The sequence below is a fragment of the Moschus berezovskii genome, chromosome 4, assembly GCF_049115385.1.
Source record: "Moschus berezovskii isolate FMDL1 chromosome 4, NW_MosBer_1.0, whole genome shotgun sequence".
Classification (NCBI taxonomy): Eukaryota; Metazoa; Chordata; class Mammalia; order Artiodactyla; family Moschidae; genus Moschus; species Moschus berezovskii.
The window spans coordinates 49,453,940-49,526,028 of record NC_142463.1 but is presented as its reverse complement, the minus strand read 5'-3'; the positions used below and the strand labels follow the sequence as shown (position 1 = coordinate 49,526,028).

General features: G+C 37.5%; 1 pseudogene; it reads right to left on the bottom strand.

The window, feature by feature from the left end:
- Positions 1 to 26,499: 26,499 nt before the first annotated feature.
- LOC129540354 (actin-related protein 2/3 complex subunit 2 pseudogene) lies at positions 26,500 to 53,890 on the bottom strand (annotated as a pseudogene).
- Between the last annotated feature and the right edge of the window lie 18,199 nt (positions 53,891 to 72,089).

The window sequence follows — 72,089 nt, the reverse complement described above, 5'->3', positions numbered from 1 at the left end:
ATGCCACAACAAATTCTTTATGTCTCATATTCGCACTTAGAAAGTAAAAAGCTGTTCTTCAATCATTAACTATAAATTAGTCAATGTATAATTAGAGAGTATATTTGAAGTTTTTAGAATATTGAAGGCAATATGTATAGATTTATTTTTCTTACTCAGCCTCTATGCCACATGTCTCATTCTTTTGAGGCTGCCAGGTTACTTATCATTAAAAATGTCTGCAATAGATGAGATGACTCTGGAATTTTGCATCATTCACCTAATTCCTAAATGGGGTGCATCCAACATCAGCTGAATAGAACAAAAACAATGCAAAATTGAAAAGTAATCCTTCAAATTATTTGATCAATAAGGTTGTTTCAATTATTTAAGGATGGAAAGACTTACTAAATAAATATTTCCAAGATGACTTAGTATAGAATTAAGTAATGAAGTAATTAACTAACAAATAGAATCAGAAATACCTATCCATACATGCATACATACACAAGTGGTCATTTAGGTGGCATAAGGATGGTCAAGTGGGGCTGAACTAAATTATTTATAAAGTCTGCTCCAATACTGATAGTCTAAAGATCCATGAAACTGTAAAACTAAAAAAAATGGGTAAAGTTAATTAGGAACAATTTCCTGGTGAGTTTTGGGTTGGAGGTGGATGAAAGGAAAGAGGCAGTAAGGCCAACGAGCTGGAAAGGAAAAGGGCTACATATGGTGCCACATCGAAATAAGCATTTACATATTAAGTCCAGCCTCTGCCTGAAGTCATATGCAAAGACATAATTGTCCTCTTAATAAAACATCAATATTAAATAAGGTATTTTTGCTGCTGTAGTATTTTCATCATGCTCAGAAAAGGTTGTTTACTACTCATCACATCTTTGCTTTGCTGACATTTCAGGTTGAATACAATCATTACATGGTTCATTCCTGGTTGGATTGCCCTGGCAGTGAGTGTCTGCACATTAACTGATGACAACACATGCTGTCTCTATCCAACTTTGTACATTTCACACTGTGAAATGCTGTTGCATTATCACTTTCTTTCATGCTACACTAATAAGCATGTGAAGCGTCAACCGTTGAGGATACTTTCTTCTGTTTATTACAGGACTCTATTTCAGACTATTAAAGTATTGTTTGTAATGAACTGTTAAGCTTTTTTTGTGATAAGGGAAGTTGAATGAGGCCTGCCCTTTCAAAACTCTTTCACAGATATGCTTAATATATGGTATTTCCTAATTGGTCAGGATTGGTTCAGAATAATTCAGTATAAATACTCAAATAACACGTCTCCAGTAGCAGTAGTAATTCATGGGAAAAGAGATATTAAAAAAGTGAATATTTGTTTAAAGTGAATTCAGTTAGACTAATACAAATAAGTGTTTTCTTATCACTTTGGATGAATCATCTCAAATTTATTCAGGCAATATAATTTGTATTTTGTTTTTTTGTAATTTGATGAAAGTAAAGAGTACTAAAATTCTTTAACTCAGAACCCACAACTGAGAAAGAGAAGAAAACTATTTAGAATATTAGTAAATTAGTAAAATTCAGTAAATATAATGGCAATCTTGTTAAGTCTATACTTTCTCCAAGTCAACTATAAATTCTAGTCTTTCTGTATATTATACAAGTGGTTTACTTACTCTGAAAATATTTAGACACATATGAGTCAAAATATTCATGAATAGTTGACACAACATTGATTGAGGCTCACTGATTATCACCCTGTTGCTTCCTGTTTCTTGTTTGGCACTGCTTCATCCACTTCAGGGAATCATGAAAATTTAGAGCTACAAGAAGTCTCAGCACCTATATGAAAGTGTTGGTTTCTCAGTCAACTTTTTGTGATCCCGTGGACTATAGCCCACCAGGCTCCTCCATCCGTGGGATTGTCCATGCAAGAACACTGAAGTGTGTTGCCATTCCTTTCCCCAGGGGTTCTCCCTGACCAAAGGATCAAATCTGGGTCTCCCACATTTATAGATTATAAAGCTGAAAATTTAAGTGACTTATTCAAAGCTCCAACTGGAAGTTATAAACAGAATTAAGGGCAAGATCTTATAATCTTTCATATACCTTTTCTATGAAATAATTTTGGTTCCCAAGATTAACATTTTCAAACTGGACTCTGGTCCTAGAAAAATTTTTTATAGTCTCAGAAGTTTTCAAACAAATATGTACTCCTTTAAAGAACATTTTGTGCCATTTATATGTAAAAGATACTATGGTTCTTTGTTACTAAAGTGTTTCATTTTGTTTTGTATAAATATAGGCTAAGTAAATCAGTACAGAGTCGGACATGACTCAGCGACTGAACTGAACTGAACTGAACTGAAATCAGTACAGAATTTCATCATAGAAGATTTTGTTTAATGAAGGTTTTAAGGATAACTGGAGAATTTTACTACTCTAGCCAAGTTATTTCTTCGAACAAAGAAGACTTAATCTTGTTTAAAGAAAAATATAGGTTGACAGTCTAGAAACAAAAGTCAAGTGAAATAATTTATTATAATATTCTACTGATAACTATAATAATTAGCTATTGCAGTGTAAAATATTACCACAAGCTTGGAGACCTAAAATAACATGTATTTATAAACTTACAGGGTGTATGGATGAGGAATTCAGGCATCCTCTGCTTCAGGATATCACAAAGCTATAATCAAGGTATCAGCTTGGGCTGAGGTCTTTTCTGAGGCTCAACTGAGGACGGACCCACTTCCATGCTTCAGTTTAGTTCAGTTCAATTCAGTCACTCAATCGTGTCCGACTCTTTGTGACCCCATGAATCACAGCACGCCAGGCCTCCCTGTCCATCACCAACTCCCGGAGTTCACTCAAACTCATGTCCACAGAGTCGGTGATGCCATCCAGCCATCTCACTCTCGGTCCTTAAAGGTAGGGCCTTTACCTGGAGTAGGACATTCAGTTCAGTTCAGTTCAGTCGTTCAGTCATGTCCGACTCTTTGCGACCCCATGAACCACAGCACGCCAGGCCTCCCTGTCCATCACCAACTCCCGGAGTTCACTCAAACTCATGTCCATCTAGTCGGTGATGCCATCCAGCCAGCTCATTCTTTGTCGTCCCCTTCTTCTCCTGCCCCCAATCCCTCCCAGAATCAGAGTCTTTTCCAGTGAGTCAACTCTTCACATGAGGTGGCCAAAGTATTGCAATTTCAGCTTTAGCATCAGTCCTTCCAATGAACACCCAGGACTAATCTCCTTTAGAATGGACTGGTTGGATCACCTTGCAGTACAAGGGACTCTCAAGAGAATTCTCCAACACGACAGTTCAAAAACATCGATTCTCTGGCGATCAACTTGCTTCACAGTCCAACTCTCACATCCATACATGACCACAGGAAAAACCATAGCCTTGACTAGACGGACCTTCTTTGGCAAAGTAATGTCTCTGCTTTTTAATATGCATGTTATCTAGGTTGGTCATAACTTTCCTTCAAGGAGTAAGCGTCTTTTAATTTCATGGCTACAATCAGCATCCGCACTGATTTTGGAGCCCCCAAAAATAAAGTCTAACACTGTTTCCACTGTTTCCCCATCTATTTCCCGTTTAGTGATGGGACCAGATGCCATGATCTTTGTTTTCTGAATGTTGAGCTTCAAGCCAACCTTTTCACTCTCCTCTTTCAATTTCATCAAGAGGCTTTTGAGTTCCTCTTCACTTTCTGCCATAAGGGTGGTGTCATCTGCATATCTGAGGTGATTGATATTTCTCCCGGCAATCTTGATTCCAGCTTGTGCTTCTTCCAGACCAGCATTCCTCATGATGGACTCTGCATGTAAACTAAATAAGCAGGGTGACAATATACAAACTTGACATACTCCTTTTCTTATTTGGAACCAGTCTGTTGTTCCATGTACAGTTCTAACTGTTGCTTCCTGACCTGCATACAGGTTTCTCAAGAGGCAGGTCAGGTGGTCTGGGATTCCCATCTCTTTCAGAATTTTCCACAGTTTACTGTGATCCACACAGTCAAAGGCTTTGGCATAGTCAATGAAGCAGAAATAGATGTTTTTCTGGAACTCTCTTTCTTTTTCCATGATCCAGCGGATATTGACAATATGATCTCTGGTTCCTCTGGTTTTTTTAAAACCAGCCTGAACATCTGGTAGTTAACGGTTCATGTATTCCTGAAGCCTGGCTTGGAGAATTTTGAGCATGACTTTTTGTGCGGTAATTTGAGCATTCTTTGGCATCGCCTTTCTTTGGGATTGGGATGAAGACTGACCTTTTCCAGTCCTGTCGCCACTGCTGAGTTTTCCAAATATGATATGATTGTTGATAACTTTTAGTTTTTATGGGCCATTGGACTGAGGGGCTTAGTTTCTTGCTGTCTGTAAGCAAAGGCTGGAGGAACATTTTTTCCTGACACAATTTCTCAGAAAGAAAAAAGTGTATATACGGCAACTTTTTGCCAGTAGTCTTTTCTTTACAGAAATGTTAAAAGATGTTCCTCAGACAGAAATTATGTAGTCAGAAACTCAGGTATACATAAAGGAAGCACTTAGGAGAATAAGAGAAGGTAAAATAAAAAGAAATAAAAATAAAAATGGCCAACATCCGCTGGATCATGGAGAAAGCAAGAGAGTTCCAGAAAAACATCTATTTCTGCTTCATTGACTATGCCAAAGCCTTTGACTGTGTGGATCACAGTAAACTGTGGAAAATTCTGAAAGAGATGGGAATCCCAGACCACCTGACCTGCCTCTTCAGAAACCTGTATGCAGGTCAGGAAGCAACAGTTAGAACTGTACCTGGAACAATAGACTGGTTCCAAATAGGAAAAGGAGTATATCAAGGCTGTATATTGTCACCCTGCTTATTTAACTTATATGCAGAGTCCATCATGAGGAATGCTGGTCTGGAAGAAGCACAAGCTGAAATCAAGATTGCCGGGAGAAATATCAATCACCTCAGATATGCAGATGACACCACCCTTATGGCAGAAAGTGAAGAGGAACTCAGAAGCCTCCTGATGATAGTCAAAGAGGAGAGTGAAAAGGTTGGCTTGAAGCTCAACATTCGGAAAACAAAGATCATGGCATCTGGTCCCATCACTTCATGGGAAATAGATGGAAAAACAGTGGAGACAGTGTCAGAGTTTATTTTTTGGGGCTCCAAAATCACTGCAGATGCTGATTGCAGCCAGGAAATTAAAAGACGCTTACTCCTTGAAGGAATATGACCAAACTAGATAGCATATTAAAAAGCAGAGACATTACTTTGCCAACAAAGGTCCGTCTAGTCAAGGCTATGGTTTTTCCAGTGGTCAAGTATGGATGTGAGAGTTGGACTGTGAAGAAAGCTGATCGCCAAAGAATTGATGCTTTTGAACTGTGGTGTTGGAGAAGACTCTTGAGATTCCCTTGTACTGCAAGGAAATCCAACCAGTCCATTTTAAAGGAGATCAATCCTGGGTGTTCATTGGAGGGACTGATGCTGAAGCTGAAACTGCAATACTTTGGCCACCTCATGCGACGAGTTGACTCACTGGAAAAGACTCTGATGCTGGGAAAGGTTGGAGGCAGGAGGAGAAGGGGACGACAGAGAATGAGATGGCTGGATGGCATCACTAACTCTATGGATATGAGTTTGAGTGAGCTGTGGGAGTTGGTGATGGACAGGGAGGCCTGTCGTGCTGTGATTCACGGGGTCGCAGAGAGTCGGACACGACTGAGCGACTCAACTGAAAATAAAAAGAAAATTATTGGTCCTATTGATCTAACAGATGTCAGTGTGTTCATGATAACAGTAACAATGTATTTGATCATGAATATATATATATATATATATATATATATATTTGTGTGTAATGCTTAAGCATTTTGAATATTTTATTATTATAAGGTACTTGGCCTGTCTGTGAAATGTATAATGTTAATTGAAAGTAGACTTGGATTATCTGTAAGTATACTGTAAATTATAAGGCAACCACTAAAAAGGTTTTTAAAACCTGCAATAGATATGCTAAAAAGGAGAGAAATTGAATAATATAAAGTGACCAGTTGAAAATGTGAATAAAGTATGAATGACAAAAATTAGGAACTAAGAACAAGGACAACAAATAGAAAACACTAACAAACATGGTAGTTATTAATCCAAATCATTTTAAATAGCGATGGTCTAAATGCATCCATTAAAATACAATGGTGTTCATAGTGGCTCAAAATCAAGACACAACTATGTGTTCTCTACAAGAAACCCACTTAAAGTACAAAGACATATATTTATAGATTAAAAACAAAGGAATGGATTTAAATGCTAACATTTATCAAAAGAAAGTATACCTCACTAAAGAACATATACAGATGACAGATAAAGAAATCAAAGATGCTCCACATCATATGTCATCAGGGAAGTGCAGAATAAAACAGCAATGAGCTGCCACTACAGTTATTGAAATGGTCAAAATTTGGGGCACTAACAATAGCAAATGCTGACAAGGATATAGACCAACAGGAAATCTCATACATTGCTGATAGGAATACAAAAACAGCTCAGTGACTTTAGAAAGCAATTTTGTGATTTCCTGCACAGGTAAACATGCTCTCAGCATAAAAGATCTAGCAATAGCGCTCCTTGATATTTGCCCAACATGAATTGAAAACATAGGTCTATACAAAACCCTGCACACAGATGTTCATAGTAACTTTATTAATAATTTACAGACTTGGAAGTAACCAAGATGTTCTTTAATAAGTTAATGGATACACTATAGTACATCCAAGCCATGGAATATTCAGTTCAGTTCAGTTTAGTTCAGTTCAGTCGCTCAGTCATGTCCGACTCTCTGCGACCCCATGAATCACAGCACGCCAGGCCTCCGTGTCCATCACCAACTCCCGGAGTTCACTCAAACTCATGTCCACAGAGTTGGTGATGCCATCCAGCCATCTCATTCTCTGTCATCCCCTTCTCCTCCTGCCCCCAACCTTTCCCAGCATCAGAGTCTTTTCCAATGAGTCAATTCGTCGCATGAGGTGGCCAAAGTATTGCAGTTTCAGCTTCAGCATCAGTCCCTCCAGTGAACACCCAGGATTGATCTCCTTTAGAATGGACTGATTGGATCTCCTTGCAGTCCAAGGGACTCTCAAGAGTCTTCTCCAGCACCACAGTTCAAAAGCATCAACTCTTTGGTTATCATTACTCAGTGCTAAAAAGAAATGAGCTATCTAAGCCTGAAAAGAAAATGAGGAGACTTAAAGGCATACTTCTGTGTGAGGAATGTCAGTCTTAAAGACTACATATTGTTTGATTTCAACTATATAATGTTCTAGAAAAGTCAAAATTATGAAGACAGTGAAAAGTTCAGTGGTTGCTAGGCCAGGAGTGAAGGGGGAAGGAAAGATTAATAGATGGAGACAGAGGATTTTTAAGTCAGTGATACTGTTCTGTATGATATTATAGTGAATACATATCATTATACATTTTTCCATAGGATGTACAACACCAAGAGTGAAACCTAATGTGAACTGTGGACTTGGGGTGATAATGATGTGCTAATATAGGTTCATCTATTGTAAGCAGCAGAGAAGGAAATGGCAACCCACTCCAGTACTCTAGCCTGGAAAATTCCATGGATGGAAGAGCCTGGTGGGCTGCAGTCGATGGCATCGCAAAGAGTCGGACACGACTGATGACTTCACTTTCTTTCTTTCTATAGTTTCTTTTGGAGAAGGAAATGGCAACCCACTCCAGTGTTCTTGCCTGGAGAATCCCATGGACAGAGAAGCCTGTTGGGCTGCTGTCTGTGGGGTTGCAAAGAGTCGTACACGACTAAGCAAGTAACACACACACATACATTGTAAGCAGTGTACCACTGTGGTGCAGGAGGTCAACTTTGGGGTTTTTGTTCATGTGTGGGAACAGAAATATATGGGAACTCTCTGTATTCCCCCATCAATTTTACTATGAATCTGAATCTGCTTGGATAAAAAAAGAAAAGATTATTAATTTAAAAAATGGTTTGACAGTACTTTTCTAATGAGATATATTCAAAGTACAAAAACAACTACAAATAATAGCTTATACTGGATTCAGTAATCATATTTCTAGTGTTAGTGTTGGTATTGTGATCTTAAGGCTGTGTGTATTTTAGAATAAAGGAAATAAATGCTTATGATAATTTGGTTAATAATTGGGAATTATCACTATGACAAAAAAGATAAAAAGTACAATCAACTTTGTAAGTTTAAATAGAAACATCAGAGCCCTAAGTTTGAAGTATCAGTTATAAATTCAAAATATTTTATCTTTAAAAAATATATGTATTTTCTAACTCTGTCTGCTGAGAGGAGCAATAAACAATGGTCAATCTAGTAGCAATGAGCACTCCTAGAAACCAAATTTTAATTTATAATTATCAGTTCAGTTCAGTTCAGTCGCTCAGTCGTGTCCGACTCTCCACGACCCCATGAATCACAGCATGCCAGGCCTCCCTGTCCATCACCAACTCCCAGAGTTCACTCAAACTCATGTCCACAGAGTCGGTGATGCAATCCAGCCATCTCATTCTCGGTCGTCCCCTTCTCCTCCCTCACCCAACCTTTCCCAGCATCAGAGTCTTTTCCAGTGAGTCAACTCGTCGCATGAGGTGGCCAAAGTATTGCAGTTTCAGCTTGAGCATCAGTCCTTCCAATGAACACCCAGGATTGATCTCCTTTAGAATGGACTGGTTGGATCTCCTTGCAGTATAATTATGACTTCCCCATAAATATTTCCCTGGTATGATGACTAAGTGTATATATCATCTTGGATTGGGTGTTAAGTTCAGTTCATTCGCTCAGTAGTGTCTGACTCTTTGCGACCCCATGAATCACAGCACGCCAGGCCTCCCTGTCCATCACCAACTCCCGGAGTTCACTCAAACTCATGTCCATCGAGTCGGTGATGCCATCCAGCCAGCTCATTCTCTGTCGTCCCCTTCTCCTCCTGACCCCAATCCCTCCCAGCATCAGAGTCTTTTCCAGTGAGTCAACTCTTCACATGAGGTGGCCAAAGTATTGGAGTTTCAGCTTTAGCATCAGTCCTTCCAATGAACACCCAGGATTGATCTCCAATGGACTGATTGGATCTCCTTGCAGTCCAAGGGGCTCTCAAGAGTCTTCTCCAGCACCACATTGCAAAAGCATCGATTCTTCGGCGATCAGCTTTCTTCACAGTCCAACTCTCTCACATCCATACATGACCACGGGAAAACCATAGCCTTGACTAGATGGACCTTAGTTGGCAAAGTAATGTCTCTGCTTTTTAATATGCTATCTAGGTTGGTCATAACTTTCCTTCCAAGGAGTAAGCATCTTTTAATTTCATGGCTACAATTAGCATCCACAGTGATTTTGGAGCCCCAAAAAATAAAGTGTAAAGTTTCCACTGTTTTTCTATTTCCCATGAAGTGATGGGACCAGATGCCATGATCTTCGTTTTCTGAATGTTGAGCTTCAAGCCAAAATTTTCACTCTCCTCTTTCACTTTCATCAAGAGTCTTTTTAGTTCCTCTTCACTTTCTGCCATAAGGGTGGTGTCATCTGCTCATCTGCATATAGTATTCAGTTATTGGGTGAAGCACTGATCTGATAGTTGCTGTCAGGTATTTCACAAGTGATTAACATGTAAGCAGTTGACTTTAAGGAAAGGAGATTGTTCTTTCCTCGATAATTTATGTAGGTTTCATCAAAACAGTTACAAGACCTTACATGTAAAACTGAAGTTTGTCTGAGAAAGAATAAATTCCATGTAAAGCCTGCAATGTCATCTTCTCCCCAGGTCTTTCCAGTCTGTCATTCTGCCCTATTATTTTAGGCTTTCCAAGGAAATGGCGATCCATTCCAGTATTCTTGCCTGAAGAATCCCATGGACAGAGGAACCCGGCAGGCTACTGTCCATGCAGTCACAAAGAGTCAGACATGACTGAAATGACTTAGCAATCTTAGTAAGACATTTTCTTACAATGTCTCTTCAGTATATATATATGTGTGTGTGTGTGTGTGTATAAGTAAATTCATAAATAAATATAACATAAATACATTAAATTAATTTCATCTTTAAAAAGCTTGTTTGAATGTGGCTAATAGAAAATATTAAATAACATGTGGCTTATACTTGTTGCTTACTTTTTATTTCTAATGGGAAATACAGATCTTTAGGCTTCTCATCTATCTTCCTTTTTACTTGCAAAGTATTTGGTGAAGAATTTAAATAGTTTATCTTATATTTTACGTACTAGCAAAAATTCATACAGCCAGGACTTTACTTACTGAATCTGTAAGTTTCAATATATATTTTGTCATATATGTTATTTCCATTGGTGGTTAGAACACAAGAGCTGGCCAGATCTGAGGCTTCATTCTGCTTGGGTGTAGATACTTCATCAACGACTTCCATCAGTTGTCACATAATGTATTGTGTATATGTTTACAGTGTTAGCAACTCTGCCAATGATAAATTACATTATTTTATTAGTACTTTCAAAATGATGAGAATATAATTTATAATCCCTAATGTATTTATTAGTTTCAGTAATTTAAAAATGAGTAACATCTACTCATCAATTATATGGATGAAAAAAACATAGTTTTTCCAGCTTGTGAAATTCATATCTGGTAGGATTTTTTGACTAAATAGAACTGATGTTTATAATAGCTAAAGAAAAGAACTCTATCCGTGAAACTACTTCCCTAAAGGTCACAAAAATACAAAGGACAGGCTTCAAATGTCACTGAGAGAGGAGAGAGAATTTCTGCAAACAGATCACAGTTCATAAAAAAACACAATCACTGAATCTCTACATTTGATTTAGACCTACCAAGACCACTTGCAGATTCAATTATGTAGCATGCAGATACAGCACAAAGAGCAGTCCTGAGAGATAATCCTGTTCACATCCCATAAAGCAATGAAGAAGGCTCTTGAGGAGCAACTAGCATTTTAAGAGCTCAGGTCTGGGGTTGAATGTATGCATATAATTAGACCAACCCAGATAGAAATAATATTCTACCGATTACTTCAGGCGTCCTCTTAGGAGGAATTGCTTATGGGAGGACACAGTATCATTCAATCTGAATTCAGTAATTATAAATCATTAGAAAAATATAAACATACCCTTTGCTTGATGGATAAAGAAAAGGCAGAACTCAAAAATTCACCACTGCCTCCAGAACTATTCCAAGTCTTATCATTCCAACATCATCCTTTTTCTTTGTAGAGGCTTTACAAACTTCAAAATTACTCTAATTCAGGAAATATGAATATTATTTGGAAACATGACACATTACATGATGTACAAACAAATGATATGAACTGAACACATATTAAGTGTTTGGTACAAAACAAGGACAGGCTTCCCAGGTGGCACTAGAGGTAAACAACCTGCTTACCAATGAAGGAGGCATTAAGAGGTAGATTTGATCCCTGGTTGGGAAAGATTCTCTAGAGGAAGGCATAGCAACCCACTCCAGTTTCTTGCCTGGGAAATTTCATGGAAAGAGGAGCCTGGCGAGCTACAGTCCATAGGGTCGCAAAGAAATTGGACATTCCTGGAGCAACTTAGCACGTGCACAAAGAACAAGGACACTATTTGGAGGAGACAGGGAGCCATTTATTTATTAGGTATGCACTTTTCGATCCCCTTAAGTGGGATCAGATATTGTGCTGTGAAATAAAAATAGAAAGATAACAGGAAAAGCTTCAAGGGTTTGTAGGTTGCATTTAGGCAAATAATAATGTTATGGTGTGATAAATGTAATTCTAGAGTGCAGTCTGAGGGCATGTCTTGGAAAATTGTCCCAGAAGTGGTCATAGTTGGGTTGAAAGAAGATTAAAGGATGAATAAGAATTAATCCAGAAACATAGGATTATTGAGGGGAGGGAGACATGTGAAGCATTCTTGACTGTGAAATAAAAGGTGAGATATCATAGAAACAGGTTGATTTTATCTTGTTATTATCTTTGACAGGGATTTTCTTGTTATATCTATGTGTCTGGCATATATAAAGTTGTGAGAAATTAAGTTGGTGAAGGCCAGATTACTAAAGAATTTAGGCATCAGGTTTGGAAGGACCAGTGGAAGGATGTCAAAATGAAATGAAATCTTGTTTACCACTACATTTAGTAATATGCGTTCATTCTCAATACACAGCTGTTCTTTACATACTCTGTAGTCATCTCTACATGGTCGCACAGACCCAATCTTATATAACTAAGTAACAGAAATGCTTGTTTCAATTTTGCTGACCTGAATATATTCTAGGAATATATTCTACTGTATGTGATCTTGCCTTGCCACTTGATGTTAATTATAGCCTGTAGACCATGCAAATGAACCTAAGATGAAACATGTGGTTTCAATTACAGGGCCACCTCTCACAATTTGAAGCTGTCATTGCTGCCGTCATGCATGTATGTGCATGCTCAGTGGCTTAGTAGTGTCCAACTCTTTGCAACCCCAGGGACTGTAGCCCACGAGGCTTCTCTGTCCATGGGATTTTCCCAGCGAGATTACTGGAATGGGTTGCCGTTTCCTTCTCCAAGGGATCTTCCTGACCCAGGATCAAAGTCATGTCTCCTGCATCTCCTGCATTAGCATGTGGATTCTTTAACAAAACTGAGCCACTTGGGAAGCCTGTCACTGCTACCACTTCTCTATAAAGTATGAACTTTGACTCTATCTGAACTTTTAAAGCTACCTGTAAAAAATGATGATCACAACAAAGAACAGTGTAGTTTGGCATATTTAACAGTCACCCTAGTTACTGAACTCAAGTATTCATCTTCAGTGAGTAAACCACAACAAACAGGAAGGAAGGCAGGCAGGAAGGAAAGCAGAGGAGAAAGAAAGAAAGGAGGGAGGGAGGGAAGGATGGAGAGAGGGAAGGAAGCAACCAAACTAACAGAATACATGCCTTCACATCAAGTAGCATTTATTTATTCCCAAAGCAATTGATGTATTTTCTTAAGAAGATCTAAGAATTTCTTAGATTCTTCACATCAAAGCACTAAATAAAATGCAAGCGGTTATACAAATAATAGTTATTTAAAATAACAATATTCTATAAATATTTTACTTACTCTTTGCTGTTGCACACTACATATAGATTAACCTGGAACTTAAATACTGGGAAATATATATATACGCTATACTCAAGTGAGAATATTCTGTGTGGACCACCCCTGAAGGAAAAGAAGAATGCTCAAAACAAATAGAATATAAGCTTTGATTAATAATGAAACAAGTTGCCGTAACAGAGGGTTACTCTGAGAGAAAGCACGTTGGTTTACTTCTAATGTGTGCATGTCAGCATGTCCCTGTGCATTTTGTGTATATGTATATGTGTGTGTATGTGTTTCTTCTTTGATGAGCAACTAACGTACCAGTAAACTACCTTGGAAATGTCTGAAGATGGTAGACTTCTTGGATTCACTTGCATTGTTTCATTAACAATTTGTAAATTCCCCTGGAATCAGAACATATAGCCTCCTTGATCAGGCTGGGTACAGGGTCTCCTAAAGTCACTGAGCATGCTGTCACTCAGAAGAGAAGATGGAGAGTAAGAAGCAGTTTGGCACGTTTAAAAATCACATTGGATTTTAGTGCTCCTCTTCACTGAACAAACCAAAATGAACAGAGTGAAAGTAAGGATAATAGAATATAGTTTTCAGAACAGCATCTACTGTGGATCTCCCAAAGAGAAGCAGGTTCACTGACTCTAGCCTGAAAGTGAAAGTGAAGTCACTCAGTCTTGTCTGACTCTTTGCGACCCCATGGACTGTAGCCTACAAGCTCCTCTGTCCATTGGCTTTTCCAGTCAAGAGTACTGGAGTGGGGTGCCATTTCCTTCTCCAGAGGATCTTCCCAACCCAGGGATTGAACCTGGTTGCAAATAAAGATGTGTCTCCAAATCCAGGTTTAGTTGGCTGCCCACAAACCTGGGAAGTAGTTTTGATGGGAACTTAAAGAGCTGAGATTTAAGAAAAATAATAACAAAAACATGAGAATACTGACCTTAGCACAGCTCATCACTAAATTAGGGGGCTTCCCTGGTGACTTAGATGGTAAAGGATCTGCCTGCAATGCAGGAGACCCGGATTTGATACCTGTGTCAGGAATATCCCCTGGAGAAGAAAATGGCTAGGGGTTTGTTTGTTTATTGATCAGTAATATACTTCTGTGAAAAGCCTACAGCCTTCATTTCTTTATAATTACCAGTTTAATCTCTAAATAACATGGATATAACATGGAGTCTAAGTAGAAATTTATCTCCACTTAATAAGACTTTCACAATTTTCTAAAATTATCCCAAGTCTTGCAGTCAGAGTGAAGGGAAAGATTATGCTCCATATGCACGGCCACTTTTTTTGTGTGTATTTAAATAAAGCAGGCTAGAAAACTTGAGAGAATCCGGAATATTTGATTCTGCTTATTACTTAGGAAATCAATTGTGTCAGTTTGTATATTCCTGATTTTGTAATGATAATGTTATAATACATAATCTTTGAAGATCTTTTTTTTGTTTGAAAATGATATTGCTCTATGACTTTGATGTAATAGGAATGACTAGAGCATCTAAATTTATTCTCAACTTATCTTTATTAACTAGACATAACTCCCTAGGAAAGATTTTCTGACACAATTAGATGTTAATGAATCCAAATTCCAACATTTACCAACTGGAAAACACTGGACATATATTATGCTAGATATATAAAAATCTCTGAGCCTCAGATTTTGCATCTTCAAAATAAGAGAGCTGGAAGGATAACTCTTTGTAGCTTTCTAAAGTAAAGAATCTATTCCTTAATGGAGAATTTGTTTCCTAGAAAAACAAGAACATTGTCTTTTTCTCTATCCTCAGTGAATAACACGTCTCTTCTTTTGTGCTCCTCTGTCAAGATAAAAGCCTTTTGCCCTAAGTATGATAGGTTAAGGCATTTAAGAAAGTATAGACAAGAGATGTCAATTATGGATTTAAGCTTTGATAATATACTCTAAGTTTTTACAGACCACTGGGTGATTTCTCTCCTTTTCCACGCCACTTGTTCTCTTTGGATGCAGCCTGCAAGAGAAAATTCGCTTTTCAGCTAGTTGCACTATGAAAAGAGTCTGGGAAAAATCCCACAAGCTCTGAGCCAGCTGCAAAGAGGCCTGAGTGGTTCCTTAATGACTGCAGCCTAGGGACTAGGGAGTGTGGCCACTCATCCTGATTTCAGATGAGAGTGGACTTTGTGAGACCATGGAAAGAGTAGGTCAGACGACTCCTAGACCATTCAGCACTTGCCCTTAAAGCTAAAATGTCCTTCTTCTCGTATCATCAAAGAAGCTGCAGAGGCCTGTCATGCCTAGAAATTACCTCAGATTGTCCTACCCTGGGGATTGGTCCAGCTTGCATTATGGAGGCCATCCAATCCTACAAATCTGCTCTGACATAAAAATAATATTTTTCTAACCTGTTGCAAGTTAAACTGTCAATCTATACATTTGCTAGCTTTTTATAAAATCATCATCTAGCCATAAAACAGCCTATAAATGATTATTGCTCTTTCTTTGTAGCAAGGTGATTAGAAATCATTATTTAACACAAACGTTTTATAGCCTATAAAATAAAACGAACATGTCATATTCAACTTCATTTTCTCTCATTTTAATCTGTATTTTTCCTAAATATATAAGCATAGTTTTACTGTTTGAAGGTAAAACAATCCTCTAGAATATGTCTTGGTGTTTTAAACCTGTGTGTATGGTGTTTCTTTCCTTCATATCAACTAACTGGATAGGTGCCACTTTGTTAGCCAGCTCTCAATCAAGCAAGGCGAACACATGAATTGAGAGATTGCTGCATATGGCAGACAGGACTGAGTAACTCTGCAGGGAATACTTTCTGCCAATTTTGGGTTCTAAATCTGCTTTATGTTCACATTAATGTCCTCAACTGAGACGAGAATTCCAGCTTCATTCAAGCCACAGTAAGCCTTGTTTTCCTATTGGAATCAGGATATACTCCTGAAGCTGTGTGCACAGAAGAGTAAACCAATCATTGTGGAATGAACTATCAGTCTGAAATGCATAACACAACAACTGTTCAGTTGGTAATAAGAAACTGTTTTGCTTTACATTTGAAAGTCTGGCATTTAACTTATGATTTTGTCAATATACACTAAAGGCCACAGAAAAAGGGCTGTGATGAAACTGCTTTCAGCCTAACTCTGGGCTGTTGTGTGTTTTGTTCTGGTGTGTTGCTACATATGCATAACAATAATATTGCCTAGATTCAAAAGAAAATATAAAGACCTTTTCCTGAATAAAGTATGTATATCTGGCAGGAAAATCATGTGCGGAATGTTTGAATGCAAAGGTTATCAGTTTATTACAGCAACAAAAAGCAATGCTTGTATTAAAGAAGCTGTTTAGCTTTTTATTGGCTTGTCCTTTCAACAAATATTTCTTGAGCACAATATGCCACTTGTGGAGGAAGCCACAGGTGAGTATTACATAGGTTTTGCCCCAGGAAGATTAAAATCTATTCCGATGAGTAAACATTCAAATGTAATAAAGGGAGCTACAATTTACTGTCACTCCTCAAGCAGTTTATATGGACACAAGGTTAGTATCATGTTATGTCATCCCTCATGTTTTCTCAGCTTAGGTTTATTCTGAGATAAGTACTTGAATTCAAATAGTTGATTTGAGGAGCAACCTTAGAAAGCACTGGTAGGAAGACGAGGAAAGTGAGACAAGAAAGCGAAGGAAGCCAATACTGGCTGCATTAAGTGAGCAGATGACTGGCATGGCACCCTGGGAATAATCCCACTTGGAAATGCCCAGAGACTGCCTAGGACACACTTTTGAGTCAACCTACTGGAGGGGCAAAGAAGACTGTTCTTTACCCACCAATTCCTCTCATAACATTTGGGCTACTGCTGGTTGCAGTAAATTCTGGACACATCCAAGCTACCCTGAGCACTGAACAAACACTTTCTGTGACCATATCTCTTGGAGAGACTCGCATCCAGACTACAGTTTCTAGCATGTGTGTGTGTTCAGTAGTTCAATTGTCCCAATGCTTTGTGACCCCATGGACTGTATGTAGCCCACTACATACAGGTAGTATGCCACTTGTGGTCCCTCTATCCATGGGATTTTTCAGGCAAGAATACTGGAGTGGGTTGACATTTCCTTTTCCAGGGGATCTTTCTAGTCCCAGGATCGAACCTGTGTCTCCTGATTGCAAGTGAATTCTTTACTCCTGAGCCATCAGGGAAGTTGTAAACACATCTAGGAATGGAGAGTGCCAAGGGGACATTTGGGAAACAGTGACTGTTTACTTACTCCCTTAGCTATAGCTCATACATAGATTTAAACACATTGTGAGCATTTTGACAATACCAATTTATGTAACAAATGTTATACATTCTGTTCTCTATTGTATTTTCAGTACACGCAATAAATAAATAGAATATTATCTTTCTAATTCCTACTTCCATTTATTTCTCATTTATTATTATCCAAGTGACTGTTACAATGGCTTACTAACTGTTTTCTTGGCCTCCATTATGCACCTGCTTTAATCTGCCTTATATAATGTTGCACCTTAGCATGCATGCATGCATTTAGTGTTATCAGATTAATATTTTTGTATCTTCCTTTATTAAGTAGTTCCAGTGGTTTTTTCATGCCTATTAATGCATTCCTAAATTTCTTAGGCTAATGTCTATAAACTAGATTAAGAAATTTTGGATTGCCCTAATAGGCATGGAATAAAAATCACTGGAGCTCTTTAATAAAGGAAGATAAGAAATGTTAATCTAATAATATTATGTAAGGCAGAATGTCCATAAGTGGAGGAAGAAATGGCAACACATTCAAGTTTTCTTGTCTGGGAAGTTCCATGAATAGAAGGAGCCTGCTGGGTTACAGTCCATGGGGCTGTACAGAGTTGGAGGCGACTCAGCAACTATATAATAACAGTGACCATAAAGGAGGCATTTTCCATCCTACAGTATACTTGCATCATTAATTTAGTCTATACAACAATTTGTGAGTAGATATTTTTACTCAATTTTGGAGATAATATCTTAGTTTGTGATTCCCGCCCCCCCAAATAATTCAAGTGAAGTTGTTATATCTTACACTAAGGTGAGGACTTGGAATTTGAAGTCAAGTGTGCTGTTAACATTAATTTGCAATCCATTGATCCATTCCCTAGGCTTCTCTGTCCTTCTATGTGCCAACAAGCCATGGCCTGGCGGGCTGGCGTGCTGTGATTCATGGGGTCGTGAAGAGTCAGACACGACTGAGCGACTGAACTGAGATGAACTGAACTGAACTGAACTGATACATTCCCTAGGCTTCTCTGTCCTTCTATGTGCCAACAAGCCCAGCTCAGACCCCTTTGCTTGTGCTTACTGGAAGGCCCCATGGCTTTGTAAGCACAGAATGCCACTGGAAGCAGGGCATCAGTTCAGTGGTTGGATGTTCTCATATGTGATTTAATATTTACTATGTATCAGTTTGATAACTCAGGTGCAGGGTACATACAAACAGAATATTTCACGTCATATACACACATATATGTGAGCATGCATACACAAACATACCAAAAATATGTAAAATGAGACTTTCTGTCTCAATATTTACCTCTATCTCACCATAAAATCCATACTTTAACAGAAGGTTCAAGACCACATTAACTTGCTAAGGAGATGGGCAAGAACTTATCTATTTTACTGCTATAATCTGACCATCTGTCTCCAGCTTGTCAGAGAATTTGGAAAATCCAGGGGTAAGTTGGGAATTAAAGCAAGTGTTTCTTTGACAAGAGCTATGCTGAGTCCCAACTCCTAGAGGGGACTAGGGTAGGATGGTAGTCTTCTGACCTTAATCTTAGTGACAGAATCTTCAAAAAGGTAACTCAGCAAGTTTGATTGTCTTCTCAGCAGTGTGGTGACACACAGGATGACGGTCAGACTCACAAGTGAGAATTTTAAAGGGCAAAAGTCTGTAGCTGAATCTGCCTGCTGGGCAGCTAAATGAAAAGCAGGGTATAATTGAAAATAACTGCACACCCACTGATGGTAGATCAAAGGGGCATACTTTCTGCACTATTACATAAAAGAAATTTGGCCAGATTTGGTTTACATACTACAAAGAGAGACAAATGGAGGGGCAAGTGGACATTAGCAGAAAGCAGTTGCGGGGGGGCACTGCCAAATGCTTAGGAGATGAGGGAGGAATCTTGAATGTCTAGCGAGAGGAGATATATTGCATGTGTCAAGGGAAGTAGAGAAGAGGAAGCCTCATGATGACAGAATTTCCTGAATAAACCATAGAAGCATCTCTATGAGAGAGAGGGAGGGAGGGAAAGAGAGGATCAATTTAAAGTTTTCAGCCAGAGGAAACATGGCAAACTGGTTCAGGTAGGTAAAACATAGAGAATCTACACATTTTTGCCCCTACAGTAGGCAGTCACTCCCAAAGGGAGGATAGAAGTTTGAGTTTTAAACAAAAGCTTAGAAGATTTATCGTTATTGTTACAATGCACTAGGTAGAATGACTACTAACCTTACACACTTTTTTGATGAAATGGTTTGTAGAACCTTTTATTTTCTAAAGTGAACAAAATCAGAGATCAAGTTCTAGTGGACAGATTGAAGACATATTCTCTTGCAACCATGAAGCACATGCACATTTGACATCAGTAGGTTCTTAAGAAAAACAGTCCATTGTACATTAAGATAAATTTCCTAAATTTATTTGATCCTTACACAATGAAGCCAAACTAGCCTGAAAGATTATACTTCTTTATATTTAATGGTATGTAAAATAAATTGAGGGCTTCCCTTGTGGCTCAGACGCTAAAGCGTCTATCTGCAATGCAGGAGACCTGGGTTCGATCTCTGGGTTGGGAAGATCCCCTGGAGAAGGAAGTGGCAGCCCACTCCAGTATTCTCTCCTGGAAAATCCCATGGATCGCGGAGCCTGGTAGGCTACCGTCCATGGGGTCGCAAAGAGTGGGATATGACTGAGCGACTTCACTTTCACTTTCAAAACAAATTGAAAAAACTTTTAAAGCTTCTCCTTTTTAAAAAAAAAAATGTTTCTAGAAGAGAAGACTCCGTTGTATTAATGACACTAATTTAATCTACTTACCAGATAAATACATATTATTTTACCATTAACAGTTAAACTACATGGGAAAAAAGTACATCTGAATATGGAGTATAAATTTGATTTCAAAATATTGAGGCAAATTTCTTTCTATTCATTTCATGTTTAACAAAATAATTCATAGCAAATACAACCCAATGGATCAGAGATATGATCATATGTTACATTTAAACAAAGGCTGAAAATCTCTGACCTGAAAGTAAAAACTTTAAAGATCAACTCAAAAGCAAAACTGGTCGATGAATGAGTGAAGGCCCTAAGCAGGTTTGAGGAAAGGGGGGCCTAGAGATCACATTGCCTGAAGGAAAATAAAATGACTTATCATTTATACATTTTTAAAAATGCTTCTCCGAATAGAACTACACAAAATAAAAGCAAAAATGACAAAAGAACAATCATCTTCTAAGATAGTAGATAAAGGCACCAAAATAAAATATTAAGAAATACTGAGATTGACAATTATGGTTTAAAGTGTCACTTAGAGACTTGACTTTTTTTTGCTGAGTTAATTTTTAGATTTATGTATTTTTTCTTGAAAGATAATTGTTTTACAAATTTTTTCTGTTTTCTGTCAAACCTCAACATTTTGATGCATTTTAATAAAAGTTTTTAAGCCACAATTTTGTACTTCATAGAAAAATTTAAATACATTACACGCCACACACATAATCAAGAAGTATTCTTACCACCAGCAACAATACTTGAATACAACCACCACTCTCATTTTCTTGCCCTCAGAATCATATCAATGGATTATGGTTCCCTGGATAGGTTTTCCAATCAGGCTTAAATATCTTACTGTCCTTGAGTTTATCAATGCCTGCTTACTCTTTTATTTTTTCCCTTTTTTTGGCTATGCAATATGTAGATATTCCTTCCAAATGTATCCATTTTAAATACAGCCTTGATGGAAGCAGCAGTACACAAGAGAACCGTATAAGAGCTCATTATGAAACAAATTGAGGTATATTCAAATATGCAGTAAAAGCAGATAAGATCTGAGAATTCATGTGATCAATGTGATCATAACTTTTTTTGTCACTAACAAGATATTTGTCACATGACTTCAGTACCTGTTATGAACTGAAACATTAAGAGAAATATGCCATATGATGAGAAAAAGTTGTCCTTATGGCAAACTATTCCCATCACTTTTTAATGACAAGGGAAATGTTAAGGGTGAATTGTCTGGGTCACTTTCTAAAAGACTTCAGTATAGAGGAGGGTAACTTAAGCAAGAATGTTCCACCTACCCCTTGCTACAATTACTGTAATTTTTCTGCTAAGAAGAAAATGGGCACTTTTGAATGAATGGATGCTCCTGTGCCTAGGGCTGGATGTATCTGAAATATCTTGTCAAACTTGAAAACAAAGAAACTATCAAAGATTACTAGAGATATGTCAGAAGGGTTCAAGAGTATGGAGAGTCATAAACTGACAAAATATATAACAAATTAAGCATCAGTAAAAGTAATTATCAAGTGAATTGAAAACATCTGAAATTTTCGCGTGTGTAAAGGTTGGGGGCGGGAGGAGAAGGGGACGACAGAGAATGAGATGGCTGGATGGCGTCACCGACTCTGTGGACATGAGTTTGAGTGAACTCCGGGAGTTGGTGATGGACACGGAGGCCTGGCGTGCTGTGATTCATGGGGTCGCGGAGAGTCAGACACAACTGAGCGACTGAACTGAACTGAACTGAAGTTTGTGATGATTATGGGAGAAATTGACACTTTTGGAGGATTCTAGAAAAGCAAGTCATTTTTTTTTTTTTAACTGGTGAATCAAGAGAAAAAAGTCAGCATTAACAGTATAAACAATGTGTATGTAACTGCAGTGTAGTAAAAATTGGAGACATTGAGATAATAGGTAAGCAGGAGCTAGATCTTGAAAGATACTGTAAGGCATAATAAGCACTTTGTATTTTATTCTAATTGCAACAGAAAGCCACAGAGTCTTTGAAGCTGATTAATCATATAAATAACAATAAAATAATGTTATTAAAATTTTTTAAAAGAACATGAAGGAAAAGGAGATCTCATTATCTGAAAAGGGACACAGATGTTGGTATTCTGCCAACAGTGAGAATACTGTCCCTGTCACTATAGAATTAAATTTGATAAGGGAATGGTGCATAATCCTGTGCAATATAAAATGTCCAGTTGTGACTTCATAAATTACATTTTAGTGACACAATCAGCATAGTTGTGTTATTCATTGGGAATTTCAGATGGAAGTCCATGTCAGCTTAAACTTAGAATTAATTCAGACTTGATGTTTCCAAGTGGATATGGTAGGAGAAGAAGATGTAGCAAATTTAAGAGCTTTATAGGAGAGTGATTGTGGTGCTGAACCATAAACTCTAAATGAGTTAGGGGAAGGTGAGGACATGAGTGAAAATTTTTAAGCGGACTGTAGGTCTTGAGAAGATTGAAGAAATGTTGAAGTGAGAATACTTGAGTAAATGAGTGATAATAAAATAATTTGGTGAATAAAAGTAGAGCAGAATACAAAAAATTATAGATTTGACAGGTGTTATCATTTTTGATGGTGAAAGGTGGAATATGAGCATGTAAGTACTTGCTTAGGTTGGAATAGAGGAAAAGGCAACTGATATTAACTATTTTATGAAACTGAGGGACCAGAAATGGACCATTTACTATGTTAAGTTGAATGCTGAAATGCTGAGGTTGATAATAGTAATAGTAGGTAAGGAAGAACAGTTAGATTTCTGGTAGCTGTGGTTCAGTGAGATGAATGTAAGAGAAACTGATAGAACCAAGAGAATAAAGTTCCAGGTAGGAGTTTAGGTAAATTGATTGGAAAATGATTCCTAAAGAAAAATATGGAAGAATTATAATCAGAGAGTAAATGATTTAATCTCAAGTTTCTTAACTTCATTTAATCTCAAGTTTTTCATAAACAGAGCAAGAGCAATAGGAAAAAGTATTGAGTATGATAATAGTCTTAATTTCTAGTAAATATCAAGGAGGTATTTATGCTTTCATAGATCTGTGCCCTAGACAGAGATGTGTTTAGCCAACTACTTTGCCTCATTTTTAGTTTGAAATAACTCCCAAACTTTGAAGAATGATAAGGAAAGATATATAGTTACTTAAAACTTCTTAGTTGATGTGGAGTGTTTAGTCTTAACCAATTTCTTAAATATTGAAGCAGTTCATTATGTGCTTGTGATTGAGTCAGAATGATAGCCATCAGGCACACAAATGGAATTGTTGTTATCGTAAATGACATGAATTACATCTATTTGTTTTCAAATGTTAAATAAGTCTTATATTTCTGGGATAAAGTTCACTTGGTCATGATGTGTTATTCATAAATGATAAGATTCAACTTGATAACATTTCATTTAGACTTTGCATCTGTGTTCATGAAGGTATTAGTCTGCAGTTTTATTACTTTTATTTTTAAAATTTTATTTATTTTTAAATTAGTTAAATTACCAATGGCATTTTTCACAGATCGAGAACAAAAAATTTCACAATTTTTATGGAAACACAAAAGACCTTGAATAGCCAAAGCAATCTAGAGAAAGAAAAATGAAGCTGGAAGAATCAGCCTCCCTGACTTCAGACTATACTACAAAGTTACAGTCGTCATGACAGTGTGATACTGGCACAAAAACAGAAATATAGACCAATGGAACAAGATAGAAAGTCCAGAGATAAGTCCACCCACCTATGGGCACCTTATCTTTGATAAAGGAAGAAAGAATGTATATTGGAGAAAAGACAACTTCTTCAATAAGCGATGCTGGGAAAACTGGACAGCTACCTGTAAAAGAGTGAAATTAGAAGTCTTCCTAACACTACACACACACACACACACAAATGGATTAAAGACTCAAGTGTAAGGCCAGAAACTATAATGCTCTTAGAAGAAAACATAGGAAGTACACACTCTGACACTAATCTCAGGAAGATTCTGTCTATATTAATGGAAATATTAACAGTTTTATTTTCTTGTAATTGTTTTGTCTGGTAATAGTTTCAGGGTAATGGTTACTTCATTACCCTGAGAAATGAAGTTTTTGAGGTTCAGTTGGTAAAGAATCTGCCTGCAATGAGGGAGACCTGGGTTCGATCCCTGGGTTGGAAAGCTCCCCTGGAGAAGGGAAAAGCTACCCACTCCAGCATTCTGGCCTGGAGAATTCCATAGACTGTATAGTCGATGGGGTGGCAAAAAGTTGGAAATGACTGAGCCACTTTCACTCAGAATGAGTTAAAAGTCCTTCTTCCTCTTGTAACTTCTGGAATAAATAAAGTCGAAATTATTTTTCCAAATGGTTGGTTCAGTTCAGTCGCTCAGTCGTGTCTGACTCTTTGCGACCCCATGAATCACAGCACGCCAGGCCTCCCTGCCCATCCCCAATTCCCGGAGTTCACTCAAACTCATGTCCATTGAGTCGGTGATGCCATCCAGCCATCTCATTCTCTGTCATCCCCGGCTCCTCCTGTCCCCAATCCCTCCCAGCATCAGAGTCTTTTCCAGTGAGTCAACTCTTCGCATGAGGTGGCCAAAGTATTGGAGTTTCAGCTTTAGTATCAGTGCTTCCAATGAACACCCAGAACTGATCTCCTTTAGGATGGACTGTTTGGATCTCCTTGCAGTCCAAGAGACTCTCGAGTCTTCTCCAACAACACAGTTCAAAAGCATCAATTCTTTGATGATCAGCTTTCTTCACAGTCCAACTCTCACATCCATACATGACCACTGGAAAAACCATAGCCTTGACTAGACGAACCTTTCAGTTCAGTTCAGTTCAGTTCAGTTCAGTTCAGTCGCTCAGTCGTGTCTGACTCTTTGCGACCCCATGAATCACAGCACGCCAGGCCTCCCTGTCCATCACCAACTCCCGGAGTTCACTCAAACTCATGTCCATCAAGTCGGTGAGGCCATCCAGCCATCTCATTCCCTGTCGTCCCCGTCTCCTCCCACCCTCAAACCCTCCTAGCATCAGACTCTTTTCCAGTGAGTCAACTCATCCCATGAGGTGGCCAAAGTATTGGAGTTTCAGCTTTAGCATCAGTCCTTCCAATGAACACCCAGGATTGATCTCCTCTAGAGTGGACTGGTTGGATATCCTTGCAGTCCAAGGGACTCTCAAGAGTCTTCTCTAGCCCCTCAGTTCAAAAGCATCAATTCTTCGGCGATCAGCTTTCTTCACAGTCCAACTCTCTCACATCCATACATGACCACGGGAAAACCATAGCCTTGACTAGATGGACCTTGGTTGGCAAAGTAATGTCTCTGCTTTTTAATATGCTATCTAGGTTGGTCATAACTTTCCTTCCCAGGAGTAAGCATCTTATAATTTTCTGGTTGCAATCAAACGAACCTTTAGTTACCAGCAAATACAACTCAGTCTAGAGTTTTCTTAGGGATAAGGTCTTTAAGTACAAATTCAACTTATTTAAAAGACATGGAGTTATTTGGGTAACATATTCCTTGGGCACACCTGAATAATCCAAGATAACCTCCCCACTACAAAATTCTTTAAACTAATTACACATCCAAAGTCCTTTTTTTCCATGTAAAGTAATATTTCTCACTGTTCTAGAATAAGACCATGAAGATATTTATAGGAAGAGGCATATAATCGTACCTACCACAATTTGGCATGATGTATTGTCTGAAATCTATGTTGCTGAATATTTGCCTAGCTTTCTTTTGTTTGTATACATATGGCCTATCTTTTTCATCCTTTCATTTTTTATCATTTGTGTATTTAAAGTTTGTTTCATGTAGGTAGCATATAGTGGATTATTGCTTTTTTATGCAATCTGGCAATCTTTGCATTTTAATTGATGGTATTTAGAATATTGACATTAATACAATTACCTTTCAAATTAGTTGGTATTTTTTTTTTAAGATATAAAGATTTTCTTTATTGATGACCCCAACCATATTTCTTTAGATACAGGAGTTTTGAACGCAAATTCTTAGAGAAAAAAAGTTAAGATTGCATTATCCTGCAACTCATTACCAATAACATTCTGCAAAGAAAAACAGCTTGGAAAAGAAGGGGAGAGAAAGGGGAGTGAGGGAGGGAAGATAAAGAAAAGGAATTAAGTTAATCAAGTGGAAAATTTTTTTTTTTTTAATTCTTGGGAACCATGAAGTCCTTGCAAGCACAGCTTATTTTTGCAGATTACTTTCCAAACATGTACAAAATGGAACCAAAACAGAGAATCCCTTAAGAACCTGAAGAGGTACAACATTAAAAGCTACAATTATCCCGTAGCAAGTATTCCAGCCTTCATTTGCCAGCCGCTTCCTCTTCTGTTCCCAAAAGTTATGTCTTCCCCGTGATTGTTTTCATTTCCTTTTTCTCGGCATCTGGGCGTGCACAGTTCAGCTCCTTGAGGAAGTCAGATGTTTTTGCCTACATATGTGTGTGAATATAGGGGTTAGAGCACTTGATGTGGTAGTGCAGGTAGTCTGGGAACGTGTGGCTCAGGTTGATGGTGTTGTCCAGAGCACTGGTCTTGGACTGGCGAGGTAACAGCATGAAGATAATGTAGCGGATGTTGTGGCCCATGGCGGCATCGGGATCTTTCAGCTATAGGGGAGGTTCCCCTGTGTGGCTGAATAGGACCTGTTGGGCTGTGTGGCTGGCTCTGCCCTGCATGAACACCTTTCCAATGACCACATCATCGTCATCCTTAAACACTGTGCTGAAGACTACTGTGACTTTGCCTTTTTTTGACTCAAACATACATGGTCTCATCATCCCTATAATGGATAACTATCCTGTTCTCTCCTTTCTTGCCCTTTTCTTGGAACTGGAAGTATTTCTCAAAAACAGAGGCAAAACAGTTTCCTTTCAACATGCCAGCCTGATGCACGATGGAATCCTTGGATGCAGGCAGATTTTCAAGGTGATATAGCAAAAGAGACAGTGTATCCTGATTCTGGATTTACCAAGTAACTTCCGTACACCCTCTTAACTCATCAGCACCATGTGCCTGAAGTTCCTTGTAGAATTTCAAAGAAAAACTGACCATCACTTTTATTTTGTCTCCATTAGGATTTGAAAGATTGTCGAGACCAGCTTGACAAGCAGGGTTTCTGGAAGCGGGTTATGGCGAGAGAATGAGAAACAAGACAAGGGGAGGAGGCAGGTGGGAGGGGGGTTCGGGAGGGGGAACTCATGTACACCCGGGGTGGATTCATGTCAATGTACAGCAAAACCAACCAATATAATATTGTAAAATAATTAGCCTCCAATAAAAGAAAAAAAAAAAAAAAAGAATTCAAGGAGAGGCGAGGATCAGGGGACCAACACTGCTCCGAGGTGAAGGTGCTGAAATGGAATCCAAGCCAACTTTATTATACTTTCAGCTATGAAGGAAAGAATATGCGGGGAGTTAAGCTATAACTCATGTGGCCTTCAGGGCCAAAGAACAAAGTGATCATTAACCATTGAGTAATTAAGAAACAGTAATCAATAACAAATCAGTAACTCAGACTAATATTCTTATCTATAGATTTTCCACCAGATACATAAAACATGTGTCTCTGAGAAACCAGTAGAGAAACAGTCTGGGGTCGGTTTTGCGACCCCAGGATCACATCTTGTTTTCAAGACTATGAACTGTTCCCTCTGGACTTGTTCCAAGAGTCTCATGCCTTATAGCATCCAGTTTATCAATAATTATAAATTTCTTTTGCAGCTGTTGCCGGGGCCTGCTTTTCTTTTATTCTTCCTGTCTCCTACAATATATGATAGAGGATTCCATCAAAATCTGCAAAAGTTACTTCCACCGCTTCTGGTTTGTTCCCGGCAGCTGCGTTCTCAAACTTGAGCACGAGCGTCTTGCCAGTGATGTGGTTGTTCACCTCCAGCAGGATCACGGTGGCCACTGGCCCCTGAAGCCTGAACCTGCCTGGCAAGAAGCTACCGTCGCTGCTGCCTCACTGACAAGCTTGGTCCCCACCAAGCCCCTGGCTCTAGCCTGCCACTTCCAAGAGTTAGGTTTAAATCTACTACTACTCGTCCCTTCTTTTTTTCGCTCTTTGTCTGTTCTTGCATTTTTAAATTGAGTGTATTTTTTTCTGTTTTTATTTTTATTTTTTGCTTACTGACTAGAATTATTATTATTATTTAATTTAGTGGTTCCTTCAGGATTTACAGCATACATCTTTAACTTATCACAATCTATCTATAAGTGTTATACCTCTTTACACATAAAGCGTAAGAATACCTGCAACTGTATTCTTCCTTACCTGCCCCCCAGTCTGTGTGTTATCTACCTTAAACTTCTGCGTGTGTTTTAAATTTTATGTTGCATTTTTATTATCTTTCTAAACGGCCTTTGTCTCATAAAAAGGATTATATAAGAAAAAACTCTTGTATATTTACACATGTAATTGCCACTACTGTTAAACTCTTCATTCTTTTGTGCAGATTTACATTTCTATCTGATGTAATTTTCCTTTTATTTGAAAGGTTTCCTTTAACATTTCTTATAGGTTTGTCTGCTGGTGATAAATTATTTTAGCTTTTGCATACAAAAAATATTTCACCTTCCATTTTATAAGATATTTTCTGGAGTTTAAATTCTGTGGTGACAATTTTTACCTTTCAGTACTTTTAAGTTGTTACTCTACCACTTTCTCCCCTGTCTTTTTGCAATGAAAAATATGCTACTATCCTGACCCTGACCCTTTATCTTCTGTTTATATCTTTCTTTGTCTGAATGCTTCTAAGAACTTTTCCATTATCCTCAGTTTTTAGTAATTTGATTATAATGTGTCTTGGTGCAGTTTATTTTGTGCATGTGCTTGGGATTTATTATATCTGTAAGTTTGTAGTTTCCACTGAATTTGATAAATAAGATTATCATTTTTTTAAGATTAAAAATTTTCATTTCTGTATTTAATTTTTGTGATTTCTATCACTATGTCTTCAAGTTTACCAAAGTTTTTCTTTCTACAATGTCTAGTTCAGTCATTCAGTCGTGTCTGACACTGCAACACCATGGACTGCAGCCCACCAGGCTTCCCTGTCCATTACCAACTCACAGAACTTACTCAAACTCATGTCCATAGAGTCAGTGATGCCATCCAACCATTTTATCCTCTATTGCCCCCTTCTCCTCTTGCCTTCAACCTTTATCAGCATCAGTCTTTTCTGATGAGTCAGTTCTTTGCATCAGGTGGCCACAGTATTGGAGTTTCAGCTTTAGCATCAGTCCTTCCAATGAATATTTAGGATTGATTTCCTTCAGGATGGACTGGTTGAATCTCCTTGCAATCCAAGGGACTCTCAAGAGTCTTCTCCAACACCACAGTTCAAAAGCATCAATTCTTTGGCGCTCAGCTTTCTTTATAGTCCAACTCTCACAAACATACATGACTACCGGAAAAACCATAGCTTTGGCTAGATGGACCTTTGTTGGCAAAATAATGTATCTGCTTTTTAATGTGCTTTCTAGGTTGGTCATAGCTTTTCTTCCAAGGAGCAGGCGTCTTTTAATTTCATTGCTGCAATCACCATCTGCAGTGATTTTGGAGCCCCCCAAAATGAAATCTCTCTCTGTTCCCAGTGCTTCCCTCGTGGCTCAGATAAGGAATCCACCTTCAATGCAGGAGACTTGGGTTCAATCCCTGGGTTGGGAACATACCCTGGAGAAGGACATGGTGACTCACTCCAGTATTCTTGCCTGGAGAATCGCCATGGACAGAGGAGTCTGTTTGGCTACTGTTCATAGGGTCGCAAACAGTTGGACATGACAGAGCGACTAAGCACACACTGTTTCCATTGTTTCTCCATCTATTTGCCATAGAGTGATGGGACTGGATGCCATTATCTTCATTTTCTGAATGTTGAGTTTTAAGGTAACTTTTCACTCTCCTCTTTTACATTCATCAAGAGGTTCTTTAGTTCTTCCTCGCTTTCTGCCATAGGGTGGTGTCATCTGCATATCTGAGGTTATTGATATTTCTCCCGGCAATCTTGATTCCACCTTGTGCTTCATCCAGCCCAGGATTTTTCATGATGTATTGTTCATAAAAGTTAAATAAGCAGCGTGATAATATACAGCCTTGATATACTCCTTTCCCATTTGGAACAAGTCTGATGTTCCATGTCCAGTTCTAAAGTTGCTTCTTGACCTGCATACAGATTTCTCAGAAGGCAGGTCAGGTGATCTGCTATTCCCATCTTTTTAAGAATTTTTCTGCAATGTCTAACATTAATTTCCTCCATTGCAATTTTAATCTCATACTTTGCAGTTTTCTTCTCTAGAATTACAGTGTATGTCTTTTAAAATACATTCTATTTCTGTACTTAAATTCTGAATAGATATAATAGAGCTGTATTAACTTTTTTAACAGCTTTCTAATTCTAACATCCACATTAGTTCTGGGTCAGTTTAAAATGATTGCAATTTCACTTCATCCTGCATTCTGTTTTCTACTTTGCAGGCCTGGCAATTTTGATTGGATATCAGACGTGAATTTTACGTTTTTCTGTGCTGGACTTTTTTTTTTTAATTTCTGTAATATTCTTGAGGTTTGCTCTAGGATATGTAGTTAAGTTACTTAGAAGCAGTTTGTCTTTTCAAATATTACCTTTAAATTTTGTTTTGCGTTTGCAGAGAAGTGTTAAGACTAATTATTCCCATCTACTTAGAAATGGCTCTTCTGAGTTATTTATTCAATGCTTCATGAATTACAAGGTTGTTCATTCACTGATAGAAACAGTCACTATTCCAGACCTTACATGAACAGTGACTACTATTCCTTCTAATCCTTTGGGTGATTCTTTCCCTGAGTAGCTTTTGGGTATGTACACAGTTACTACTACTCTGCTGAATACCGTAGGAGAACCCTCTGCAGACCTCTGTTTTTCTTTTTTTCCTCCATACTCTGTCCTGCAAACTCTACCCACTTTTGTCTCCCTAGATGCTTCGGGATGGCTTCTCATCTCTGGCAGTCCGCTGAGCTCTGTCTGCATTTCCTGCCCTGTCTTGTAGCCTGAAAGCTGCAATTTTAGAGCTATGCTCTACTGTTTTTCATCAGTCAAGGGATGCAGTCATTCATTGCCTGATATACAAAGTCTTAAAAACAGGTTATTATGATGACACAGATTATTTAATATATGAAGCTGTGGCATTTCACGTATGCATGCTAAGTTGTTTCAGTCACGTCCAATTCTTTGTGACCCTATGAACTGTAAACTGGCAGGCTTCCCTGTCAATGGGATTTTCCAGGCAAAAATACTAAAATGGATTGTCATGCTCTCCTCCACAAGATCTTCATGATCCAGGGATTGAACCCACATCTCTTATGTCTCCTGCATTGTCAAGCTGGTGGTCTTTCACATAGGATTGTAAATTAATTTTAGTACAGTTACTTTGTATTGTCTAGAAGTAGAAGTTCTATCACAAATGACCCGTTTCCAAATAATGCATTTTTAATTCTTCAATTTCCTGAAAATCTCCTTGATAGTCAAATGTGTTGTTAACTTTCTCTTTGTAGCTGCAGTCACTCACACACTCCTGAATTTATATTCCTACCTCATTGGCTTCTCCTGAAATCATTTTCTTTCTCCTCTATCATACACAGAAAAATGTTGAATTTTCTTATGGTTCTTCTTTTTGTCTCTAGCATCTTTCCATAGACAATCTTATTTAATTAAGTCCATGACTTTAGCCAAATACCATACTATTCATAAGCTCTTCTGATCTAATTTTTGTTAATGATACATACAGAAACTTAAAAACATCAGAAATATCTTTGATTCTTTGATTTCTCACTTTATCTTATCTCCCAGATGTAACTCATTTTTAAATTTGATATATTCTACGGTAAAACATATCTTTAATCAGAGCTCTGTTTTACAGTGAAGTCATACAGCATCATAATTAAGAGCGTGGACTGTTATATAAAGCTTCCTGATGCCCATTCTCTTCTATCACTAGTGGCATGATCTGTGGGAAGTAATAACTCCTCCAAACTGTATCTGCTCATCGTAAGAACTCATACATAAAATGTTTAGCATGTGCTGACATATACTCAACAAATTTTAATTCAAAATGAATTTAAATATAAAACACAAAACTGTAAAACTCCTAGAGGATAGATAGGAGACAATCAAGATGACCTTGAATATGGCAATCACTTTTTAGATATAACAGCAAAGACACAGTTCATGAAATAAATAACTGATAAACTGGACTTCATTTAATTTTAAAAATTGTATTATGTGAAATACCTATCAAGAGAATGAAATGGCAAGTCACAGAATGAGAAAAAACATTTCCAAAAGACACATCTGATCAAAAACAAGTATTTAAAATATACAAAGAACCCTTAGAAGTCAACAACAAAGAAAGAAAAATACTATATGATTAAAAAATGAGCCAAAGATCCTGAGACACTTCACCAACAAGATATAAAGATAGCAAATAAGCATATATAAAGCTATTCACATCATATGCCACCAGAGAAATGCAGTTAAACAAAAACAATTAGATGTCACTGAACACCTATTACAATGGCTAAAATCTGGAACACTGATAATTCCAAACACTATCAAGGATTTGGAGCAAGAGGAACACTCATTTATTGCTGGTAGGAATGCAAGATTGGTCAGCCACTTTGGAAGGAAGTTTGGCAATTTTTTACTAAACTAAGCATAAGATTCAGCATTTATTCTCCGTGATATTTACCAAAAAGTAGTTCAGAACTTAACAACAAAAACAACAAAACTGCCCTAGGATGTTTATAGCAACTTTGTTAACAATTGCCAAAACGTAAAACCAACCAAGATGTCCTCCAGTAATTGAATGGATAAATAAATTACAGTATATCCAGAAAGAAGAATATTAGTAATAAAAGAGCTATCAAGCCATGAAAATACAGGGAGGAAGGCCTGGCATGCTGTGATTCATGGGATTGCAAAGAGTCAAACACGACTGAGCAACTGAAATGAACTGAACTGAACTGAAAAAAGCCAATCTGAAAAAGCTACGTATAACTATATGACATTCTGGAAAAGAAAAAATTTTGAAGACAATAAAAAGATCAGTGGTTTCCTAGGGTAAGAGGTTAGAAAGAGGAATAGGCAGAACAGAGGATTTTTAAGGCAGTAAATTTTTTTTATATTGTACCATAATGATGGACACATATCATCATACATTTGTTAAAATTCATAGGATGTATAACCTAAGGTAAAATCCCATGGACGGAGGAGCCTGGTCGGCTGCAGTCCGTGGGGTCGCTACGAGTCAGACATGACTGAGCAACTTCACTTTCCCTTTTCACTTTCACACATTGGAGAAGGAAATGGCAACCCACTCCAGTGTTCTTGCCTGGAGAATCCCAGGGACGGGGGAGCCTGATGGGCTGCCGTCTATGGGGTCACACCGAGTCGGACACGACTGAAGTGACTTAGCAACAACAACAGCAACAAACTATGGTTTACCAAGAGTGAAACCAAAGGCAAGCTATGGCTTTTGAGGGACTGTAATGTATTAATATACCTCATCCTTGGTTAAAAAAAGACAAAAAAAATATTTTGGTGAGTGATGTTGATAATAGGGGGAGGCTATGTATTTAAGGGGGCAAGAGATATAAGTATCAACTTGATACTTTTCTCTCAACTTTGTTGTAAACCTGGTTCTGCTTAAAAAAATTCTAATTTGGTTCCATTTTTTATTTTTGTTTTTATTTCCATTATTCTAGGAGGTGGGTCATAGAAGATCCTGCTGTGATTTATGTCAGAGAGTATTTTGCCTATGTTCTCGTCTAGGAGTTTTATAGTTTCTGGTCGTACGTTTAGATCATTTTGAGTTTATTTGTGTGTGTGGTGTTAGAAAGTGTTCTAATTTCATTCTTTTACAAGTGGTTGAGCAGTTTTCCCAGCACCACTTGTTAAAGAGATTGTCTTCTCTCCATTGTATATTCTTGCCTCCTTTGTCAAAGATAAGGTGTCCATAGGTACGTGGATTTATCTCTGGGCTTCCTATTTTGTTCCATTGATCTATATTTCTGTCTTTGTGCCAGTACCATACTGTCTCGATGACTGTGGCTTTGTAGTAGAGCCTGAAGTCCAGCAGATTAATTCCTCCAGTTCCATTTTTCTTTCTCAAGATTGCTTTGGCTGTTCAAAATTTTTTGTATTTCCATACAAATTGTGAAATTATTTGTTCTAGCTCTGTGAAAAATACCATTGGTAGCTTGATAGGGATTGAATTGAATCTATAGGTTGCTTTGGGTAATATACTCATTTTCACTATATTGATTCCTCCAATCCATGAACACAGTATATTTCTCCATCTATTTGTGTCCTCTTTGACTTCTTTCACCAGTGTTTTATAGTTTTCTATATATAGGTTTTTTGTTTCTTTAGGTAGATACATTCCTAAGTATTTTATTCTTCTTGTTGCAATGGTGAATGGAATTGTTTCCTTAATTTCTCTTTCTATTTTCTCATTATTAGTGTATAGGAATGCAAAGATTTCTGTGTGTTGAGTTTATATCCTGCAACTTTACTGTATTCATTGATTACTGCTGCTGCTGCTGCTAAGTCGCTTCAGTCGTGTCCGACTCTGTGCAACCCCATACATGGCAGCCCACCAGGCTCCCCCGTCCTTGGGATTCTCCAGGCAAGAACAATGCAGTGGGTTGCCATTTCCTTTTCCAATATATGAAAGTGAAAAGTGAAAGTGAAGTTGCTCAGTCCTGTCTGACTCTTCGGGACCCCGTGGACTGTAGCCTACCAGGCTCCTCTGTCCATGGGATTTTCCAGGCAAGAGTACTGGAGTGGGTTGTCATTTCCTTCTCCAAATTCATTGATTAGCTCTAATAACTTTCTGGTGGAGTCTTTAGGGTTTTCTCTGTGGAGGATCATGTCATTTGCAAACAGCGAGAATTTTACTTCTTTTCCAATTTGGATTCCTTTTATTTCTTTTCTCCTCTTACACTGTTGGTGGGAATGCAAACTAGCACAGCCATTATGGAGAACAGTATGGAGATTCCTTAAAAACTGGAAATAGAATTGCCATACGACCCAGCAATCGCACTTCTGGGCATACACACCAAGGAAACCAGAATTGAAAGAGACACGTGTACCCCAATGTTCATCGCAGCACTGTTTATAATAGCTAAGACATGGAACAACAGACTGGTTCCAAATAGGAAAAGGAGTACGTCAAGGTTGTATATTGTCACCCTGCATATTTAACTTATATGCAGAGTACATCATGAGGAACGCTGGGCTGGAAGAAACACAAGCTGGAATCAAGATTGCTGGGAGAAATATCAATAACCTCAGATATGCAGATGACACCACCCTTATGGCAGAAAGTGAAGAGGAACTCAAAGGCCTATTGATGAAAGTAAAAGAGGAGAGTGAAAAAGATTGGCTTGAAGCTTGACATTCAGTAAACAAAGATCATGGCATCTGGTCCCATCACTTCATGGGAAATAGATGGGGAAACAGTCGAAACAGTGTCAGACTTTATTTTTTTGGGCTCCAAAATCACTGCAGATGCTGATTGCAGCCATGAAATTAAAAAACGCTTGCTCCTTGGAAGGAAAGTTATGACCAGCCTAGACAGCATATTAAAAAGCAGAGACATTACTTTGCCAACCAAGGTCCATCTAGTCAAGGCTATGGTTTTTCCCGTGGTCATGTATGGATGTGAGATTTGGACTATGAAGAAAGCTGATCACCGAAGAAGTGATGCTTTTGAACTGTGGTGCTGGAGAAGACTCTTGAGAGTCCCTTGTACTGCAAGGAGATCCACCAGTCCATTCTAGAGGAGATCAATCCTGGGTGTTTATTGAAAGGACTTATGCTAAAGCTGAAACTCCAATACTTTGACCACCTCATGTGGCGAATTGACTCACTGGAAAAGACTCTGATGCTGGGAAAGGTTGGGGGCGGGAGGAGATGGGGACGACAGAGAGTGAGATGTCTGGATGGCATCACCAACTCGATGGACATGAGTTTGAGTGAACTCCGGATGTTGGTGATGGACAGGGAGGCCTGGCGTGCTGTGGTTCATGGGGTCGCTAAGAGTTGGACACCACTGAGCAACTGAACTGGACTGAACTGAACTGAAAACATGGAAACAACCTAGATGTCCATCAGCAGACAAATGGATAACAAAGCTGTGGTACATATTCACAATGGAGTATTACTCAGCCATTAAAAAGAATACATTTGAACAAGTTCTAATGAGCTGGATGAAACTGGAGCCTATTATACAGAGTGAAGTAAGCCAGAAAGAAAAACACCAATACAGTATACTGTGGTGTTGGAGAAGACTCTTGAGTTTCCCTTGTCCTGAAAGGAGATCCAACCAGTCCATTCTAAAGGAGATCAATCCTGGGTGTTCATTGGAAGACTGATGCTAAAGCTGAAACTGCAATAATTTGGCCACCTCATGCGACAAGTTGACCCACTGGAAAAGACTCTGATGCTAGGAAAGGTTGGGGGCGGGAGGAGAAGGGGACGACCAAGAATGAGATGGCTGGATGGCATCACCGACTCTGTGGACATGAGTTTGAATGAACTCCGGAAGTTGGTGATGGACAGGGAGGCCTGGCGTGCTGTTATTTATGGGGTCGCGTAGAGTCGCATACGACTGAGCGACTGAACTGAACTGAACGCATATATATGGAATTTATAAAGATGGTAACGATAACCCTGTATAGGAGACAGCAAAAGAGACACAGATGTATAGAATAGTCTCTTGGACTCTGTGGGAGAGGGCGAGGGTGGGATGATTTGGGAGAATGGCATTGAAACGTGTATATTATCATGTGTGAAATGAATCGCCAGTCCAGGTTCGATGCATGATACAGGATGCTCAGGGCTGGGGCACTGGGATGACCCAGAGGGATGGTATGGGGTGGGAGGTGGGAGGGGGATTCAGGATGGGGAACATGTGTACACCTGTGGCGGATTCGTGTTGATGTATGAAAACCAATACAATATTGTAAAGTAAAACAACTGCAATGACAAAAAAAAAAAAAAGAAAAAAAATTCAAAAAATAAACTTCACAAACTTCAGAGGAAAATAAATATCCACGATGGTGTGTGGCACATCTTAAAGTCTCAATAAAGTTTAGTTATTTAAATTACTATTGTCATTGTCATTATTTTTATCAACCATGCTCAATACTGCCACCCTAGTTTATGTCAATAAAGCTTATGTTCTGCAGTATCATTTAACTGATTTCTCTCCTTTCAATTTTGCACCTTTCTTATACATAGCTATCTAGTAGGCAGTGGGAATGAAGTTTTAAAATGTAAATTGGAATCACATTATTCTAATTTAAAATCCTCTGTGCTATCCTTTTTCACTTAGATAGATTTTGAAAATACTTATGTTCTCTGATGTCAAATATAATCTGGTCCCTGACAATTTTCCAACTTAAAAACATGCTACTCTTCATCATGTTTCATTCATACCACTTAGCCGAAAGTGGTTTCTCCTCCTAAATGTCCAGACCTTTCTCCTATCTGCCTTTCTTTCCCCTGGCCCTCCCCATTCCCCTGACCCATGGCATTTTATCTTTCTGGAATACCCCTTCAAATCACTCTTCACTTAGTCTGTTTCTTTCAAACTTTAGATTGCAACTTAAATAACACTTCCTCAGACAGACCTTCTCTGACCACAGTCAATCTTAAAAATCTCATTAATTGTTTTTTTAAATTTAATTTTGTTACATTAATTAGACTGTACTGGCTCTTCGGTGCTGTGCAGGCTTTTCTCTAGTTGTGACGAGTGAGGGCTACTCGCTAGTTCCAGTACCCAGGCAGTTTCTCCTGTGCAACAGAGCACAGGTTATAGAGCAGGTGGGCTTCAGTAGTTGCAGCATGTGGGCTCAGCATTTTCAGTTCCTGGGCTCTAGAGCACATGCTCAATAGTTGTGATGCAATGACTTAGTTGCTCCATGGCATGTAGGATTTTCCCAGACCAGGGATCAAACCTGTGTTTCCTGCATTGGCAGGCAAATTCTTTACCATTGAGCCACCAGGGAAACCTATCATTCTTTACCCTTACAAAAATTTCTGTTTTTTTTTTTCTGGACCATATCATAGTTTCTAATTAAATACTTAACATATGTATTACTTTCATATTGCCTGTTCCCCACATGACCCCATGAAGGTTATGTCTATGACTATGTTGTTAATCACGGTATACCCAGAAACTTGTGTAAAACATAGGAAATAGTCCAAATCTAATAAAATATTTGATGAGCAAATAAACACTCAAATAATTAACTGAAAGGATATGCATTTTGGTTAACTATTAAGGATTAAAATTAGGAACTGCATAATTTAAAAGTGCTTATAAAAGATTAATTTAGCTAATATTTATTGACTACCTAGTATCTGCCAGGCTAATAAGTTAACGTATATTTTCTCAAAAAAATCTATGAAGTCAACACAATTATATCCATTTTTCTGATTTTAAACAATTGTTCAATTAGATCATGTAACATGTCAAATTACCCAATTTGTAAAGAACAAAGTCTCTAGATCTATGATATTCCAGGATATTACTACAATACAGCATGGCTATCAATACAGATTAGACACTGTGCATTCAAAATTGCTAATTTATCAGAAAATTACCTCAGAAACCGAGGTACACAGAGACAAAATGCCTTGCCAAATGCTATAGAATTAATGAACAAGAGAGAAGGCCTCTGGACTTCCATCCTAAGTGTCTTTATCTCCCGTGTTGAAATACAAAGAGCAGCTAAAATAATAGTCAATCATTTCAGAAAATCTTAATAACTTATCTTGTTCCAGCAGGAGGTCTACAAATAATTTGCACCATTGTTAAGGAGTTTTCTTCTTTCCTTAGAGGGATTATGCTTCTTCAGTGCTTTAGGTTTTTAAAAGGTGTTATATTAGCCTTTGCAATTTGACACTTTTGAAGTACAAGGAAAAAATTCTAAGCATATTGAAAGAAATATGTGTTCTAATCAATGATTACTTTTTGGGTCTTTTAAATTTTCTTCATCACTTTTTTTATTGTCTTATAGAAAAATTTGATATTATTAAACAGATATTTTTAAGATATTCAGACTTTCCCATCATTGGTAAACTTGAAAGCTATTCTAAAAGCAGAATGGAGATGGAGATGGGAGGGTGGTTCAAAAGAGAGGGGTTATATGTATACCTGTGCAGATTCATGTTGAGGTTTGACAGAAAACAGCAAAATTCTGTAAAGCATTTATCCTTCAATTAAAAAATAAATAAATTTAAAAAACTAAAAGCAGGATGACAGTAAGAAGCAAGACTGAATAATCATTGAAAGATATCCAACCAGCTTTACAAAATATCATTATTATATCTGTCTACCTAGCATATTTATATTGTTCTGAAAAGATGATTATTATCATAATTATTATAATATGATATATATTATATCTAACATATTGGGAATGTTTTACGTTTTAGCAAAAGGATTTAGACCCAGTAATAGTAACAAAAGAATGTCAATAATAACACTTCTCATAAATAGATAATACTTATTTAAAAAAAATAAAGGTGGCAAGCACTGTGCTCTGATCATCTTTTTCATGCTCCATCTCATTTAATCTTCACAATAACTCATTATTAAAAAGAAAATATCTTTGTCATTCCATTTCACTCAGAAGAAAATTGCACTTCGGAGACTTTAATTAACACCTATGAGTTCCTTGCTGGTAATGAAAGAGCTGTCATTCTGACCTAGATCTCCCTGAATCCCAAGTCCATAAGCTTATCCAACACAATAAAGTTGAACACTAAAATAATACATTTGGATACTGTTAGAATATGCTTCAAAGTTTCCCCAGTGTGTCATGAAGGGTTGAGAATCATTAACCTACACCAATAGCTTCTTTCAGTTCAGTTCAGTTCAGTTCAGTCGCTCAGTCGTGTCCGACTCTTTGCGACCCCATGAATCACAGCACGCCGGGCCTCCCTGTCCATCACCAACTCCCGAAGTTCACTCAAACTCACGTCCATCGAGTCGGTGATGCCATCCAGCCATTTCATTCTCTGTCGTCCCCTTCTCCTCCTGCCCCCAATCCCTCCCAGCATCAGAGTCTTTTCCTTTAGTACTTACAAATAGGAACAAAGCAAATTATACAAGTTTCCTCCAAATTGAGTAAGCACTGTTCTGTATATACTGATCAAAAAATGATTGAGATATACACGCATGGCCACTGAAGTGGGTTGGAAGGAAGGAGTGTTTCAAGCAGAAAGGGAGTCATGGGGAGAAGAAAAGAAAGGGTGACTTTGTTATAATGAATGTAAATCAATGTGATTAAAACTTATAGTGTGAAGGTGTACCTAGTTAACCCCCCCTCACCTGATAACCTTAGCAAAATCTTTCTCATTTCTTCTCAGGGATCCATATCATTCAATTTTCTTTTCTGTAAAGTAATTCTTACCTTGAAATAATAAATCTTACACTATGGAATCAATGTGAGAATTGGGTATATCAAATGTAGTGTTATTTAAGCAGGAACTTAATATATAACAGTTAAATTGCTGGATGAAAGGGTAGATGAGAAGATGTGGTAAAATGAACTTCACAGGTAGGCATGAGGAAAAGTGAGGGGGACAAAGGAAATTTTGTATATTAGAAGTCTCAATATATTCTGAATATGATTTTTATTTTAAAAAAAAAACAAGATTCTAACCACCCACAAGAATTTATAGTGAAAAACCAATGTTTTTGAGCTATAAATAAATCACTGTTCTGTTCCTATGTTGCTAGATTCAGAAAATCTACTGAAGTAGATTGCATGCTCTGTTTCTGTATTTCAGGGAGACTACAGAATCAGGGAAACAGAGCATGCAATTTACTTCAGTAAACCACACATGAAGTTATTAGTCAGCACTGTGCCCCACTATCCCACATCTCAAGAAAAGCCAAAGATTTAGGGATGGAAAAAGAGAGGACTGTAGTTGATATTTAGGAGGTTAGAGGGATAAGTATGGTGAACAACTGGATATGGGTGTAAAATCAGTATCTGAAAAATCTAGGTTTCTACTTTGGACATTATTTAACCAGATTATAGAGCTTGGAAGAAGAGAATTGAGTTAAGTTTTGTCCATTTGGAGATTATAAAACTGGAAAAATCAGTTGCATTAACAGGAAGCTGCTATATATTTATAGTAAGAATACCACTTTTATTTTTGAAAGGAAATATTTATGATCGAAGTGCAAAATGTCTCATTTCCTACTAATGCTCCTCAGTATTTAATAAATGCAAAGACCAGCAATATAATTCCAAATAAATGGGATTAAAAAATGAAATCACACTGATTGTGTTCATATTAAACATGTTTACCTAAATCCTATATTACTTTCCTAGAAACTAAGAAAGTTGAAAAGTTAAAAACAGGATTTTATTAATGTGGATAAAGGCCATGTTATGCTTTGCTTTTATGATGTAGCAAACACCTGTAATCCCTGAATTACACCATGACACAGGCAGCTAACTCTGCTAAATATACAAAGAGCTGGTCCATTCATGTGTATCATAAAATATTCATGAATTTTAATCTTTGTTCATAATGAAGTTTTTCCAAGAATAATAGGAATACACTTAATTCCAAAATTAAAATGACACAATCTGGGCCACAATATTATACCATGTTTACACTGAAGAAAAGTAACCTCAATATCTAGAGACTCACATGTAAGATTTGAGAAGTCACATGTTCTCAAACTAAATGAATAACTGATATAAAAAGGTGAGGGAAAGGTTGTAAGTTTTTGTCTACAATGAAAACTCTATGTTGTAAATAGCAGAAAGTCAAATGAAAATCAGATTAAGGAATAATATGAAGTGAAAAGTGAAAATGTTAGTCGCTCAGTTGTGTCTAACTCTTTGTGACCCCATGGACTGTAACCTCTGTCCATGGAATTCTCCAGGCAAGAATATCAGAGTGGGTTACCATTCCCTTCTTCAGGGGATCTTCCCAACCCAGGGATTGAACCTGGGTCTCCCCATTACAGGCAGATTCTTTACAGTCTGAGCCACCAGGAAAGAAACTCATGCAGTTCAACTGCAGAAAGCTGGATGTGGCTTTGAGAGTGGCTAAGTTCAGAACTGTCTCAGTTATCTTTTGGTTGACTATCTGCCATTTCTTAATGTTGCTCAGTTGCCCCAGGTGTCTTCAAATTTACAATAACATCAACATACCAAGTGGACAGGAGAGTCTGATTTCCTTTAGAAAATTGGTTTTCATTAGCTTTGATTGGCTTCACTTGGATTCATGACCCTACCTAAAGAAATGTTTATAGCAAGAAAAATGAAACGTGTTGACTGGTTTTCTCAAATTACATCCTCTGACTCTGGTGACCAGAAATGAGGCTGACTTCATCCAAAACATATGAGCTGAGGTTAGAGTAGTTACGATGTTTCACAAAACAGACTGATGACTGTTGTTAGATGCAGAGAGTGTTGATGCTGCACTTCAAAATTAGTAAATTTCTAATCAGTATAAATAACTTACAAATTTTCTGGCCCAAGAAAACAAGAAAACAAAAAAACAAAAATTTTAATCAATAAATACTAGACAGTTCTCCGGAGTTCTAGACCCACTGATTTTTTCAAGTTACTACAATATACAAGCAATGACAATACAAACCTGAAGAATTTCTTATATGACTAGGTAATTATTCATGATATATGTGTCAAATAAGAGTAAAAAGAGTTCAGCTGTAAGATATTCTATTTTCACTGATGAAATTGGCAATTTTTAGAAGATACTGTTAATTAGTCAGGGTAGAATGACATGAACCTCATGTACAGCTTGGAAAAATGAAAATGTCTATGAAATTTCTGAGCAACTATCAATGTAAATGAAGATCCTCAATATTGCATAATGCTTAAAAATTAGAAGCAATATAAATTTCAAATAATGTTTAGATATTTTATGATACTTTCAAGTGATGTTTAATACTTGTACTATGGGATCACATCAAATATTTTGAAAACTATGTCACTATATGGGAAAATGCTTATCACACAACGTGAAATTAAATACCAAATATAATTTTTCACATGTAAAACATATATATGTGAAATATAAATATGTATGTATGTGTATATATATATATATATAACATATATTACACACCTTTTTATTCACACATAAATCAAGAATTATACAAAATAATAACTGTGGTTTTCTTTGGACTTCCCTAGTGGCTTAGCAGTAAAGAACCTGTCTGCCAATGCAGATGATCTAAAGCTGAAACTCCAATACTTTGGCCACCTCATGAGATGAGTTGACTCACTGGAAAATACTCTGATGCTGGGAAGGATTGGGGACAGGAGGAGAAGGGGACGACAGAGAATGAGATGGCTGGATGGCATCACCGACTCAATGGACATGAGTTTGAGTGAACTCCAGGAATTGGGGATGGACAGGGAGGCCTGGCATGCTGTGATTCATGAGGTCGCAAAGAGTCGGACACGACTGAGCGACTGAACCTAACTGAATCCTAATTTTGGTCTTTTTTTCAAGTGTTCAAGGTAATACTTTGGAACAATACTCAGCTACTTTAAACTTCGATATTGTCTCTCAAATGTAGATAATAAAACTTGCCCCTTAAGTTGTAAAAGGAAAAATTTAATTGCATGACATTTTAGATGTAGGGGCTCAATACTTTTCATCAAATATATGAAGATGGCTATGTATGTTTTAACTGGAAAACTAATGAATAGTGGAACATTGAAAAGGAAATTAGCCCTATTTCCATATCATGTTCAAGATAAATTTTGAAATTACAAAATCTTTAATAGATTTGGGATTGAAATGTGACTTTTATTATTATGATGATCATATTGTAAAGTGTGACTTGTATTTGTGGCCATGGAGCTATCCTAAATTTGGATCCCAGAATTAAACAGACTTAGCCACCTGGTCCCAAGTAATACTAAGTGCGAGAGGCCTCCACATAGAAGCAAAGCACACTTTCTGTAAAAGTTATGGCACAGAAGAAAGAAGAATGCATGCTCCCATGAATATCTCACTTCTAGGATCACAGAGACAGATGTAATTGAGCTACATATGCCATTTTTTCTTTGTAAATTCACCAGTCAGATCAGATATCTCCTCTGTCCCTTGAGAGAAGTGAGTGAGCAGGTGAAGGAAGAGGATAGGAAAAAGTACCTAAAGGGAAACCTTTGGAGTGTGGAAAAACAGTCCCATCATAAGGATGACAAAGCCCTTACTGTATACGCTGAGTCTAACAGATGCCCAACAAATGGTAACTTCTTTTATAGATTTATCTTCAAAAATTCATTTTACTTTTTAAATGTATTTGTTTATTTTTGACTGTGCTGGGTCTTTGTTGCTGCCAGGTTTTTCTCTAATTGTGGCGAGCAGGGGCTACTGTCTAGTTACGGTGCATGGACTTATTGCGGTGGCATTTTTGTTGCAAAGCATGGGCTCCAGGTGCTTAGGTTTCAGTAGTTACAGCATGTGGGCTCAGTATTTGTGGCTCTCTGTCTCTACAGCACAGGTTCAATAATTGTGGCACACGGGCTTAGTTGCTCTGAGGCATGTGGGCTTTCCCCGGATTAGTGATTGAACCCATGTCTCCTACATGGGCGGGTGGATTGTTTTCCACTGAGCCATCAGGGAAGCCCCTGTTTTACCTTTTTAATAAAAAGTTTCAGTTATCCCAGAGAACTTTAAAGGGAAAAAGACAAACAGATAAACTTCCTATTTATGTTACTCAGTGGCTTCTGTATTTGGAGTACCTCGAACTTTTTCTGGCTTCATCTCTTCTCACATTCTTTCAAACACACATTATCATTCCAGGGCAGCTTGCTCAAGTCCATTTCTTTAGCCTAACATGCTTTTTTAAGGGCTTCCCAGGTGGCTCAGTGGTAAAGAATCCACCTGCCAATACAGGGGCCGCAGGAGGTGCGGGTTCAATCCCTAGGTTAGAAGGATCCCTGGAGAAGGAAATGGCAACCCACTCCAGTATTCTTGCCTGGAGAATCTCATGGACAGAGGATCCTGGTGGGCTACAGTCCATGGAGTCACAAAGAGTCAGACACAACTGAGCAAAAAAACGAGAACATGCTATTTATTCTTCAGACCTTCAGTTAAATGTTAATTTTCCTTTTCTTTTGTCCAATATGATCCTATACCTTTATTTAGGATCCACTCTGTGCTTAAGGATATTAATTATTCAGCAAATCTCCCCTCCTTCTGAGTTTTAAATCACTTGAGAATTGAGTCTAAACTTCACATGTACTTTCATTTACCACCTCTACTACCCCCTTCAATCAGGTATCACCATCGTCACAATGAACAGCATAGAGGGAGTGCTTAATATATGTCCAGTGAAATGAATTCACATTCACAAGTGAGTTCACCTGTATTTCTACTTCCACATCATCTATGTGTTGAAAAGTATTAAATATAACTGATGCTAGTGCTTGCTATGGGCTTTCCTGATGGCTCAGTGGTAAAGAATCCACCTTCAATACTGGAGACCCAGGAGACACAGGTTTGATCCCTGGGTCTGGAAGACCCCTTGGAGGGGGAAATCACAACCTACTCCAGTATTCTTGCCTGAAAAATATCATGGACAGAGGAACCTGGCAGGCTACAGTCCAAAGGAGAGCAGAGTCAGACGCGACTGAACGAGTGAGCAAGCAAGCAAGTGCTTACTACACCAAACAACGGGTAATACAACTAGTTTTTACAAAAACTCTTTTGCTTGTCAACAAGTGGTACCAGATTTTTTAAATTACTTCTTTTTGCCCTGATATGGCACTTCCCATGGTTATGGCCTTTGAAAGGAGTGTTGAGTCATATGCTATTTGGAAAATCAAAGGGTAGATTTTTATGAATTTGTATTTTCTTCCCAGAGAGATGCTGTAGAAATTTTATTAGCTCTATTCCCTCAAGTCTCAAAGTTAGTAAAATCTAAATTCCTATTCCCTCTATGGAGTAATATCACCGTATAGCTGTAGTCACTATAAATGAAAGTCTGTACTATTTACTTTATTTAGAAATTATTCTTAAAAGTAATAGAAACTATCTGGCCACCCATTACCTTATTCACTTACAACAGCCAGATTTATGAAATTGTAGGCTCATGATTGCCTACATTTTATGAGTAATTAAGATTGAGGTGGGAGGAGACATGGGAAAACACTGCTAGCATACAGTTTTGAATAAACACTGTTTCTTTAGTTTTTACAGCATTATTTAAGATAGGTAGTATGGAATTGGAAACTCCCATAGAAAAAATTCAAATGTATTCGGTTAGCTCCCAACCTTGGCTTAACCCATGTTTTCAAAAAGGAGAAGGCTTATGGTCTCCTCTTCTGTTGGAAAGGGAATGATGGGTTTAGAATTGACGGTTACATAATTCCTTGGCGTTTTCTCAGTGCATCGTCAATTACATGCAAGTTGATTTTTACGCATTATACAATAGTACATATTGAATGACAAAATATTTTTTATCTTTAATCAGGTAATACTAAAACCATACATTTCACTTGGTAGAATTTTTGAACATCATTTATTGCATGTGGCAGGGTTTATTGAGTTACCATGTCAGGGTCACACTTACAAAAGTGGAATTGTCCCCTTTGCCAAAATTCAGTTCAGGTATCAAAACTGATGATGGTGCATTCTCATACATGCACACCAAGGGGATGTGAAAAAGTCTATTACTCATACAACAAGCCTTTTGGGGAAGCAGGTGGATCCAAAGCAGGTCTGAAAATGGCTTAAAAAACAGGGAAAGGAGACCAGCTTGGGGTTTTTATGGTGGTTTGGGCTTAGGACTGGAGTTACACATCCTCAACGGCTTGAAATTTCTGCCCAAACCAAGTTCAGAAGCAAACAAGCAAACTTTCTTTTCAGTTTTCTCAGTTGTGAAGCAAAAGGTGAAGAGGGAGAGGTGGAACTTTAAAGCTGTCAACAGTTAAATTCCAAAAACGCCAACAGATTATCACATGGTATCATTTTACACACTAGGAGATTTTATATAAAGCTCTGAGAGGTAACTGGTCTTCCCTGGTGACTCAGATGGTAAAGAATCCACCTGCAATATAGGAGACCTGGGTTTGATTCCTGGGTCATGAAGATTCCCTGGAGAAAGGAATGGCAACCCACTCCAGTATTCTTGCTTGGAGAATTCCATGGACAGAGGAGCCTGGTGGGCTACAGTTCATGGGTCACAAACTGTCAGACATGACTGAGCAACTAACACTTTCACTTTTCTGAGAGGTAACTAGTTCAAGAGTACAAACTCATTAATTATCAGAACCAGAACTCATCAGAGGGCAATTTCAAATGACTTGTTTTTTTCCTATCATGCTTGCCTTTCTCAGAAAAAAAATGAAATGATTAAAAATAAATCTGTGTTGCTTGTATATTTCAATTTGAAAATTTTCCTAAAACTTGCTGTAATTTGACTAGATTTAAGGAGTATGCAGATAGTGATTGCAGCCATGAAATTAATAGACGCTTACTCCTTGGAAGGAAAGTTATGACCAACCTAGATAGCATATTAAAAAGCAGAGACATTACTTTGCCAACCAAGGTCCGTCTAGTCAAGGCTTTGGTTTGTGTGGATGTGAGAGTTGGACTGTGAAGAAAGCTGAGCGCCGAAGAATTGATGCTTTTGAACTGTGGTGTTGGAGAAGACTCTTGAGAGTCCCCTGGACTGCAAGGAGATCCAACCAGTCCATCCTAAAGGAGATCAGTCCTGGCTGTTCATTGGAAGGACTGATGCTGAAGCTGAAATTCCAATACTTTGGCCACCTCATGCGAAGAGTTTGACTCATTGAAAAAGACCCTGATGCTGGGAGGCATTGGAAACAGGAAGAGAAGGGGACAATAGAGGATGATATGACTGGATGACATCACCAACTCAATGTACATGAGTTCGGGTAAACTCCGGGAGTTGGTGAACAAGGAGGCCTGGCGTGCTGCGATTCATGGGGTCGCAAAGAGTCAGACATGACTGAGTGACTGAACTGAACTGAACTGAAGGTATAAATACAGCTGAAATATCTTCACCCCTTCTTATAAACACTTTTTGTCGGATCAGGACCTGCTTTTGGAAATCACTGTCATCTAAATAGTAGCATATTTTGTGTTGTATTGTAAAGCTCTAGAAATATAGTTCCTTCTTCACCTTCCCAAATAAAACAATTTCTACCACTTGTGCTCAATATTATTAGAGGTAGATAAACCTCTTTGTGAGATCAGTTTCATTTGTTCAGAAACAAGAGGGGTTCAGGACAGAGTCCGCTGGGGTTACATTGCTTGCTTTCAGTTTACTTGTTTAGCTTTTAACTCCTAATGCTTAGATGCTTATTCTGGTCCTTGCCTGTATAAAACATTTATCTCCTACCTCCTAAAGCCTAATATGATTGCCTTTCCTTTATCTACCATGTGCTCTAAAGTTAATGATTGGAGCATTAATGCTTCCAGGTCTCTGCTCTGTATCACACCTTACACATCCTATCACAGTATATATCATGGTATAATCTAGTCTTCATTTCATACCCTACCAGGAGAACCACAGGCATAATTACAGAGATTCTTTTGCCTGAAATATGTCCACTTTAACCAAAAGACAGAAAACTCATTTTGGGATGCTAGATGCACTCTTCCCAACACTGTCCTGGTGAATCCTCATAAGATTTCCTTCTGAACGAAAAGTCCATAGCTCATTTTGCTTTTATTTTTTTTAAAAATAGCTATATTAATTTTTTTTTTACCATTTTTCATGTCTGTGGAATTTTTCCTCCTTGTCATGAAGACTTTGAGATATACTTTATTGGAGGTCTGAAAAGTTGGGCCATTTAGAACAGTTTTTAACAATCTGATAAATGACCAAGAAGATGTTTTCGTACTATTTACTAATATCTCATCAACTTGAATGGTTCTCTCTGACTAATTGTTGAATTACCCAGTAGTATCTAATAAAAGATAAACTCTATTCTTATTGTCTCCAGTGAATTATAAACAGTAAATTTGGTATCAGTTCTAGAAAATGATTCACTTAGAAGTATTAAATCCATCTTTAATCTGTATAGTGATGGACTCATGGAATTCTCCAATTCATTTCCTCCCCAGACCTTCCCCAGTGGTAAGATGGAATTCTCTCCTTCTGTGGTAGTCTAGAAACCCAATGGAACTTGTACCTTTTTTAAAAAAAAATTAACTGGAGGCTAATTACTTTACAATATTGTAGTGGTTTTTGCCATACATTGACATGAATCAGCCATGGGTGTATATGTGTCCCCCATCCTGAAGCCCCCTCCCACCTCCCTCCCCATCGTATCCCTCTGGGTCATCCCAGTGCAAGGGCCCTGAGCGCCCTGTCCCATGCATCGAACCTGGACTGGTAATCTATTTCACATATGGTAATATAAATGTTTCAATGTTATTCTCTCAAATCATCCCACCCTCGCCTTCACCCACAGGGTCCAAAGGTCTGTTCTTTTTATCTGTGTCTCTTTGGCTGTCTCACATATAAGGTTATCATTACCATCTTTCTAAATTCCATATATATGCATTAATATACTATGTTGATGGTTTTTTTTCTGACTCACTTCACTCTGTATAATAGGCTCCAGTTTCATCCACCTCATTAGAACTGATTCAAATGCATTCTTCTTAATAGCTGAGTAATATCCCATGTGTTTATGTACAGAATTTGTACCTTTTAATTGAGACTAGCTTAACACAAGAGAGACAACAAAATTAATGTTGTTTCTGCACTAAGTAATTGGAAATCTTGTAATGTCAGTCGATTTGTCTTTCAGGAGTTAAGTGTCCACACATGTAAGAGAACAGCTTGCTATTTTATTGATATTTCCAAAAGGCCACAGTTGGATTCAGTCAGTTACGTTTAGTTCAGTTGCTCAGTCATGTCCGACTCTTTGCAACCCCATGAATCACAGCACGCCAGGCCTCCCTGTCCATCACCAACTCCCGGAGTGCACTCAAACTCATGTCCATCGAGTCAGTGATACCATCCAGCCAGCTCATTCTCTGTTGTCCCCGTCTCCACCTGCCCCAATCACTCCCAGCATCAGAGTCTTTTCCAGTGAGTCAACTCTTCGTATGAGGTGGACAATGTATTGGAGTTTCAGATTTAGCATAAGTCCTTCCAATGAACACCCGGGATTGATCTCCTCTAGAATGGACTGGTTGGATCTCCTTGCAGTCCAAGGGACTCTCAAGAGTCTTCCCCAGCACCACAGTTCAAAAGCATCAATTCTTCGGTGATCAACTTTCTTCACAGTCCAACTCTCACGTCCATACATGACCACAGGAAAAACCATAGCCTTGACTAGACGGACATTTGTTGGCAAAGCAATGTCTCTGCTTTTCAATATGCTATCTAGGTTGGTCATAACTTTCCTTCCAAGGAGTAAGTGTCTTTTAATTTCATGGCTGCAATCAGCATCTGCAGTGATTTTGGAGCCCCAAAAAATAAAATCTGACACGGTTTCCACTGTTTCCCCATCTATTTCCCATGAAATGATGGGACCTGATGCCATGATCTTTGTTTTCTGAATGTTGAGTTTCAAGCCAGCCTTTTCACTCTCCTCTTTCAATTTCATCAAGAGGCTTTTTAGTTCCTCTTCACTTTCTGCCATAAGGGTGGTGTCATTTGCATATATGAGGTGATTGATATTTCTCCCGGCAATCTTAATTCCAGCTTGTGCTTCTTCCAGCCCAACGTTCCTAGTGATGTACTTTACATATAAGTTAAATAAGCAGGGTGACAATATACAACCTTGACGTACTCCTTTTCCTATTTGGAACCAGTCTGTTGTTCCATGTCCAGTTTTAACTGTTGCTTCCTGACCTGCATACAGGTTTCTCCAGAGGCAGGTCAGGTGGTCTTGGATTCCCATCTCTTTCAGAATGTTCCACAGTTTATTGTGATCCACACAGTCAAAGGCTTTCGCATAGTCAATGAAGCAGAAATAGATGTTTTTCTGGACCTCTCTTGCTTTCTCCATGATCCAGAGGATGTTGGCAATTTGATCTCTAGTTCCTCTGCCTTTTCTAAAACCTGCTTGAACATCTGGAAGTTCACGGTTAACGTATTCTTGAAGCCTGGCTTGGAGAATTTTGAGCATGACTTTATTAGCAGGTGAGATGAGTGCAATTGTGTGGTAGTTTGAGCATTCATTGGCATTGCCTTTCTTTGGGATTGGAATGAAAACTGACCTTTTCCAGTTCTGTGCCACTGTTGAGTTTTCCAAATTTGCTGGCATATTTTGTGGAGCACTTTCACAGAATCATCTTTCAAGATTTGAAATAGCTCAATTGGAATTCCATCACCTCTACTAGCTTTGTTCATAGTGATGCTTCCTAAGGCCCACTTGACTTCACATTCCAAGATGTCTGGCTCCAGGTGAGTTATCACGCCATTGTGATTATCTTGGTCGTGAAGATATTTTTTGTACAGTTCTTCTGTGTATTCTTGCCACCACTTCTTAATATCTTCTGCTTCTGTTAGGTCCATACCATTTCTGTCCTTTATCAAGCCCATCTTTGCATGAAATGTTCCCTAATTTTCTTGGAAAGATCTCTTGTTTTTCCTATTCTGTTGTTTTCCTCTATTTCTTTGCATTGCTCGCTGAGGAAGGCTTTCTTATCTCTCCTTGCTATTAATTGGAATTCTGCATTCAGATGCTTATATCTTTCCTTTTCTCCTTTGCTTTTCACCTCTCTTCTTTTCACAGCTATTTGTAAGGCCTCCTCAGACAGCCATTTTGCTTTTTTGCATTTCTTTTCCATGGGCATGGTCTTGGTCCCTGTCTCCCGTACAATGTCACGAACCTCTGTCCAGAGTTCATCAGGCATTGTTTCTATCTGATAGTCCCTTAAATCTATTTCTTACTTCCACTGTATAATCATAAGGGATATGATTTAGGTCATATCTGAATGGTCTAGTGGTTTTTCCTACTTTCTTCAATTTAAGTCTGAATTTGGCAATAAGGGGTTCATGATCTGAGCCACAGTCAGCTCCTGGTCTTGTTTTTGCTAACTGTATAGAGCTTCTCCATATTTGGCTGCAAAGAATATAATCAATCTGATTTCGGTGTTGACCATCTGGTGATGTCCATGTGTAGAGTCTTCTATTGTGTTTTTGGTATTTGCTATGACCAGTGCGTTCTCTTGGCAAAACTCTATTAGCCTTTGCCCTGCTTCATTTCTTGCTCCAAGGCCAAATTTGCCTGTTTCTCCAGGTGTTTCTTGACTTCCTACTTTTCATTCCAGTACCCTATAATGAAAAGGACATCTTTTGGGGGGTGTTAGTTCTAAAAGGTCTTGTAGGTCTTCATAGAACCGTTCAACTTCAGCTTCTTCAGCATTACTAGTTAGACATAGGCTTGGATTACTGTAATATTGAATGGTTTGCCTTGGAAATGAACAGAAATCATTCTGTTGTTTTTGAGATTGCATCCAAGTGATGCATTTTGGAACTTTTTGTTGACCATGATGGCAACTCCATTTCTTCTAAGGGATTCCTGCCCACAGTAGTAGATATCATGGTCATCTGAGTAAAATTCACCCATTCCAGTCCATTTTAGTTCACTGATTCCTAGAATGTCTACATTCACTCTTGTCATCTCCTGTTTGGCCACTTCCAATTTGCCTTGATTCATGAACCTAACATTCCAGGTTCCTATGCAATATTGCTCTTTACAGCATCAGACCTTACTTCTATCACCACTCACATCCACAACTGGGTATTGGTTTTGCTTTGGCTCCATCCCTTCATTCTTTCTGGAGTTATTTCTCCACTGATCTCCAGTAGCCTACTGGGCACCTACAGACCTGGGGAATTCCTCATTCAGTATCCTATCATTTTGCCTTTTGATACTGTTCATGGGGTTCTCAAGGCAAGTATACTGAAGTGGTTTGTCATTCCCTTCTCCAGTGGACAACATTATGTCAGACCTCTCCACCATGACCCGTCTGTCTTGGGTGACCCCACACAGCATGGCTTAGTTTCATTGAGTTAGACAGGGCTGTGGTCCATGTGATCAGATCAACTAGTTTTCTGTGATTATGATTTTAGTGTGTCTGCCCTCTGATGTCCCCTATCAATACCTACCATCTTATTTGGGTTTCGCTTATCTTGGTCGTGGAATATCTCTTCACAGCTGCTCCAGCAAAGTGCAGCTGCTGTATCTTACCTTGGATGTGGGGTATCTCCTCTCGGCCACGCTTCTGCGCGTGGTTGGTTGCACTGGAGCAGGCATCTCTCACGTCTGCGCCACCAGAGCCAGCGTCTCTCGCGTATTAATAATGCCTAAAGGAAGTCCATTTTAATCCCTCAGAATTTACCTAAATTAAAGTTTTTCGAAACCTCAGATCCACTAAGGAGTCAACGTTACTTCTTGAAGAGACAGTACATTCTTCCTAAATTCCATGATTCAAAATGCAACATCAGTGTTTGTGTTTATATGTGCACATTAATCTGAAATAGATCTAAAGCAGTCATAATGGAGAGCAGAGTTTGCTTGCCGAACTGATCAATTTCTGTTGTCACATACTGTCCGCATCCTTGAGTCAGCATTATTGGTTTGGAAGCCACATCTCTGTAGATGAGGCAGGGTTCTACGGCGGGAAGAACATAAAATTTATAGTCAGATTCTCTAGATTCAAATTTTGGTTTTGACATGTGATGGCCGTGTGGTGTTTGGCATGTTAAGTTGAATCTTTAAACATTAATTTTATCATCTATTAAAAATGGAGAATAACTTTACCTCATAGAGATATTATAAATATTTGAGTAAATGAAATCACTTTCTTTATAGTAGCACAAGTAACTTAGATTCACAATAATTAAAAACCAATTGTTTTGCCTCATAGTCCATTATTGGGAAAACATATTTCATTTCAATTATTATTATCATTTTCTTAAGAAAGAAGTTGGTAGAAGACATCTATGTATATTCAAAGATGATATTGAGTTAGATATCAATTCTCAATGGACATTGCTCAGTATTTTACTTATAAAAATGTTTCTTCTCACTGTATATATATTCTCAATTTTCTTTATTAAAGCTGGATATGACTGTATCTTTCCTTTCCTTCTGTCTACTGATATTACTGAGGAGGGCATTTTCACTCAAAAAAATTTTCTTTGAGCCCATCTTTTTTTTTAGGATCAGGCTCCAACAACTCCTCTTTCTACTGCATCTTCTCTCTTTTCCTTCTCAGTGAATTATTCTTGCTCTTACTTCAGTAATGAATTTGCACAACTCTAATTGAAAGCATCTTGCTGTTCCTCTGATCCCCTTTTGACCTACTGTTCCATCACCTTTCTCTCTTATCTTCATTTTACTGTGTGCTTCCAGAAATTTTTTATGAAAAAAAGATCGGACATAAAAATCTTCTATATGATAATAATTAAATATTATAATCTATTTGAGTCTCAGTTTCCTCTTTAAAAAACAAAGAGTAAGGTTTTACTCAGTTGAAAGATTTGTAAATATAATAAATATATAGTTCAAATATTAATTCAAAACAAAAACAAGAAAAATAAGAACGATCAAAAATATAAGGGTACTTAAGTTTTGCTTCCTATGCATTATTTCTTTTTCTTCTTTGGTGGAGTCAAAAAAGGGTAAAATTGCTGCCAAAAATTGTTTTAAATGTGAATGTGGTTAACAGTTTGAGGAATTGAAATTGAATGAACTTCACTCTTTGGCACATAGTAGTTACTAAACCAATATTTATAAAGAAACTTTCTAGGTGAAATATTTCAAAGTGTGCCTGATATTTTAAGTTTAAAAAAAAGTGAGTGAGGATTGGCTTGAATAGCAGGCATTCCTTATTAAATAATTTTGTTCTTTCAGATGACCTTAACCTACAATATGTTGATATTTAAGAGCTTGATTTTCCCCTAATTTGTGGATCCTGTCTTCCTTCTTTAATTTTAATCTGGAAATCAAAGTAACTAGGCTTATTATTGCTCATGAGCAGCTTACAAAGTGATCTTCAGCATTATCATTACTGTCATGATCATATTTATAACATAAAATGAAAGCTATTTTAATATTGTGTCACCTTTCTAGGAAGCAAAGTTATGCCTTCCAGAGTCATGAAATAAAATCAATAGATTATCCTGTATGAGATGAGCACCATGTTGTGACTACTGCATGAATCCCCAAAGTTTTACTGTAATAATGTATGATTCTCTTCTATTTGATTTAGAGACAATACAAATCAAGTTGAATGATAATTATAACCCAGGATCTATATAGGCAAACTGATATGTCATTTTTTACTAAAATAAGAAAAGTTACAATTAGCTAATGATATTTAAAATACATTTATCATCTTAGTCATTAGGATGATTCTGAAAACATCCATTAAATACCTCAAGGATGAGGAAATTATACCTTGGTACCAATTCAGAACACAATATACTAAACATCTGCTATCTTGGGCACAACAATAAATGATTATTAAGTACTATGTTAATATGTAGAATCTGGTAAAATAGCCTAAAGTAAATACTAATCAAACAATGCCAATTAGAGTAAAAGTTGGTAAAAAAAAAAATGCTAACAATATTTTTATTTGAACCAACATTAATGACCAAAATTAGAGTTTATATACACAAGTCAAAACTGTTTTGAATAATTTTTTATGCACTTTTAGAAGATTATCAAGCTGGAAAATGATTATATTATCTTGAACTTCACGTTAAGAATACTCAGTCACAGATGAATCCTATAAGTTGACATACATACATGATTATCAATAATATCTTTAATTGTGAATATTTGTAAGGGAAATCTCTCAAACACTTCTGGTCAAATAAATCAATGAAATTTTTATTAGGAGAATTTTTGCTACTAAAGAATTATTTGGTAAGGAATTCTAAAAGCATTTTTGTTTGTATAAAAGGAATGGATTGCCTTTTTTAATCCTTTAATTTTTTGACTGTACAAATATTAATGAAAGGTTATTCATATGTATTTAGGTATCACAAGCAATCCATAGTTAAGCTTTTAAATAACAAATAAAAATCACTATCACTTATTTTGTTTTAATATTTATAATGAAATTGTTTTGTCATTAAAGGATCAAAATGTGCTTACTACTTCCTTGGATTTTTAAAGAGGTAATGAGCAGTAAATTCAGCAATTACTCATACATATTACTAAATGTCACTCATTGAAGAGCAGCAAACTATGAAGAAGGAAAGATATCATCTATTAAGGGTGAGATTTTGGTCTGATTTCACACTTCATGAGTTTTCATTCTTCAGTGTAATACTTGAATAATTTTATGCACAGCGTTACAAATAAAGGTAGAAAATTCTTGAAGTCTGTTTGACTTCAGCTTAATTAAAATGCCTTTTCCACAATTGTATGTGCTAATTCAACCAGCAAACTTGATATAGTTTTAAATGATACAAACCTAGATAGTATATCATGGTTTATAAATGATACAGCATGATGTTAAGAAAAATCTATGTTACTGTAGCCAATCTACTGCCTTGGATTTCTGTAAATCTCTTTTATGTGCACCAATAATTACCTTACTTCAGCAAGGCAGTTTTAATTAAATGTCATCCTTTAAAATCAAGAAACACTTACAAGGTCAAGTAGGTCTAGGATAAAACTAAAGTTTGCTCTCAAATCATGGATTACTTGATATTCTGCTATAAAAAAAATTGTAAATAGGGCATACATAATTTTCCTCATGCAATTTTAACGAGATTTTGACCAGTTCAGAATTGTTTCCTCTGTATAATTTTTCATCTGTTAGTTGAAGGATAATACTTTCTTACTTTGACTATGAAAATCATTTCCACAGGAAAACATTTTCAGGCATTAAATCTAATATTTCTTATTTTTAAGAAAATCCTTTTTTTTTTTTTTTCCTTTTTTGAGACACAATCAGATTTTAAACGAAGGAGTGAAAAAACTACATGGATTATAATTCTTTAGCTGCTTTTAGAAGTTCAACAGATAATTTTGTTTACTGTTTTATTGTACAGTAAGTCCCCTACATATGAACTAGTCCAGTTCCGAGTGTGTTTGTAAGTACAATCTGTTCATAACTCCAACAAAGTTAGCCTACGTACCCAACTAACACAATCAACTATACAGCACTGTGCTGTAATAGGTTTATACTAATTTTCCTGCAAACAATAAATTAAAAAGTCAGAAAACACAAAGAATAAATGTTTTAATCTTACAGTACAGTACCTTAAAAGGACAGTAGTACAGTATAACAGTTGGCATAAAGGAGCTGGCATTGAGAGAATGGCAGGAAGAGGTACTGACAGGAGGAAATGGAGGAGGTGGGAGTTGGGAGAGCTGAGGGATCATCAGCAATAGGGCATGGAGGGCCAGCTGCAATTTCACACACAAGTAATACTGATGGCACAGATTCTAGTTCTGGTGCTGGATTCAGTTCTATCCATGCTCTTGAAAAAATGATCCAGTCATGTCTGGGTAGCAGCTCTTTCTTTCTCATCATTGATAACACAGTAGCCTGGGATCGTGCTCTGATTGGCTGCTGCAGCCTCTGTGTACGGTTCTACATTCAGGTTCTGTGCTTCAAAAACTAATAATACCACCTCAAATAAAGAAAATCCCCAGCCATTTCTTGTGTTGTGAGTCTCTTCAGTCTCTTTGATTACTTCTTTTTCTTGTCTCTTTGTCCTTTCTCTGGGACTCCAAGTCCATCAGGTCTGCATTAGTAAGCTCTTCCTGTCACACGAGTTCAGTGAAGTCATTCTCTTGCAGATCTAGCTCCAACATCTTGCTGAGGGTCACTATACTGCTGATGACCTCTTTGGACTCCCCACCCCCCCTTCTCAAATCCATGATAATTGTGAACAAACTGTACAGTAAAGTACACAAAATACAACTACTTTTAGTGGATGCATGCATGTGACAAAGTATGCCAGAAATGTGAATTAACTTATCTGGTTGGGGAATGTGAATACACATTTACATCTCTGAAAGTTCACAACTTGAAGTTTCATAGGTAGGGAACTTACTGAATTTGTAGGTGTGTCCCTTGTACTGCAAGGAGATCCAACCAGTCCATTCTAAAGGAGATCAATCCTGGGTGTACATTGGAAGGACTTATGCTAAAGCTGAAACTCCAATACTTTGGCCACCTCATGCGATGAGTTAACTCACTGGAAAAGACTCTGATGCTAGGAAAGTTTGGGGGCGGGAGGAGAAGGGGACGACAGAGAATGAGATGGCTGGATGGCATCACTGACTCTGTGAACATGAGATTGAGTGAACTCCGGGAGTTGGTGATGGACAGGGAGGCCTGGCGTGCTGTGATTTATGGGGTCGCGGAGAGTCGGACACGACTGAGCGAATGAACTGAACTGAACTGAACTGATACATGCCTAACTGGAGAAGGAAATGGTAACCCTCTCCAGTAATCTTGCCTGGAAAATCCCATGAACAGAGAAGCCTGGAAGGCTACAGTCCATGGGTCACAAAGGGTTGGACACAACTGAGTGACTAACACACAAACACACATATATGAATAAGGGCTTCCCAGGTGGCACAGTTGTAAAGAACTTGCGCACCAATAGAGGAGACACAAGAGGTGCCTCAAAGTTTGATCCTAGGTCAGGAAGATTCTCTGGAAAAGAAAATGGCAACTCGCTCCTGTATTCTTGCCAGGAAAATCCCATGAACAGAGGAGCCTAGTGGTCTATAGTCCATGGGGTCACAAAACAGTCAGATATGACTGCATATGCAAAGTGCACACACATAAACTTATAAATGGCATGAGATACGCTGTACTATGTCTAAGCTATTAGAGGGATAGCCCAGATTACATACTTATTTCAGCTCTTTGGGAAAAATAGGAAATCACAAGATATATATTGTATATACTATTGAAAATGCTTATACTATTGAAAAACCATACCTCCATTATTTTATTCAATTAATTTTATTCAGTATGTAACATACAGGCATGTTTAAATGGAGGAAGAAAAAAATGAGCAGTTACTTTTACAGAGACAGGAAACTTCATGCAAGAGATGGAGTTTTAAGAAACATAATAATAACATTTATTAATTACTTTAATACAAAATGACACCATGCAATAGATGAACAAAGTAAAAGAAAAAAGACTGGCCCCAGGTTACACAAATAGTGGAAATATTAGGGTTTGAACCCAGTTAGTAGGGTTCTAGAATCTCAAACCTTAGGTTCTCCAGCCTCTGATAGGTACAAATTTGCAATTTGGATAAGATAGAATTTGACAGATTGTCAAATGAAAGAAAATCAGACCAAAGACAGAGGTGCACCATAGCACTGTGTATTGTGCAAACTCAGGGAAAGCTTTCTCCTCTATGGAGTCTTGTTTATCTGTCCAGCTTCATCTCAAATCATGCCTTAAGTATGAAGTGCTTATGTGCACACTCTCTTCTCTGTACCTCTGCATGTGCTATTACTCTACTTGGAGACACCTGCTTTTCCTGTATCCTTTAAACTCAACTCAATACCCACATCTTTTGATAATACTTTCTATACCCCATCTCTCCCCTGTTCTCTTATATACTCTAGTATATTATTCTATTGCATTTAGTGCATGCTTTCTGAGTATCTAATTAATTATTACTATTATTTCACACATTCAGTTCATTATTAGCCTATAGTAAATGCTGATAAGATCCTATTTATCTAAATCAAATTAGAGAAGGAAATGGCAACCCACTCCAGTGTTCTTGCCTGGAGAATCCCAGGGACAGGGGAGCCTGGTGGGCTTCCGTCTATGGGGTCACACAGAGTCGGACGCGACTGAAGTGACTTCAGTTCAGTTCAGTCGCTCAGTCGTGTCCGACTCTCCGCGACCCCATGAATCACAGCACGCCAGGCCTCCCTGTCCATCACCAACTCCCGGAGTACACTCAAACTCATGTCCACAGAGTCGGTGATACCATCCAGCCATCTCATTCTCCGTCATCCCCTTCTCCTCCCGCCCCCAACCTTTCCCAGCATCTGAGTCTTTTCCAGTGAGTCAACTCGTCGCATGAGGTGGCCAAAGTATTGCAGTTTCAGCTTTAGCATCAGTCCCTCCAATGAACATCCAGGATTGATCTCCTTTAGAATGGACTGGTTGGATCTCCTTGCAGTATAAGGGACTCTCAAGAGTCTTCTCCAACACCACAGTTCAAAAGCATCAATTCTTCGGTGATCAGCCTTCTTCACAGTCCAACTCTCACATCCATACATGACCACGGGAAAAACCATTGCCTTGACTAGACGGACCTTGGTTGGCAAAGTAATGTCTCTGTTTTTTAATATAGTATCAAGGTTGGTCATAACTTTCCTTCCAAGGAGCAAGCGTTCCACTGTTTTTCCGCATCTAAATCAAACTTGTATATGAATCTTGTGCTTTTACTGTTTTCTTTTCACCTGATACATATAAGAAACTGAGACTTGTAATGACTGAGTGAATGAATTATATGATATGTGTGCTATACATGTGCACATGACTTAGAATATACTAGGTCTGAGTTTGACTATCATTTCAGCCATTTAATTGGCATTTAATTAGTCCAGATGCACAGATTCCTTTCTTTCTCCTACAGAAAAGGGGAAATCAAAGCTTCCTTTCCATGTTATTACCAATGTGGAATGTGGAATGAGATAATGTATGTAAATTTTTACTACAGAACTGGATGGATATTCAATGTTTAATATGTAATATTTATTAAGTTCAGTTCAGTTCAATCACTCAGTCGTGTCCAACTCTTTGCGATCCCATGGCCTGCAGCATGCCAGGTTTCCCTGCCCATCACCAACTCTTGGAGCTTATTCAAACTCATGTCCATTGAGTCGGTGATGCCATCCAACCATCTCATCCCCTGCCATCACCTTCTCTTCCCACCTTCAATCTTTCCTAGCAGCAGGGTCTTTTCAAATGAGTCAGTTCTTTGCATCAGGTGGCCAAAGTATTGAAGTTTCAGCTTTAACATCAGTCCTTCCAATGAATATTCAGGACTGATTTCCTTTAGGATGGACTGGTTGGATCTCCTTGCTGTACCAGGGACTCTCAAGAATCTTCTCCAGCACTACAGTTCAAAAGCATCAATTCTTCGGTGCTCGGCTTTCTTTATAATCCAACTCTCACATCCATACATTACTGGAAAAACCATAGCTTTGACTAGACAGACCTTTGTTGGCAAAGTAATGTCTCTTATTAGGTATTAATTAATTAGGCACTAGCCTTATTAGGTATTAGTATTGTTATTATGATTAATATTCCTATTTGTATGTCTTAAACATTACCCAAACTTGATCTGTCATCAATAATTTAGATATGATAATGAACTAGAAGCTTTTATAAACTAGTCAATAGAAAGATTAATACAGGCAATATAAATGAGAACTTTTACTATTTCAAAGGATAAAAAGGACATTTTAAGAAATACAAGAGCCTTTTGTAGGGGGAACAGCAGGGAGTTATAATTTGACCACATTTTAACAGGTTTCATATGACTACCAAGCATCTTTTGATATTCATTTTCTAGAGACTACTAAATTTTCCACACTTCTGGAAAAAAAGTCATTGAAATTTCCATTTCATTATGTATACTGCCTTTGAGAGACCAGGGGCTGTCCTAAAGAGACAGTCTGTATGGAACTAAAATCATTTGAACCATTTACAAAGTGAAAATGGGTTATATTATTGCAAAGTGAGACATTCCTGTAAATGTTAAAGACTTTTAAAAGACTTTAAATAATATCTTAAAGTCATTCATGTCTATTCTAGTGATGCAAAAACTCCAAATTCTGTACTTGCATAAGTCAAGGTAGCCAGCAATATACTTTAGTTAATCATAATTCAGTTAGTGGTACTGGAACAGAAAATCAAAGCAAATTAAACTTCTTGTGAAATTTCAACACAATTCATATAGATGTTTTGTTCTACTTATTTCTAGTTCTACTTAGTATCATTTGTTCAAAATAGAGTGAAAGGAAGATGTTCTTATATAAAGTTAAAGATTTATGCTTCATAAAGTATATAAAAATCATTGTTCTACTAATTTCAGTCATATCTCAATTTAGACAAAAGGAATATTTAGGAAATTCAAACAAAGCACTTTGTACATTAGCTTTAATTAAAACTATGTATTGTTCATTATACTGTAAATTATAGAAATATCACGAATGCTCAAGATATTCACATTTACAAAGCACAACTTTATATTAATTTTCTTAACTCTTAAGATGAAACATTAGAACAAACTGATAACAATGTATAAGGACATTTGTGCATACTCATTAAGAATCCACAAAATACTTGAATTTATGAAGTATGATTCAACATTCATTTTTACATATACATTTGGAATTTTACTGTAGAAAGTGGAGTATTCTATTACTCAGTGTATGATAAAATGTTCTTCCCTTCTTTGGAGAACATAGGCACTGATTTTATTTAATCAAATGTCTGTATTCTCTGCTAGACATTCTCCCAAGTTTTTCTCCAAAAATTGCTTTATCAATATAGTATATGTATTTTCAGCTAAAAAGCAATTATTTTTTAAAAAGTACTATTGAATCTTTGATTCCCTCATCCATTTATTAATTCCAATCTCTACTGAGTTTTTACACTGTGCAAATCATACGATTTCTGCTCATCTAGAGAATTTTATTTTGCAAAGACAAATTTCTTTGTAATTATCAAGATAAAAAGGATTTATAACATGAGAACTATAGTATGAAGTACCATGAAAGCTGTTCAGGAATCTTTAGAAAGAAGTGATAATTTTTAATCATGATAGTCAGAATTTCATAAAATTAGTGACATTTGATCAGAGGCTAAAACATAACTGTGATTCCACAGACAGAACCAAAGGAGACAAAGGGAATGGAATCAAACAAAGCAGATATCTGGAAGAATGCAAAGTATACATGAAGAATATCACATAGATACTGAGTGGAATATTTTATTCACGGGAAGAGTGTGAAACTAAGTGGAAAAGTTCTTGTATGTTAGATTAAATTTTTAAATTTGGCTTATATTTAACTAGTTCTTCATTTGTTTCCACTCAGGCTCATGTTAAAACATATCTGATTTATAAAAACATTTAAAATTTTACACTAGAAATAAATTTTAAAAATATAAATGGAAAGGCTAGTACTTCATTTGACATGTTTATGTTCAGGCACATGAAAGAATAATATAGATATTTATATATAAATAAAGAAAATCTGAAAATGCCATGGACAATGGGCAGTGGACTAGTGGAAGAGGATTCTAGAAGCCTCGAACTTGTCTCCCTTACTTCTATCTGGAAAAGTATTGATTTATTTAATGGACCACTATGGACCTGACCAGGTTTGGGGGGCTGACAGCATTCAGTGTGAAAATGTAAAAGGCAATGACACAGGCACTACAAAGAATAAATCAGAAGAGCTTTGGATACTGAAGGAACGTAAGCAATTAGAATAACCAAGGCCAGAGAAATTGATGCCAACTTTGCTTGAGTCACAGGATAAACAAATATTTTGCCTTTCTAAAAATTATATTTCTATTCAAGCATCCATAGATGAAGGTCTAATGCAGGCACAGAAAGTGAGAAGTATAAAGCAAGTTTCTGTTTCTTCCCCTCATGTACAGTAGATTGGAAATATTTATAATTTCTTTACACTCTTTCCCCTGTGATGCAGTCTATATTTGTTTCTCTTGAATTTGGGCTGATTTGTGATTAATTTAACCATCATGTACCACTGCAGTGAAACTATTCAAATCTGAACCTAGACCTCAGGGAGACAGGCAGTCTTTACCTTGGTTTCTAGGAACCCTGAGCCATCATGTAAAATATCTCACTGGCCTATTGGAGGGGCCTTGAGACTTCATTGAGAGGGAGGGCACCAGCTCAGCTTGGTCCAGTAACCAGGTAAATACTGCCAAATGGAGCACAGAATCACGCAGATGAGCTCTGTGTAAATTCCCAAGCCCCAAAATTGTGGTATTTTTTTAAGTCCCTAAGTGTATCATTTATTGCACAGAAATACATGACTGAAACAGCTTACTTCCCAAAATTTTATATGGAAAAATACATCCTATGTTACATAACTTTATAAAAAATAAATTATAGAATTTATCAAGCCATAATTATGTACTGAATAATTATATATGAAATACCATAATAAATGCTCGGGTCATGCACATGATAAAAAGATACAGCTTCTGCTCTCTGGAGGTCATGATCCAGTGGAGAAGGAAGTGGATCAGCCAGATCAGAAGTTTAAAGATACTAATAGAGCGGAAATGGGAAAGATCATAAATGTAGTAAGAAAAGTAAAAACAAAGGAAGAAAAACATATTGACCCAAACATTTAAAAAGTTTGTTGCTCAAGTAAGCATGCAAATTATAGCTAAACATTTGAAAATCAAACCTCAGCATACATTTAAGGATATAAACAAATTAAGAAAAATTTGAATTCTTTGGCATAAAGAAAAAGTAACTTGGAATATAAGATATCAGAATCTTTCTTTGAGTGTCAGGAGTCAGCCAATACCATTTTGGACAGTTCACTTATTGACCTCATATCATTTTTTCCAGAAGAGTTGAAAGAATTCTTATTCTTTATTTCATGACCAAAGAAGAGTTCACTGTTGAGGTGGTAGGTATGTAACTTGTTACTAAGAATTTTCCTCCTTCATGTTATATTTTGGACAAACTTACTGGTGTTGAAATAAACTCACTAGTTTTTCTAAAATCATCTGTTCAATCTAAATCTCTCATAAACATTCTTAGTTCACTCATTCATTAGTCCTCTACAGTTCCTTTCTATGTGTTGACAGAAAGTGCTACTATCAGCCACCATCTCAGTTTCTGTTTCATCTTCTTCATTTTTCAAAAGCCTGTCCCATTTATAGGTTCAGTTCTATTCTAAAAGATAAATCAATTTTTACTAATTCTGAAGAACATAAGCACTGCCCGATAAGGTCTCATTTTTTAATAACCTTTCTAAGATAATTTGTCTTTGGGTTCAGTGGCCCATAGTTGACTTTTAGCCCTGTTTTGTTTCCCTAATCTTTCTCACTGCTAATCTGACCAACACATAGCCAATACTGAGCAGCAGATATTGCAAGTTACTAAAGGCCAGTTCCCTCTTCTCTAATACATTTATTTAGACAATACTTCTCAACCCATTTCATAAGTTGAACCTCCCTTCTTATCTAACAAATTGTATAGGATTCTACTTTTGCCCTTCTTTTCTAGTTTCTTTTAGTCTTGTTTTTTCCTTAGCCATCTACCAACAAAGGGGGTAGGGTGGAGGGAGGCTCAGGGATATAAGTATACTTATAGCTGATTCACATTGTTGTACTATTGAAACTAACACAACATTGTAAAGAAATTATCCTCTAATTAAAAAAAAAAATCTTATGATTAAAAAAAAAGGATAGGGAAAACAAAAAGGAGTGCTACTTCTGATTGGATGAAAGATGCATTCAATCTTTTTACTAAGAAGTTGGTCTCTCAAAGGTTGGCTTGAAGCTCAACATTCAGAAAACAAAGATCATGGCATCTGGTCCCATCACTTCATGGGAAATAGATGGGAAAACAGTGGAAACAGTGTCAGACTTTATTTTTTGGGGCTCCAAAATCACTGCAGATGCTGATTGCAGCCATGAAATTAAAAGACGCTTACTCCTTGGAAGGAAAGTTATGACCAACCTTGATAGTATATTAAAAAGCAGAGACATTACTTTGCCAACCAAGGTCCATCTAGTCAAGGCTATGGTTTTTCCCGTGGTCATGTATGGATGAGAGAGTTGGACTGTGAAGAAGGCTGATCGCCGAAGAATTGATGCTTTTGAACTGTGGTGTTGGAGAAGACTCTTGAGAGTCTCTTGGACTGCAAGGAGATCCAACCAGTCCATTCTAAAGGAGATCAATCCTGGGTGTTCATTGGAAAGACTGATGCTAAAGCTGAAACTGCAATACTTTGGCCACCTCATGCGACGAGTTGACTCACTGGAAAATACTCTGATGCTGGGAAAGGTTGGGGGCGGGAGGAGAAGGGGACGACAGAGAATGAGATGGCTGGATGGCATCACCGACTCGATTGATGTGAGTTTGAGTGAACTCCGGGAGTTGGTGATGGACAGGGAGGCCTGGCGTGCTGTGATTCATGGGGTCGCGGAGAGTCGGACACGACTGAGCGACTGAACTGAACTGAACTGAACTGAGGTCTCTCATATAATGCTAATTCTTCCCTGGTCTTTTTTATAATCTAGTTAATGTGAAGAAAAAAATCAGAACTGAGAAAAACATAGTCATAAACAATACACTGTTACCAAACAAAGTTGGTTCAGTTCAGTTCAGTTGCTCATTTGTGTCTGACTTTTTGCAACCCCACGGACTGTAGCATACCATGCTTCCCTGACCATCACCAACTCCTGAAGCCTACTCAAACTCATGTCCATTGGGTCAGTGTTGCCATCCAAACATCTCATTCTCTGTCATCCCCTTCTCCTTCTGCCTTCGATTTTTCCCAGCACCATGGTTTTTCCAGTGAGTCAGTTCTTCACATCACGTGCCAAAGTATTGGAGTTTTAGCTTCAACATCAGTCCTTCCAGTGAATATTCAGGACTGACTTCCTTTAGATTTGACTAAGTTGATCTCCTTGCAGTCCAAGAGACTCTCAAGAGTCTTCTCCAAAACTACAGTTCAAACCATCAATTCTTCTGCACTCAGTCTTCCTTATAGTTCAACTCTCATATCAGTAAATGACTACTGGAAAAACCATAGCTACAACTAGATGGAACTTTGTTGCTAAAGTAATGTTTCTGCTTTTTAATATGCTGTCTAGGTTGGTCATAGCTTTCCTTCCATGGGGCAAGCATCTTTTAATTTCACTTTAGAAATTAAAATTTGGAAATTTTAATTTCCAAAGCAAAAACAATACCCAGTTGTGGATGTGACTGGTGATGGAAGTAAAGTTCGATGCTATAAAGAGCAATATTGCATAGGAAACTAGAATGTTAGGTTCATGAATCAAGGCAAATTGGAAGTGGTCAAACAGGAGATGGCAAGATTGAACATCAACATTTTAGGAATCAGTGAACTAAAATGGACTGGAACGGGTGAATTTAACTCAGATGACTATTTTACCTACTACTTTGGGCAAGAATCCCTTAGAAGAAATGGAGTAGCCAGCATAGTCAGCAAAAGAATCTGGAATGCAGTACTTGGATACAATCTCAAAAACAACAGAATGATCTCTGTTCTTTGCCAAAGAAAACCATTCAATATCACAGTAATCCAAGCCTATGCCCCAAGAAATAATGCTGAAAAAGCTGAAGTTGAATGGTTCTACACCCAAAAACGATGTCTTTTTCATTATAGGGGACTGGAATACAAAAGTAGGAAGTCAAGAGATACCTGGAGTAACAGGCAAATTTGTCCTTGGAGTACAAAATGAAGCAGGGCAGAGGCTAACAGAGTTTTCCTAAGGAAACCACACTGGTCACAGCAAACACCCTCTTCCAACAACACAAGAGAAGACTCTACACATAGACATCACCAGATGGTTAGTACCAAAATCAGATTGATTATATTCTTTGCAGCCAAAGATGGAGTAGTTATATACAGTTAGCAGGAACAAGACCAGGAGCTGATTGTGGCTCAGATCATGAACTCTTTATTGCCAAATTCAGACTTCAACTGAAGAAAGTAGGGAAAATCACTAGACCATTTAGGTATGACCTAAGTCAAATCCCTTACAATTACACAGTGGAAGTGAGAAATAGATTCAAGGGATTGGATCTGATAGACAGAGTGCATGAAGAACTATGGACAGAGGTTCATGACTTTGTACAGAAGGCAGTGATCAAGACCATCACCAAGAAAATGAAATGCAAATAGGCAAAATGGCTGTCTGAGGAAGCCTTACAAATAACTGAGGGAAAAAAAAGATGAAAAAGGCAAAGGAGGAAAAGAAAGATATACTCATTTGAATGCAGAATTCCAAAGAATAGCTAGAAGAGATAAGATGCCTTCCTCTGTGATCAATGCAAAGTAATCGAGGAAAATAGAATGGGAAAGACTAGAGATCTCTTCAAGAAAATTAGAGATATCAAGGGAATATTTCATGCAAAGATGGGCACAATAAAGCAGAGAAATGGCATGGCCCTAACAGAAGCAGAAGATATTAAGAAGAGGTGGTAAGAATATATAGAAATACAAAAAAGATCTTCATGACCCAGATAACCATGATGGTATGTGATCACTCACCTAGAGTCAGACATCCTGGAATGTGAAGTCAAGTGGGCCTTAGGAAGCATCACTATGAACAAAGTTAGTGGAGGTGATGGAATTCCAGTTGAACTATTTCAAATCCTGAAAGATGATGCTGTGAAAGTGTCGCACTCAATATACCAAACAAAGTAATTGTTACCAAACAAGATTCATGTGCCAGATACCTGGTGAGGCCAAATAAACTGAAATATCAGAGTCTGGAGCAGAGAAATGTTTATTGAACAGCCAAACAAAGAAAATCAATGGCTCAATTTCAAAGACCCTGAACTCTCTGATGACTTTTGGGGAAAAGTTTTGTGGACCCAATTTGAGGTGAGGGCAGTAGGTTGTGTGACTTTCTTCCAATTGGTTGGTTGTGAGGTAACAAAGCAATGTTCCAAGAATCTTGTGGTCAGCCTGAAGCTGCCATCCTCTGCCTGATAGGGACCTTAGTTCTGCAGTAGAGCTCAAAGATATTGTTATGTATCAATATATTCCTTAAGGAGGAAATAGGACCCTGAACGAAGGCTGCACTGTTGTTTCTTGTCTATATTCCCTCTCTTCCTTGATTAGCAACTATTTGAACCTACCCTTTGGAACTCAAGGAAGATCATGGAAGCTGAATGAAACCTATTTCCTACAAATAAGAAACATGCAGGACACAGAAATTATTTGTATCTCAGAGCCCTGCAGAGTTCTGCTCAGTTTCAGTCCTTAATCAGGCAGATATGTCTTCCTTAAGTATATCCCCTCCTTTCTATATCTTATAGTGACTTGGTGAAACTTCCTTGTCAAGAATCTTGACAACCATCTTGTAATTTCCTTCAACTCCAGACAAGAAACCATAATCTTACTAGAATATTAGTAGAGTATTACAAAACCCATTTTCACTAGTCATATCAAAGAGAATGTCTTTGTATTGGGAAGTTTTAATTTCTGAACCTCGAGTATACTTTTGAGAAAAAAAATCATTCATAAGCTTTTGATAAGGTGCATTCTGTTGTCTTTCTGAGTCATTTCTTCATTGCTTAGGGTGGGGTAGATTCAAACTTTCTCCATGCTTCATTGCTGATACAGTCTGATTAACCGCATTCAGAGTGGACCCATCCACCTTTTGGATTATAAGGGCTCTCCTAGAGCTGGCTGTTCAAAGTACTATAGTAGTAACTCTGGAAGAGTAGTAATTGCCTTTGTAAGTACAACATTTCAGAGTAGGAAAAGACTTCACAGAGAAGGCAATATTAATGTTGAGTGTAAATAATAAGTAGAAGTTGCTGGGTAAGAAATTGTGAAAAGGAACACCAGCCAGAGGAACAAAAGTTTTTACAACAGTGTACATATCAGGGAAGATGTGTACGGTACTCTGGGGAACGGGCAGGGAATGAGACTTGAAAGTAAGATTTGGGACAGAACAAGAAGGATCCTGAATAACTTGCTAAGGCTACTTGCCTTTATGTGGGCAACAGAAAGAAGGCAGATAACAGGATCTCTCCTGCAATTCTAGATTTCTTAAAGGTCTCTAGTTTTGAAAATTTCCAGAATCTGTTAGCAATGGGAACGTAGAGAGGAAATCAGAAGAGAAGTCACCATGAAAATAATGCCTATAATGGGCTGAAAGAGCTGTTGCCATGTCAGTAGAGATAGATACCCAGAGCTATCTCTAAGAGTACCAAATCCTGCATTTGACTTGCACTGAAGAAATTTAGAGAGGAATTGGAAGTTCAGGAGAATGATCTGTGGAAGGAGCCAAAGCTGTTAATATTCCCTAAACCAATGCGATTGACTTAAGAGGAAGGCCAGTGAAAGTGGGCAGAGTGAACAGCTTTGGGTCAATAGGTGTAATGGGATGGGAATGTGGAAGAGAAAGAGGAGTTTGGTGTGGAAAGCTGGCTGCTGAGAGCAAATTTTTGGTAATATTGTGTAGGCAAATAGATGGACAGGAAATAACAGTATGAATGAGGAAGCACTCAAAAGCCCCAACTGCACTGCCAAGCATATTTGTCTTTGTTTAACCAAATTCATGTCACAATTGACTAGCCTAAACAAACTGAAAATGTAACAGAAAGAACATTAAGCACACACACACACACACCCTTCTTTTAGCAATTAGGCTCTAAGCTCACTTTTTTAAGTGTGCATTTTTGTTATCAAATAGTAAGATGTATTTCTCACATTTTTTGGTCATCAGTTTCCTTTTTCTTCATTTTCAGATGTGTCATCATTAAATTCTTATTAACTACCTTGGGGCAAAATTATGTGACATATTTGCCTCTTGGATTTTGTTTTTCTCAAATACACTGTTGGAAAAGGAAATGGCAATCCATTCCAGTATTCTTGCCTGGAGAATCCCATGGACAAGAGGGTACTGATGGACTACAGTCCATGGCGTCGCAGAGAGTCAGACACAACTGAGAAACTAACAGTACTACCCTAAATGCACTATGTTTTCTGTTTCTTAAAAGTGGATATTAGAGTTAGGTATGACTTGTACAAAATTCTGATCTACTCTACTAAAGGTTTTATAGCAAGTTTCTTTTCCATCCTATGTTAAATCTGAGGTTTGTGTACTGGAAAAGTCAAATAAAACCACACTGCAAGCAAAATGAAAAAAAAAAACAAAAACAAAATAGCAGGCCTTTGACTTTCATTTAACACCATCAACCCCTAAGCCATTCAGTCATACTCTTTAATAGTCTTCCAGCAATGAAATTAACATTTCAAAACAGAAACCATTCCTACAGTTTAGTGGTATTGTCAGACATTTCTCAATGTCCAAAGCCTACAAAACAGATGGGAATTAATTTTGAAAAAAAATTTTTTTTTTTCCTCTCCCTGCTAATGGAGATATTTTTAAGCAAGAATATAACATGATTTTCTAGGTGGTAAAATTGAATGTGTTTGTCTGCTTTTAAATTAAGGTAGCAATTTGGCACTCACAAAGTAATCTTGGCCATGAATTTAAAAACATAAAACCAAAACACTTGTAGCTGCCAGGTGTCTGATTTTCTGCGTTTTGAACAAGCTCTGCAAGCCCAGTTCATACTTCAGTTAAGCTGGAATTTAACGTGGCACTCGCAGCCTTCTTGCCTAGCTGCTTTCAAAATCAGACAATATACTATGAAAAAGCAAAACCCCTTAACCCAGCAGGATATAGAGATTCTCAACTCTTAATTGGAGAATGCAAATCATTTTAATACAGTTTTCCTTATAGATGTGATGTATAGAAAATGAATGAATCAAATAAATAATGTATTAATGATTTTTAATATAATTGTGTATGCCAATTGTGTTGATTTTCCATAATTTTAGTTAATAGTTTGATCAAAATCCCAGCTAAATAGATAAAAATACTCAACACACTGCATGTAAATGGGAAGTCACGTCTTTAGTCATCTTTGAATGAAAATGACTTGATTTAAAGAGGATATGATCTGTCTTCCATTCCAACCCTAATAGGCACACTAACAAAGCAATTTTCAGAAACCATGGAGTTCTATATACTTTATCTTAGTAAATGTTTATTGTAAGACTGTGAAGCAAGTATTTTTAATACAATACACAAATAAGGAACATGATGCTTCTTATAAATACTTATCTATATTTTTAACT